The sequence below is a fragment of the Gossypium raimondii genome, chromosome 8 (genome assembly GCF_025698545.1).
Source record: "Gossypium raimondii isolate GPD5lz chromosome 8, ASM2569854v1, whole genome shotgun sequence".
NCBI classification, from domain to species: Eukaryota; Viridiplantae; Streptophyta; class Magnoliopsida; order Malvales; family Malvaceae; genus Gossypium; species Gossypium raimondii.
Window position 1 is genome coordinate 23,279,490 of NC_068572.1, and position 72,089 is coordinate 23,351,578.

The window sequence follows — 72,089 nt, forward strand, 5'->3', positions numbered from 1 at the left end:
TGAGGTGTTGCTCATGCTCGGATTCAGATTTCAAATAGATCAGAATATTGCCAATAAAAACTACTAGAAAGTGATCCAAATATGGTTGAAAAATACGGGTCATGAGATCCATGAATGCTGTCGGAGCGTTCGTCAACCCAAAAGGAATCACTATAAATTCATAATGGTCATAACGCATACGAAATACCGTCTTCGATACGTCACTATCTTTCACTTTCAATTAATAGTAACTCGATTTCAAAACGATCTTTGAAAAGAAAAAAGCTCATTTTAGTTGATCGAATAAGTCATCAATACGAGGTAAAGGGTATCGATTCTTAACCGTCAACTTATTTAATTACCGATAGTCAATACAAAGCCGCATCGAGCCATCTTTCTTTTTGACGAAAAGCACTGGATCTCCCCAAGGCAATACACTAGGGCGTATAAAGCCGCGATCCAATACGTCTTGTAATTGTACTTTTATTCTTTCAAATCTATGGGTGTCATACGATAGAGGGACATTGACACCGGAGCTGCACCAGGAAACACTTCAATTGCGAACTCAACCTCCTGATCTGGTGGTAATCCTGGTAATTCCTCGGGAAAAACATCACAAAATTCGCAAACAGTTCGAATTTTACTACTCTGACTATCACCAGAATTCGAATTGATAACATAAGCTAGAAAGGCTTCACAACCTTGATTGAGAAGTTTATCAATTCAAATTGCTGAAATTATACGAGTTGAACCACTCGTTCGAACACTATACACCTCAATCATACCACCGCCTTCACTTTGAACAACAAACTTCTTTTTACGACAACCCAAAATCACCCCGTGCTCTGTAAGTCAATCCATACCCAAAATCATATCAAAATCGCCAAACGGTATTATCAACAAATTAACAGGGAGGGTTATATTCTGTATCACTAACGAACATCTCCTACACACATAATCTACTAACACAGATTGTCCCAACGGACTAGACATCACTATTGATACTCTAGACATATCAGATTTTAAACTTCCCGACTTAACCAATTCAATATTAACATATGAATGCGAAGATCTCGGATCTACCAAAGCATAATCAGGGTCTGAATGTAATAAAAAGATACCTGTCACAACGTCATTAGCATTACAATCCTCATATGTCCGCACAACATAAGCTCGAGCTAGCGCTCTGGCCTTCGACTGATGAGTAATAGCATCATTTCCCTTTCTAGCACCACCTCTCGAAAATGAACCACCTCAACTCGACCTGCGACCCCTAAAAGTAGGCACAGATCTCTAAGAAGTAACAGGTGTAGCATTCTCATTCTTTGGACACTCTCTAGCAAAATTTTTCATAGATCCACAGCGAAAACAACCTCTAATTAACTTCCAGAATTCACCATGGTGTTTTTTCTCACAATACACACAAATCGAAATATCAGTATCCCTAATTGGACCTTGCACACTACCCATGGACACAGTCAGTTGTTGATCACGGTTTCTATCAGCTTTATCTGACTTAAAATTCGATCTCCAACTACCACGAAATTCTTTTGATCTCTTCAATTGTGGATTTGAACTCACAGCTCCAGGACACTTTCCAACATTACAAGTAGTCTCAGCCTTTTTACCAAAACCCAGAACTTGTTTTACCATTCTCGCCCGTTCAACTAAATCCGCAAACTCAGTAATTCTGTGTGATACTAACTGTACTCGTAACTCATCGCGTAAACCATGCAGAAATTACTTGCAACTATCAATTTCAATCAGCACAAACTCAATGGCGTATGTACTAAGTCTCAAAAACTCTCATTCATAATCAACCACAGACATCCCACCTTGTTTCAGCATCAAAAACTCTTGTCTTCTATCTTTGATATACAATTCGCCAACATATTTCTTTTGAAATTCTTTTTAGAAGAATTCCCAATTAGCCTAATCTGCGGATACATGGCGTGTCACTAACTGCCACCAGGTATATGCTTCTCCTTGCAGCAGAGAAACAGCATATATTATGCTTTCATGTGAGTTGCATTCAAGTTGTTGCAAGATGCGTTTGGTGGATTCAATCTAAACTTTAGCTGCAAAAGGATCAACTCCTTTCAATCCTAAGAATCCAGTCGTACTGTATCTACGTAACTCTTTAATCGAAGCTCGATGAATAGGAGGTGTAGATGCCGTAACGGATGTAGTTCCCGCAACATGCTGAAGAGCATCAGCAATAGCTCAAAGTAACTGTGAGTCACTTCTTCCCTCAGTATTACCTCGCTCAAGGTTAGGTTGTTGAGTACTAACTGGATTAACACTCGGTGTTACCAATTCGGTTCCATCTAACTCATTGGAGACATCACCTCCGGTATATATCTCTTGATCAACATCGTTATTATAATCATCTGATATTTTTAACTATAAAACAAAAACAAATGTATCAGCATCCAAATCCCAACTCAATTCGACTCAATTATGGCATATACCTCTAGACTCAATTATGAGCTCAAGTTAGCCTGAGAATCGACTAAACTTGCAAGCTCTGATACCACTAATGTAACACCCCTTAACCCGTATCCGTCGCTGAAATAGGGTTTCAAAGTATTACCAAGTAACTGTAATCTAAATCATTCATTTTCAAACATTTTAAAAATCATAATATAATTCATCATTAACATGCATAGAGTACTTTATTAAAGCCTTTGAAGGCTTGAAATCACTTTAGAAACTATATAGGATTAAATCGAGAACATTTGAAAATTTTAGAAAAAAGTAGAAAAAATTAACTGTAGAGGTCACACGCCCGTGTGTCTGGCCGTGTGGGCATTCGAAGTAGGGATACAAAGTCGTATCTCAACCCGTGTCCGTGCCCGTGTAACTCATTAACTTGGGTCACACGGCTAAGCGACACACCCATGTGCTAGGCCATGTACCCTTCGAAATGGCCTCGCACGCCCGTGTGCTAGCCGTGTGTCCCACAAGGCCAAGTCACACGCCCGTGTGGACCTAAAATATGCCTTAAACAACAAGTTTCTCATTTCCTACTTGCTTGGGCATTAAGCAACTCAAAAACCATTCGTTTAACCTATGCAAAACACGATCAAACACACTCAAAACATGCCAAAACAATCATTCTAAGTGCCTAACCAATGTACCCTCATTGGTACCACATTTATATCACCAAAACATATCATTAATGTATCATTCAAATCCAAATTATAAACATACCAAAATCACTCAATTTAGCCTAGTTCATTACCACCTAAACATCAACTAAAATTCACAAACACCTAACCTATCTTGGTTCAATTCAACATACCATATTATGGTATCAAACACAAACACACGATTACATAAACACCAATCAACATTACACCTATAGCTTTATTTACAATCCATCCACAAAATAAGTATCAACTAGACATCCTAGGTACATGCCGACACAAAATATAAACATCACCATATTTGAATTCGGGATAGTTGCTAGATGCTAAATCGGTGATCAAAAAAGAAGTACCTAACCTGCATGGAAAAAAAACCGTACGCTTAGGAAAACTCAGTGATATTTCTATAATCCAAACATTTAAAACACAGTGATATTTCAATAATCCGAACATTTAAAGACAAGAGAATAAAAAATGTACAATTGAATTATAAACACATATTAATGACTAAGATCACAACTATCATATGCCAACCTTTTAAATTCATACACATTAGCACATCATTTCATACTATACTTAAATTGCACATGCTAACATCTTTTATTTGATTAACAATGTCCAAATTCACACAATTGCTATCTAAATAGCTATTCACATATCAAACCACAATTGTTTATACATTGGCATTAGCCATTTTATACTCAATGCATGAGTGCATAACTCATGTATCTCATTTAGTCACAACATATCACATTTTCATGTTTCAAATCACTATCCCATTTTCAATTCACATTCAATATCATTCAATATCAATTATAGAACCGTTTTATTTAATTATCCCTATTAACACGACTTCGACCCAGTGCCTCACTGGATAAATCTGAAGTAATAACTACGCCCAGCGCTGTATACATTAATACCCTCATCGGTTAAATCAAAGCAAATTGACACCCAGTGCCTCATCGACTCGAAGTCGAAGAAATCCCTAAACTCTTCCTATCCTATGGCATGCCATCTATATCCGACTCAGCCTGATACACTTAATAGGGTTTAATTTCACATTTCAAATACAACCAATATCCAAAATCAAGTTTTCATGTAATCACATATACACATGACTTCAATTCAATTTATAATAATCAATGTCCAACATTCACATTTGCACATATATTCATTTCGATTCAATGATCAATACATTCATAATGTATATACCAATTCAATCCATTTCAATCAACTATCAAAATGTCAAATACTCACCTCAAACACTTACCATACAAATTAAATTGAATTACAACAATTCATAACTAGGTTCGAATTATAGAAATACAAACCGTGGATTTCGAGCTATTCGACGTCGATTTTATCCTTTCCCTTTTTAGTCGAGGATTCCGATACGACATTAGTTACGAAACTAAAACAATTAAAATTCATCAATACAACACAATTCAACTTCATATTGAATATTTCAATTTTTTTTACTCAATATTTGCCTAAATTCCATTTTAGTCCCTAAACCAAGACTAATTTTTATTCTTCACATTTAATTCTATATTTTCATAAAATTTTACTTAACTAAATTAACTCCTATTTTCAATTAAACCCTAAATTTTAATTTTTCACAATTTAGTCCCTATTACTCAAAATTTACTATTTGTTCTACAATTTAATCCTTTTCATTTCTAGCTTAAAAATCTATCAATTTAATCCCTAATACTAAAACTATCCAACATTAACAATATTTAAAATCTTAACAATTGCTAAAATTTCAACATGGTCGGGTGGCCCTAGGTACCGGAATTCCAAAAATATAAAAATTATAAAAAAATGAGACTAAATTGACTAACCAATTGAAGTTTGAAAACATAGAAGTACCTGCGTTCTCTCCTTTCTCCCTTTCTTTCTTTTCTTTCTTTTTCTTTCTTAGTTTGCATGGCTTTCTATTTCTTTTATTACCTATTTGTTTTATTATACTTTATTTTATTATAATAACTATTATTATTAAGTTACTTTAATACATATATAAAGATTAATTTAATGAAAACATATTTATAATACATATATATATATATTAGATTAACATATAAAATAAACAATATGAACCATTAATGCCGTCCACTACTAAGATTAAATGTATATTTGCTATTTAAATCCCTTAATTAATTTTTAATCTATAATTCAACTTTCACCCTATACGCAATTTGGTCCTTATACTTAATAACTCTTAATTCATACAAATTCACTTAACCAAAACCTAATTAACTATATAACTAATTTCGTAAATATTTTTCATAAATATTTACGAGTCCAATTTACGGGATTGGAGTCCCGAGAATGCACTTCCGACACCCCTGACTATCAGATCGTTACAAGGGGTGTTACAACCTCTCCTTTAAATACCCTGAAGAAATATGGAGAAGGGATCGATGCCCTAGCACTCTTAAGGTCACTCTGAGTAATTGTCTCCTTAATCATTCTGTCCTCTTGTCATTATTCCAACTCTCGACCTTCTTAAATGAACCAACCTTATTATACTCCGTATAAAAAATAAGTAAATTCAAAGGTAACATTAAACCATAAATGGGTTAGATATACCTCATTATCTTTTATAAAGAAAATAGGTCAGGTCTATAGTTTGCTAAGATCATGTTAGGTATATCTAAATCCTCAACATATTGACTTCTGAAATTTCAATATTCTAAATCAAATCAATATATAAATAAATTAAATAATGCAGCATGGACAAAGCTTTTGCTTTTTCTAGGGACTATCAATTCCAAAATTGAGAGTTAATTTGCTGAATGGCAACCCTTTAGTTTCTTTATTTTGATGAAACTATATTATATAATGTCATTGTACAATGCTTTCGGCTCCTCCAATAGCACAAGTAATTTTGCAAAATTAAATTATCGCAAATTATTATCGTTTTATATGTTTCACTATCTACCTTTCAATTAACAATTGATACATATGCTAATTAAGAAACGCGGGAAAAAAAGTGAAGATTTTTCTTGATAATGGTGTCAAAAAAGGAAAACATAAATGCTATATTTAAATGAAATTGGTGATTTTTCTTTTTCTTTTTTCCTTCTTTCAGCAGTCCGCACAAACTCTTTTCTTTTCCAGAAAAGGACAGAGGCAAATGAAGAGCGCTAACACCAGTGTCTGCTTGATTGAATTCTAAAGTTTGAGGTTGGAGTTGAAAAAAATTAGTGTTGGGAAAATTTTGTTTGATTCAATTCCAAATTGGAACAATGATACCTAAAGATCTCATTAAAGAAATGATACAGCATTAACTTCGTTGAATCTTAAGGCAATTTTAATATCTATATATTGTTTTTAAAAAGACCGATTAGTCAAGTGGATTGGATTAGAAATCAATCAATTCAAAATAAAGAGTTGAATCAATATGTTTTATTTTTAAAAATTATAAATTTTTAAATAATTTATTCAATTATATTAGGCAAACCAATTAAATTAAAAATTAATGGTATAACAAGTTGGACTATTAATCAGAATTTAAAAACCTTGTTTCATAAAAAAAAGAAAAAAAAAGTGAATTAGAACTTTTTATAATTTAAATTCAGTGCACCCCAAAGCAGTCTAAAAGAAACAGATGGAGACATAAAATCTGATACGCTTTACCCAACCTTGCATTTCTCCTCCATAAATACTGCTTTCTTACCTGCCTCTTTATTATTTTGAAATGCTTTATTCGGTCCACTACCCAAATTTGATTAATTCAACCAAAATACTAATAATTGCGTTCAGCATGCATTAAGTTATAAATTGACTATATTCATGTTAAGTGTATATTCCTATATTCGGGTTAAAGCTGTTGTGTTTCATATGCTTAAGGATATCCTTTTTCAAACCTCTCTCTGAATTTTAGGTCCTTTTCACCGAAATTCATACATACCTGCTCACTAAAAACATGTTTTCCCACAGATCCCAGATACAATATATATGATTTTTAACTGTTGATGATTGGCTCATCATTTTTGGGTAGGTTATTGAATTAAATAACCTTCAATGTCACCATTTTTGTTGGTCCTTGTAGCTTTTAAGCTCTACACTAACCATTGCTCATAACAGTGACCAAATATCAATAAATCACAGTTACATCTTTTAATAGCGTCGAACTAAAATTTCATCACAAGAAATCTAAAATTTTTGTGAACGTACGGTTCTTCCAAATGAATCAGTGTGTTAACTGAAACAGGCAAATTAGGTAGGCATAGCAAAGATTAAATTCTGAGATAAAGAGGCTGTTGGTTGAAAGTTATGGGCCATATTTAAGCAACCATTCCCTATCATGTTTATGGGAAAAAGGTCAGCCTAGCCTACATCATTAAGTCCTTTTTGCCAGCGCCTTAAGCTTAACGCCAATATGCACCTGTAATCCAGACCTAGAAAAAGGAGAAAAAGTTTATTGTAATGCCCAAAGGAACCCTACAATAAAAAAACAAAAATAAAAAAACAAGGTGGGTAAGTTCCTAAAGACATTTATATTTCACTATTTCATTTGGTGTCATTCTCAAATTTCTATTAGAGCAACCAGAGAGAGAGAGAGAGAGTTCACAATCCCTATACACCCACCACATTTATTTAGTCTTTCACCTTTCTTATCTCTTTTTTATATATACCCCCTTGGAGGGTTGGACCACCCACGTGAAACCATTACAACACCGCAAACCTCCAATCTTTTCAGCGTCCTATGGCATAAGCCAAGCTCCATTGCCATGGATTGGTACTCTTGGTTGTCAAAAACTGCCCTTGAGCCCTCACTTATCTATGACTATGGACTTGCCTTCTCCCGTAATGAGCTTCAAAAAGAGGATTTAGCCTACTTCAATCATGAGTTTCTTCAGAGCATGGGCATATCAGTTGCCAAGCATAGGCTTGAGATTCTCAAGCTTGCTAGGAAGGAAGTTGGAGAAACCCCTAATAGCCTGTCCAAGCTCATTTTGGCAATCAACAAAACCAGAAAGAGCTTTAACAAGTATGTTAACAAGTTGGTTCACCATGAGAATAACTCGATTAAGCGGCTGCCGGAGCCGGGTCGTTATCGAGATCAGTGGAGAGGAGGATTGACAAGGAAGTGCAACAGTGAGAAGGAGGTGAACATTGAGCAGCCAGTGCGGAGAACCAGGAAGATAGCAAAATCTGGCCCCCTGGATTGTAGAGTACAAGAGAAGTTGCTTGCCCCTCCTAGGAGCCTAAAATTGTCAGGGCCACTAGACAGAAAAATGCAGGAGAATCTGGTGTTCAACTATAAGAGCCCTGTGACATCTGGTCCTATTGATATTGCAATTGCACAAGAGAGGTTGATTCTCACAACAAATAGGAGCCCAAAACTATCAGCACCTCTTACTTATGTAAGACCTCCAAGCCCAAAGATTCATGGTGACTACTACAAGGAAAAGACAGGCAGGGACTATGGTGATCAGACATTATGGGCTGCAATGTTTCAGGACATGAAACCCACTTGACTTCACCACATGTCTTTCATAGTTTTCAGTGGAAAGGTAAGATACATGTCATTCAGATGTTTCCTTCCACTCAGAGGGGCTTCCCTATATGCCTTTGCATCTGAACCTGATTCTGATATAAGGTTAGGGTGTCCCAAAATTAGTATACTAAAGTCGTGTTGGACGGTTTTATTTATCATCAACACGCATCTCATAGTTTTATACTCATTTTGAGTTCATTTCAGCTAAATTTTCGAAATTTATGGTTTGGTAGGATGTTTTTGAGTTGTAAAATCCTTCATTTTGGCAACCTTCATGTCCTTGTAATGAAAAAAGAAAAATAAACCATAGATTGTGTGCTGTGAGCTTTCTTCTAATTTCTGAGTTTGCAACTGTTTGGGAACAAGTTCCTGAACCAACTATTCTTAGTTTCATTTGCTGATATCCTGAGCAATGGTATGAAAATGAGCAGTAATACAAGGAACCAGATTCTTCTAGGTGATTTCCATATTTTCAGTAGTGTAAGAACGCTGTTCTATGTTGCTTGAAAGTAAAGTTTTGAGGTGCAGACATTAACTAGCTGCTTCACAAGTAGCAAACAAGTTTGATTTAGCTGCTCTGTAAAACAATAGTGTTATATTTCATCTGCCTGCAAGTGTCTCAAAAGTTGCGATCATTACCAACCTCTCTTATTCAATTTAACTAAATGTTGGTAACTCTCGGCATCTACATTCTTTAAATTCTTGTCTATAAATACAAATATAACTTTCTGTCTGTTCATTTAAACAAAGGGGCCACAGCCTACTGGCACATATAAAAAGCGTGGTTAAAGGCTACACGTTTGCTTGTTTTGCAAGGATCCAGAGTTTTGATAGAACTTGGCAAAAGCTGATCAAAAGCCTGTTGAAAAGTTGTAGAACAGTTGGGATTTGGAGTTTTATTGCATTTGCCTTCGGTAGTTCCTTTATGAGTCCATATTACAATCCAAGTTGAAGGAGCTATTAGAATAAGAAGTCGGGAAAAGATGTATCTGATAAAAATTTGATTTGGTCTAAGTAAATTGATGAAGATATACTAGCTATTTCCGTTCTGTTTTCAGGCAAAATGAAGATAGTTTTATGGCATTTTGTGTTTGGAACCTAATGGTTCAATGCAAAATATAATACTTCATGTACAAAATCAATTAGAAAAAGAAGAGCCATTACTGCATTGGGTTTAAAAGTATTTAATAATCCCAGCTTGCATTAGCATCCTCCATAATCACAATACAGACCTACTTGCAAAGCCATTTATTAACAATGGTAATATGCCCCCATTATCAAGTTATCAACTACTCATCAATGCAATTCTAGACTAATTCTATAGCATGGATGTGTTTATGAGTAAATAGACAGACATCTAAACATGAACTGCATTAAATAAAGTTTGTGAAGCAAAAACTTGCTAAAGTAAAAATAGAAATACCTAAGCTTAGCTCAATTGATTCATACAATACGGTGTCAGTAAGTTTGGGTTATATCAGCAACCCCATTTCTTATCTCTAAGCTGCAGCCTCCTTTATGCCAAAAAGAAAAAAAACATAGGTAGCCTAAGATGTGCTGCAAAAGTAGTCTTCCAAAATATTCCTTCCACACTCCGTCCCAAACAATCTTAGTGTAAGACCCAACCAATAAAGCCCAAGCATATTTGTAAGCTATGTTACTCAAATTCAAGCAGAGGTGTCAGATTTGGGTATGTATCTAAGGTCTCACTCTTCAATTGAGTTAAACTTAAGACAATGATACAACACAAAAAGATCAGGTAGAGGATATGCGTATGGGATCTAGTTTCATATATATTTAAACTAGTTTGTTATCATGTGCAATACATGAATTTGGTTGTATATATTAATTAAAAACGTATTGCACTTATTTATTAAAACTTGTTGCAAAATTTCTAACCTTTCAAAATATTATGATTGAAAAATAAAAATAAAAATAATTTTTTTAGAATCTTGATAGTTTATATTATGATTTATGATTTATTTTAATTTGATTTTTTTAAATTGTTGAAAAATAAAATAAATGTGTTTGCAAACCCTATGCAAGTTCACTGTTTATATATGAGATCAAAAGTCCTTCAATCTAGCCTAGGAATATATGGACAACGATTGCCTAGGAATATATATGAGTTCAAAAGTCCTTCAATGAAGCTTTACTCTATAGGATATGATAGTAGATAACAGGTCATAAACATTTTTTTTTTATATATACTTTGTAACTCAAAGGTAGATAATCCTATACGCCTAATATCTCGACAAAATTTACAAAGCTGTTCCTAAACTAATAACGCGTTCAAGTAGACACTTCTTTCATATTAGTAATAAACATCATCAGCAAAATCAATGATAATCCTATCAATATGACGTATAGAAGAGCTTGTAGTATACTAATATGCTACATCACTTCTGATAGTGAGAAGGAAAAATAACAGAAGTACAAGTTTATATTTCCCAACATAAGCACAATAAAGGGCACACTCGGTGAGCAATAAAAGAACCGGTAATTTACTTATGCCCTTACTGTCAGAACTTAAGTTATTTCCTTATATAAATATATATGTATATGAATCAGTTGGTATCTGAAAATACTGAATATGTAACAAGCTTCATCAACCAGACATGATGCATAAAAGGCATATTTTCCTGTGAGCGATAGAGCTTGGTACTACAAGCTAAAAGCAAAAAGCACATGATGCACATTCATTACCTTCTGTTGGGATCGATCCGATTAAGCAACAAGTAAAAAAAATAGCGGAATAAATTGAAAAATTGAACACACAAATTTAACGTGGAAAAACCCTTCCAAATAAGATAAAAAACCACGGGTAAAGATAATTTTATTATAATGGCAAAAGAACGAAGAGTACAAAAGATGGAGATAAAAACTAAACCCCGAAAACCAAAAACAAAGAACCCTCAAAATGTAAACACAAAATTCTCTAAATGTGTTATGAGTTCTAATCTCTAATGGGTGTATTTTCTAAGGTTGTAAAAGAGCCTATTTATAGGCTAAATTCATAGGTTAAATAATAATAAAATAATCTAGACTGATCAGAGTTTGATTGAAACAAATAAACAGAGTTTAACTGAAAGATTATTTCTCAAATTTAATTGAAATAGGAGTCATACTCAACAAATCTCCACCTTGACTCAAATTTCCACAATGCCATCTTTGCCAAAGCCCGCCACAGGCTTATCTTGAACTATGCAAAGAATTAATTGAGTCGAATCTGTGCTTAGAAACTGGAAGACTTCTAGCCTTCGACTTGTACACTGCCGAATTAAAATTAACCCGAGTCTGATTTTCACGAACATACTGCCCTAACTTTTCAAAACCTGCATCCAAAAAAGAACATCTCTTCAACGAAACGATCATGCCTTTTTCCCTCCTATGACTAAGTTGCCTCCGCTCCAAACGAGTTGAATTCGGCTCCGTAACGGACGAGGGACGTCCGATTTCACCAGTCACTGTAGAACCTTCCAGAATATAAAGACTGTCGGTTCTTTTACCTTTTAATAAAATAAGAGCTCCATGAGATACTTTAATGTCGCTCGACTCGATGTTGATTCTGCATCCTTTCAAGTCTAAAATACTCAAGGAGATGAGATTCTTTCGTAAATCAGGTACATACCTAACATCTGAGAGTGTCTTAATCGTCCCATCGTGTATCCTATTTTAGCAGTTCCAATACCAATTACCTTACTAGATGAATCGTTTCCCATGCGCATAACTCCACCTTCAACCGAACAGTATGTGAAGAACCATTCTCTATTGGGACACATGTAGAAAGAACATCCTGAATCTAGGATCCACTCAGATGTGAGCTTGGAGTTATCACTCATTGACACTAATAAGAAATCATCATCGCTTTCATCGGTCAAATTAGCACCAGCTACATCTTCCTCGTTACTCTCACCAGCTCTTTTATTTTGCAGTTTATAACAATCTGTTTTGACGTGACCTAACTTTTTACAATAGCGACACCTTTTGTCTCGTTTCTTTGATGCTACCAAAACAAAAGTTTGTCTATCTGCCTTACTATCCAAACCAAACTAATTGTCGAGTTTTTCTCTACTCAACAAATGACCATTCACATCTTCGAATGAGAGTTTGTCTCTGCCACAAATCAGGGTCTCCCTGAAAGAGTTGTATGAATGGGGTAAAGAGCATAATAATAGCATAACTTGATCTTTATTGCCAATATGAACCTCAACGTTCTTTAAATAATTTAAAAGAGTAATGAATTGACTGATGTGATCTCTAAGAAGCTCACCTTCGTTCATGCGAAACGTAAATAGACGTTTCAACACTAAACGGTTAGCTAAAGACTTAGTCGCATAAAGAGTTTCTAACCTTTTCCACAATGTGGATGAGATCTTCTCCATCAATACCTTCTACAATACCGTATTCCTGAGGCACAACTGGATTGCAAATAATGCCTTTTCATCAAGCTCTTCTCATTCTGTTTGATTTAGATTCTCAGGCTTTTTCCCGGTAACAACCTTTTTCAAGCCAGTTTGAACTAGAATTGCCATCATCCGAACTTTCCATAGATTAAAATTTGTCTCACCATCGAACTTCTCAATTTCAAACCTTGTTGCTGTCATCTCTGAATGGGCCGATTTATAAAAATTAAACTAACTCTGATACCACTTGTTGGGATCGATCTGATTAAGCAACAAGTAAAAAAATAGCAGAATAAATTGAGAAATTGAACACACAAATTTAACTTGGAAAACCCCTCCAAAGAAGATAAAAAAACCACAGGAAAAGATGATTTTATTATAATGGAAAAAGAACGAAGAGTACAAAAAATGGAGATAAAAACTAAACCCCAAAAACCCAAAAACAAAGAACCCTCAAAACATAAATACAAAATTCTCTAAATGTGTTATGAGTTCTAATCTCTAATGAGTGTATTTTCTAAGGTTGTAAAAGAACCTATTTATAGGCTAAATTCATAGGTCAAATAATAATAAAATAATCTAGATTGATCAGAGTTTGATTGAAACAAATAAGCAGAGTTTAACTGAAAGATTATTTCTCAAATTTGACTGAAATAGGAGTCATACTCAACACCTTCAAAACTTTATCATTACATTTATTATATATTAATATAAATATTATGCTCACATTTGTAATATATTTTTTATGAAGTAAAACCACAATATATATAGTGAAAGAGAAAATGTGAACTTTTTTGGAGAAAAACTCTTCTAATGTAGTTGAAAGACAACAATTCACTCGAGTATTCATATTGAAGTTGATCGAGAGTCTTCTAATACCAGATAAATCTTAAAATTTGGTACATTTAGGGTGACTCTTACAACTAATTGACCTAAAAGAAGTCGGACGACTCAGTTAAGGATCAATTGTCCTAACTATATTATATAGAGAGATGTGTCGAAAAACTGAAGCATAAAAAATTAAAATTGGTGATTCTATACTCCTTCAATCATTTATAAATTATAAATAATAAAATTTAATTTAAACTATTTTATAATAATTATTTTCTACTATTAATTAAATAAATTATTTATAAAATTAAATAGAGGCTATAAAACAACAAAAAATACAAGTAAATTTTAAAAAGTTAAAATAATTAAAGAAATTTTAAAAATTAAATGTGAAAAAAAAAATAATACTAATAAATTTTAAAAAGACAAAACAATTAATAAAATTAAAAGAAAAAACTAAACATGGCATTTATAATAATAAAAAAACAACAAAATGTGACATGATTACGTGAAAGGGGTAGGGAGAAGCACCAATATAGGACAGAGTGATACGACCCTGCCTCGGAAACGACCTTGGTTCAGCTCATTAGATGATATTCGCAAACTCTTGCAAGCTGATTTAGTTTGTTCCAGCTCAATGGAGCTCAATTCGAGCTAATTTCAGCTCATTGAGCTTGAACTTCAATTTATTTTAATTTATGCTTTTACATAGTTGCTGGAATAAATTAAGTGCATTAGTTTAATTGGTTAAATTCAGCTCAATAATTGTTAGTGTTTAATTTGTTTAAAATCTGGACAAATTTATTTATTTATATTAATTGTGTTTCATGCATGCTTTTAATATGTTTAGTTATTACATAGCATAAATGTGTCTATTTTACTACACCTAATTAATGTGTCATATTGTTGATTTAATATGTCTAAATTCAGCCGAATTATGAGCAGGTTTTACTGTCTAGCTGCTGCCGATTTTAATTTGTCTTGCTGCTGCCTTTAATATGATTTTTTTTGCTTTGATTAAATTGATAAAATTAATGGTTCCAGGTACATGCAATGGACGGCATGAATGTGGGGAAAATTATTAATGCAAGGCTGCTGCTGGTTGAAGTTCTCCAAGTGACTATTCGGCCAAACAAAGAGCTAATCCCTTATTGCAGCTATCGGTCATTGCAACAGCCACCAAAGCTGATGACTCTTGTTCCCTAAGTTGGCCATTAGGTTTACCGAAATAGCTTGAAAGCTTTCACATTTGTTGAAAATTCCATTCCCATTAGTGACCATTCGGCTATTAGCTTTCACACACAAAGGGGCTGTTCAATTACAAGTGTTCACACCTCATGACTATTAAGTTGCTCATTAAATTTAGAACTATTTAGCTAATCAAGAAAGCTCCTTCAAGGCTCATAAACACCTTTGGCCGAACATATATTGTCCTTTTCAGCTCACAAGACAACTTCATCAATTTAGCTAAATTCCAAGGCATCTAGAAGTGGCTGTTGGCGTCACCCATGCCCAAGGGAGCTTCATGGAAGTTACCTGGAAATTTCAAGGAAGATTCAGCTCATTAAAGTTGAATACATTTGACTATTCATGTATTTGATTGTCTAGTCGGCTGGCAATATATTTCAGCTATAAATATGAAGCTCATAAGATGTATTTTAGACTTTTTGATACTTTTAAAAGATATTGAGTTATTTGGTGAGAATTCTTCTCTCAAATTTCGTTCAAGGACTTAGCTTGGCTTATCTGTTGTCAGTGGCATCAAACTTAGTCTGTTTCCGAACTTATCACTCGAATCGAGTGTGGCGTTCACCCAAAACTATACCTCTGGTTCTTACCTTCCTAGGTAACGGGTCAAGGTCCCAATACATCACAAATTCCACCTTAAGTGTCTTATAAACCTCGGGTCAACATTTCTTATAGTGTTGGTTCAGTTTTGACCTTAAGCCAATTTATTCCATTCTATCCGAATTATTTTTATCTCTTCGAACACCAAGCCTTAATCATCCTGAACTTGCCATTTGAACCCAATATTGTTATCATGTTCCATACTTAGTCAACTTTCCAAATTAAGTTACATCAACGAACGCTACTTTTTATTTAACAATCGCATATATAAACGACTCAGGTCACTCGACGAAGCCCAGATCGTATCACAGAGGATTTTTATTCTCGAAGTTAACTAAAAGATTTGAGCTCTTGGTTCGAATTAAGCTGAAAGTTAAAATCCTTAGAAAATGACAAAAAGAAAAATCTAATTAGTTACTTTGTGGATAAATGGGTATTGGAACAAGATATTTATATCAATAAAAACTTTACTTTATAGAAAATAAATAAATAAATAAAAGACTTTCAAAGTTTTTATCATCCAAGTTCTCTATAGAGATTTTATTCATATGTTACGGGTCGTGGATCAAAGCCCATGATGATTACGCATAAAACGTTCCATGAAAGTCAATTAATTAAATAACGTTCATTTGATTTATTTGAATTGGTCCAATTCGTGGAACCTATAGATAAGCCCTAGGTAAATCCCACATTGGCAAAACACGAGAGAGACTTGGGCGATATAAAGGGTTCGCAACTCTTAAGTGGTAAAAGAACTTTTGGGGGTTTATGTGCGCTCCCAAGAACAAAGCCGTAAGGATCATGTGCGCTATGTGCGCCCAAAACAGACAATATCTTACCGAGTTGGGTGTTGACTATGACATTTATTGGTATAAGAGTCACTCGTCATGCCTCTTGAGCGATGGTAGGGCAAACCTCAATGAGGACACTGTCCCTAAGAGAGGGTGAATGTAACACCTTAGGCAAACCTCACATTGGCAAAACACGGGAGAGACTTGGGCTATATAAAGGGATAGCAACACTTAAGTGGTAAGAGGCCTTTTAGGGGGTTTATAGGCGCCCCAAATACAAAGCTGTAAGGGTCATGTGTGTCCAAAGCGGACAATATCTTACCGGGTTGGGTGTTGGCTCTAAATGTAACCTCCCTAACCCGGCCTAAACGTTAGCCTCAAATTCGGGAGATTACATTAGTCACTGAGATGACCTAATACGACCAAAGTTTATAAAATAATCATTTTAAAACATTTGTTTATCTTAGAAGAAAACGTAAACCGATTTTTAGAAAAACACATGGGTTAAAAAATGTTTTAATTTAACTCTCCTAAGTGATGGTGTCTATTTTTTATAACTAAGTCAATTTATTTATTCTTCCCAAAATTTGCTTATGGTTTAGCAGCAAAAAAAAATGATACCTAATCTAGTTTTATTAAAAACCAGATTTCACGCTTAATAAATTAAAATTCGTATTTCAACATTTTAAATTAAAAACAACTTAAATGCCATGCATGCCATATCAAACCAAAACCAAAAGTCCCATGCCACAGTTTAGATAAAATATTGCAATCTCTGAATAACGAAAAATTTCAAATAATAAATATGAGAATATTTTAATAACAAAGCTGAGCCGAGTCCCTCTGAATGTCGTGTCTGCGTTCTAACCTGGTGGGTTATCTATAAAGATGGAAATAAAAGGGGAGTCAGCTATGAAGCTCAGTGTGAGTTCAGTCACAAGAAAACCAGAACAAAACAACAAACAAACAAAGCACATGAATTAGCAATTCTGAGATAAAACACAACCATAAAGCACTTCAGATTAATGATTTTTCACATAAAACACTTCAATTTACTATCTTGATATTCATAGTTTTATATGCACGTGCTTATGAATGCAATGTAGTTTCAAATTAACAGAAAAGTCCTACCCAACTCCGCTACACACCTTACTTTTGAGTTCCCCAAAACTTATTTACCATATCACTCCAGATTGTGGACGAGCCACCATTGATTTGTAGTTAAACTACCACTTTGTAAAGAAAAACGTGGGTAAACCACTAGTATTTTAGATAAAAATATTTACAGTTACTACCACTTGTTGTGAGTAAACAACATGGTTGCAGATTAAGCAAACTGCCACTAGGTTTGTGGACGAGCCACATATTTACAATTACTGCCACTTGTTGTGAGTGACAATATAATTGCATATTAAATAAACTACCACTAGGTTTTGTGGATGAGCCACTACTTGTTTGGAAATTTAATAAACTGCCACACTTCCTCCATACAATATCTCGTCCCATGCAATGCACTATGTCATGCTTTGCATTATAATAAATCAACACTAGTAGTAGATATGTAACATGTTTTCAATTCATCACTAACACATAACATGTTTATGATGTTCTTCGTAGGGCAATAACAATATTATCACTTTCAGTTTATCAGAAAACACATAACGTTCACATATCATGCGATGTTATAAGAGCACTTAAGGCATTAAACAAACATTTTAGGGTTCACACAAGATCATGGACCTAATTAAGCAAGGAAAAACTCTAAAAATAATTCAGGGAATGTAAAGTGATTAAACTTAACATATCATACTTTTATATAATATTAATAATTTAAATCAATTACTCATGGATTCTAGCCTGAATTATTTTGTTAGGGACTTAATTGAACAAAATTAAACATTAAAAATAGTTTGGGAATTAATCAATGACTAAATGAACCAGATATAAAATTTTAGGTAAAACTGTAAAATCTAAAAATAGGGTAAAATTGTAAATTTTGAAAATAGGGTAAAAGCGTAAAGTTTGAAAATAAGCGCTAAATTGGAAATTTGGGAAAACATAGGCAAAACTTTAAATTTTGGAAAAAAATAGGGGTAAAATTGTAAAATTTTAAAAATAAGAGCTAAACTATAAAATTTGGAAAAATAAAGGCAAAAATATAAAATTTGAAAATTAGTGGAAAAGTTATATATTTTAAAACATAGGGGAAAACTGTAAAATCTAAAAAATAGGGACTAAACTATAAAATCTGGAAAGCTGGGGCAAAATGTAAAATCTAAAAAATAGAGGACACACGACCATCTGACTGGATCGTGTGGAAAGCCCTAGACCGTGTAGAGAGGTTACACGGTCGTGTGGCTAGATCATGTAATAGACTAAGGTTGTGTGAGAATCGAAAAACCTAGGGTTTCAGGGGAACATGTTTGTGTGAGGGGCCGTGTACCCTATCTTAGGCATAGTTTTGCCTGATTGACTTGTAAAAGAACACACTCATGTTACCAAGATCTTGAACGACATTCCTGACGTTTGAATCTGGTCTGGGGTACCTAAATCGGGTCCTTCAAACGATATTTATCCTAGGCAAAATGTAAAATCTAAAAAATAGGGGACACACGATCGTCTGACTGGATTGTATGGAAAGCCCTGGACCGTGTAGAGAGGTTATATGGTCGTGTGGCTGGATCATGTAATAGACTAAGGTTGTGTGAGAGTCGAAAAACCTAGGGTTTTAGGGGAACATGTTTGTGTGAGGGCCTGTGTGCCCTATCCTAGGCACAGTTTTGCCTGATTTACTTGTAAAAGAACACACTCCTATTACCAAGATCTTGAGCGACATTCCTCACGTTTGAATCTGGTCTGGGGTACCTAAATCGGGTCCTTCAAACAATATTTATACACGGTTTAACGTTTGATTTCAAGGTTTATCAAGATTTTATCGAAAGATTTGACAAGAACCGAAAAAGATTGATTAGATTGAATAAAGGATTAGTTTCAATTAGACATATTATGCAAATTTGGGATCTAAACTTTGAATCGAGATGTACTTATCGAACTTGATGGAATTACGGAGGCTACTAATGAAGAGTTCAACAATTAGTAGAGAATCGATTTATCGGGAATTGATTATATATGAAAAGCAAAAATAATTTTAGTAATGGAGAGAAAATATTTTGCAAAGGAGAGTGTGAAAAAGAAAATGGAGAATAAATAGAAAGATAGAAAACAATTCTATTAGGATTTGAAAAGGGACAAATTGAAATTCTAATTAGGAAAAGAAGATAAAAAGTTAGTAGAATTTTAATTTTATTGGAATTTTTTGAAGGAGTAAAATATGAATTCTAATTAGGAAAGAATTGGGTCAATTCTTAGGGTTCGTAAACACTAAGGGCGTCACCTGTAATTTTTTTAATATTTTGTCGAAATTTCAAAATTAAAATATTAGGGGAGAAAAGAAAAGAAGAATTTAAAGGGAAAATAAGGACAATTCAAGTTGAAATGGAAAAGGAATCAAAATCCCAGGATAAAAATTCAAATTTGATTTATCAAGTTAGTTTATCTAATTTATCCATTGTGTTGAATTCAAATTTAATCTCCTTTCATACTTCACAAGCAGTAGCTAGTTCAGGACTTCCATGGCTTAACCACTTTGGCTACTGCCCATTTCTTTATGTTTTCACTCTAAATATTATTTATTCTAATGTGATTTTCATCCTAAGTTGCTAAAAATAAAAAAGAGAAAAAAAATGAAAGAAATGTGGTTTGAACCTATGACTTCTAAAGGATGTACAAGCTACTTAACCATCAAGCCTAAGACTTATTTCTTATTTATTTATTACAACTAACCCCCTATATTTTGGGGCGTTACAAGAAGTGAGCTATGAGAGTATTTTCTAGTCAATATGGGATTAAAATTAACTTTTAATGAAATAGTAAAAAAATTGTCACTTATTTATAAGATAAATGTGAGATATGAGAGTATTCTCTAGTCAATGTGAGATTAAAATTATTCTTTTAATGAAAATAGTGAAGAAATTGACACTTATTGTAAGCACGAGAGTGTCCTGTAATTAATATGGAATTAAAATTAATCTTTTAATGAAAATAGTGAAGAAATTAAGACTTATTAAGCATGAGAGTGTTCTCTAGCCAATGTGGGATTAAAATTAACTTTTAAGGGATTAAAATTAATTTTCTTGAAAATATGAAGAAGAGAGCTATGAGAATATTTTTAGTCAATGTGAGATTAAAATTAACTTTTTAATGAAAATATTGAAGAAGTGAACTATAAGAGTATTCTCTAATCAATGTAGGATTAAAATAACTTTTAATGAAAATAATGAAGGAATTATCACTTATTTTTAAAATAAATGTGAGATATGTGAGCTATAATAGTTTTTATTTAAGAAAAGGATAATGGGGTAAAAAATTTTACATCTGTCAACTATTCTTGTTTAAAACTAATCACAAAATTTCAAAAATATTAATTAATTTAAAATAAGAATAATCTACATGGCAAAAGTTAGGTTGTACATAGTTGAGGACTGAAATCTTGTAATATAATATATAGATTTAAATATATATATTTAATTACACAATTTTTAAATATTATCAATTATAAATAATTTTAAAATAAAATATAATTTAAAATATAATAATATATTATTTTAAATTGATTTATACATTAAAATTAACAATATTTTGAGTCGAAATATTTTCGGCTTTTATATTCAATTAATATATAGAATTTTTAAAACATTTTTCCTTTTAACTTTAGTCATTGTTTTTCTTTTTGGTAATACAAGCAAAAAAAAAAAAAGGGCCAGATTTTAAGAATATACCATTTTGAAAAGAAATTTAGGGTTTTGGGAAGAGAGAAATAGAAATCAGGACACGTTTTTAGCATTAGTTGAAAGTGCACACTTTCTATCTTTTTTTGTATATCAGCTCTTTCGGTTAAATAGTTAAATGTCAGTAGTTTTGTCCTTTAAGTTTTAGGTTTAATTCTTATCTTACTCATATTTGTACTTTTATTTCACATTATTTCAATTTTTTAATTTTTAATTAATATTTTAACATATTAACTCCTTTGATTAGAAGGTTAAATAATAATGATTTCATTCTTAAGTTTCAAGTTCAATTCCTCTTCTAAGCATATTTATATTTTTATTTCATGTTGTTTCAAGTTTTTTAATTAATAAATATATTGTTTTCAAGTTCTTTTATTTTAATTAATAACTCTTTTATTTATAAAAATAAATAATAAATATGTAATTATATAATAAAAATATATTTTATATTTATCATTATCTTAAATATATACATATTTAAAAAATCAACTAAAATTTTTATATATTTTTCTTTATATATAATATTTATATGTCAAATATTTATTTTCTCCACCTATATTGTGGGTATGGCAATTTTAATATTATAAAATGAAAAAATTATTTCAAATATCATTATGTTTATGTGTGAAATATTTCAAATACACATACAAAAATATATAGTACTAAAATTTACTACACTCATGATATGGATTAAAAATAAATATTACACATATAAAAATTATATTTGCTAAAAATAATTATATTTGAAATAATTATTTGACTTTATAAATAAAAGAGTTATTCATTAAAAATATGAATTAAAAATAATAAAAACATGAAAACAATATATTTATTAATTAAAAACATGAAAATAATATATTTATTAATTAAAAACTTAGAACAACACGAAATTAAAAATACAAATGTGCTTAGAAGTGGAATTGAACTTAGGACTCAAGGATGAATTTACTATTATTTAACCATCTAACAAAGAAGCTAATGTATTTAAAATATTAATTAAAAATATTGAAACAACATCAAATAAAAAAATACAAATATGAGTAGGAAGGGAATTAAACTTAAAGCTTAAAGACAAAACCACTAATAACCAAAAGAGCTGATATGCCAAAAAGTCAAATAGCGCGCATCGTAGGACACAATTTATTAACCTATTATTATTTATAATATTAACATTAAAATTTTCAAATAAACGATAATTTAATATTTATGTCAATATTTATGTGTAAAAAGTTAAAAATATATACATTAATATAAATCATGTTATTATTTGAAATAATAATATTATATTAAATAACATTTTAACATTTTAATATTTATTCAATATTCTTATTTAAAACCTATATAATTTTTTTTAAAATAATTAAAAATGAATAACATTTTTTATTAATTATGAGTTGTGATGTGGTGTGATGAATGTTTACCTCATCCTTTGACCATGAGATCGAGGGTTCGATCTTTACTTATGAGAATGGAGCACATTTCATAGGCAATTGTTTATCTCTTTGAACAACATGTATATCATATGCTTCAATCATCCAAAAAATTAGTCACTACTTCTGACAATTAATATTATAATTTCGACAAAAAATATTTTTTATTCAATCATCCAAACATAAAAATCCAGAAAATTTTCATATTAAAAAGTTAGGTAAAGCAAACGAACGCTCGTATGGAAAGAAAAGGAAAGGAAAAGGCTAGACATAAGAATTTTGTTAGCCCAAATGAATTATGTTATGTGAATTTTTAGTGATAACAGATCATACATTTGCCCAAATGAATTCTATTATTAGGCTTCAATGAGATCTCAGTTCTAAGGAAACTAGAACCAGAGATACAAACCCATAAAAACATATCTATTAGGTTCTCACCAAATTGAGCTTCAACTAATGGATTTTTGTTCATGCACGTAAGGGTGAACATAGGAATTACTTTTGCTAATTAGTTATATTTTTTAGTTAAAATGTCATTTTGTCATTATATTAATTTATATCTTTATAATTTTAAAAGATTAAATTAAAATTTTATCATTTTCGGAGGTCAAATAATTTGACCATTTGCTCATTATAAATTTGTAAAGGGTAAAATATAGAAATGGTCAATAAAGTATTACCCACGTTCTATTTTGGTCATTCAACTTTTTTTTCTATTTTGGTCACTAAACTATTAGAAATCACTTTTTGTTGTCACCAAATGTTAACAACTATTTTAATATTAACGAATGTGTCCACGTGGGTTTTTATTGGTCTAATGACAAATTTAGCGTTCTAATATTTATACATTCTATCAATTTAATCCTAAATATAAAATATTTAACAAATTTTAGCCCTCGATGTTTACAAAATTTATCATTGTAGTTCAAATTCTAAGAAATTCAATGAATTTAGCCCTCAACATTTACAAAATGGCATTTTCTCTCTCTCTTTTAGCACTTGAACTAACATCGTTGGTCAAAGCACCCAAAAATGGATGAAAAAGTTAACGTATGTTAACTTTGCTGACATGGCAGTCTACATGCATGCCACGCCATCAATTATTTAAAAATTTTAAAAAGTTAAAATATATATAAACTTATAAAAATTATTTAAAAATTTTAAAAAATTAAAAAGTATTTAAAATTAAAAAAATATATAAATTATTAAAATTTCATAAAGAATATATAATATATAAAAAATGGTAAAAAAGTAAAAATATTATAAAGCTCTCATTTCTATCCAGTTAAAAAAACCCTTTCTAAGTTTTTATCATCATTTTCTAAATCTTCTATCCCTAGGAGATGTCATTATTAGCATCAACACTGGTGGCTTCTTCCTGTAGCACCCCAAAATATATCGAGTTAGATGAATTAATTAACTAAGAAATGAACTTTATTCTTGATGGTTAAGAGCTTAGTATATTACTTAAAGTACTAAGGTTCAAGACATACTCTTTCTATTTTCTTTTCTTTTTTTTTTCAACAACTAAGGAACAAAATCAAACTAGGATATTTATTAGTTTTGGTAAAAATATGTTAAGTGTTGCCAGCAATTTAAATGATAAAGCTTTTACATTTCTCCCTTTACTTCCAAGGTTCAAATCATGCCACTAACAATCTATTTCCCTTTTATTTTTGCCAAAAGGGGGAAATTTGCCAACCAACCCCTCTAATTTTGAAACCCTAGGTATTTAACCTCTTTTCTAATTACAATAGAACTATAACTTCATTCTCCAAATAAGATTGAATTTTTACTCTTCTTTTTCCCATTTTTCTTTATCTCTTTCTTTGCAATTATTTTCTTTACATTGATGAAATTATTTTTGCAATCCTGAATCTAAAATCGATCATAGTTCAACTATTCTCCTTATTGACTTACGAAACGCGGACAATCTCGTCTTTAATCCTAGCCAAGAATCGGTAAGTACGTTTCAATTTCGATACTCGATCTTGAAATTCTACAAAATACCCGCTCATTGATAATCTTGCAATCGTTAAAACAAGCTTTCCCGATTTTTATCAAATCTTTCATTAACCTTGGAAAATCTTGAAAATCGTTATTAATTCTTGCGTAATTGACAGTTGAAAGACTTGTTCCAGGTAACTCGGATCATATTTGGACGTGAGGATCATTGTTCGAGACCATGATGACAAGTGTGTATTCTTTAACAAGCGAATTAGGGAAAAATCATGCCTAAGATAGGGCTAGATGGGCGTGTGGACCACATGGGTGGACTACACGACCATGTCCCCCTAAAACCCTTGGATAGTTCGTTTCTCACACAACCCAGACTCTTTCACATGGTCTCTCACACGAGCATGTGGACCACATGGCCCACCACATGGCTATGTGCCCTGGAAATCCTAGTGTAGTTCGAGAACCACACGGCCTGGACCCTTCCATGCGGCCATATCTTTTTTGTAGCTTAATTTTACAATTTTCACGTGGCCACAATCTGTTACTCGGCCTGGCCACATGACCGTGTAACACCCTCCACATGGTCTGTAACATCCCACACGGCCTAGCCACACAGTCGTGTACCCCTATTTTTTAGATTTTATATTTTTAACCTAAAATTTTATGGTTTATTCAGTTTAGTTGCTAATTGATTTCCAAACTATTTTAATGTTTAATTTTGTTTCATTAAGTCCCTAATAGTATGATTTATGTTAGAGTCCATGATTGATTGAATTATCGTGGTATTTATATACATAATTGCATAAATTTTGAATATTTAATATATGACTATTGTATCTATATTTGCAATTGTATGTACAACATGCCTTATGTTACTGTTAATTTGGACACATGACAAGCGTGACTTTTGCTACTAAATTGCCTTGTCTCAGGCATATTAATTGCTACTGAATCGAGATATTATGAGCATACTAGTGTTATTGTATTAATATGTTAAAAGCATATCAAATGATATTGTATTGATCTATTTGAACATGCCATATTGCATTGCATGGGGTGGGATGATATGTGCGGAGGAAGTATTGGCAGTTTATCAGCATTATTTTGTTGTGTACCCATAGCCATAGGCAGATCCCATTTGCGATGTTTTTTCTGTGAACCCACGGCCAAAGGCAGATTCCATCTACGACGTTTTTGTTGTACATCCACAACCCAACGACAACTATTATCCACAAACATGTTGTACATCCACAGCCAATGATAGTTTTTGTCTATATTATTTTGTTGTGTAACCACAACCATAGATAGATTCCATCTACAATGTTTTTGTTGCGTGTCCACAGGCATTAGCAATTTATCTGCAAAGTATTGGTGATAAAAACCACAACCCGATGTGTAGGTGATTGGAATTCTAAGGAACTCTTATCTTGGTGTGTAGCGATGGGGTAGGATATTTTCTGTTAAACCAAAATTGTATGACATTCATTAAGCATGTGCATACAAATTGGATTTTCTATAATAACATATTTATACTTAGGTATAAATCATTCAGTGATCTGAAATACTGATATTCTGAAATTGTTATCATGAATTCTGAGATACTATAGATGGTTAATCTAGAATAAAACCAATACTATAATTTGCTATTTGATTGTGATTATTCTATATGTTATTATTTAGTATGACTTATCAATAGTTTGCACTGATTTTGCTTGTGATGGAACTCACACTGAGCCGCATAGCTCACTCCCCTTTTAATTTCCATCTTTACAGACAACCCACCAGGTTAGGACACGGACTTGGCATCTGGAGGGACTCGACTCAAATTTGCTTATTAAATTATTTAAAAGTATTATCTGATAATTTTATTATTCAAAGACTGTATGGTTTTATATTCAAACTACAACATGAGACTTTTGGTTTTGCTTTGATATGACATGCATGATATTTAGGTTGTTTTAATTAAATTTTAAAATGTTGAAATCTGATTTTAATTTAATGTGAATGAAATATAGTTTTATTAAAACTAAGATAAATATCAATTTTCATTGTCAAATTATAAATATATTTTGGAAGAATAATTAAACTAATTAAGTTTCCAAAAATAGTTATCGTTACAAGAAAAATGTTCAAATTAATCAGTTTTCATAATTCATGGTTTTTTTAAATAGACTAAGTCTTCTTCTAGAAATAAATTAATATTTCAAAATAACAGTTTTATAAGCTTTGATAGCTTACTGAGCCATTTCAATGGCTAATGTAATCTTTCGAATTCGGGTCTAACGTTTAGGCTGAGTTGGAGATGTTATATTTAGTGGTATCAGAGCCAACTTTACAAAACTTAGGCAGTGGAAATTTGAATTATTTTGCATGCATTAAAATGGGGTATTTTGGGAAAAATCATGCCACAAGATTTTGAAAAATTAATTTTCTGGAGGAAATTAAATTAGAGACTCCGATGTTGGTCCTATTTTAGTTACTGTTACTGTAGAATAGGTTGTAAACCCTAGAGTGTGAACACTTAGGAAAAATAACTAATGCTTGAATATTTGTTTGGAAACTATAGATATACCTTAGATTAAAAATTCTTGAAAGATCACTATGAACAATCAAGGTAGATGTGGTAGGGGTAACTGTGTAGGGCTGCACTTGTTGAGCCACCCATTACTCAAGGGGAAAACCCAATCCTTGAGAACGATTATGTTGAGAACTCTATTGCTAATGGTGGTAGAGGTTAAAAAATGGCAACGACGTCGTGACCTAGGCGACGTTGAGGGTTTTACAGAGGGTTGCTGGAGCCCAAACTGGATTAGGGAGCCGTAGATCTATTGTAGAGAGGCTCCGATCGAATGGGGTTGAAACATTCAAAGGAGTTGCTGGAACGATTGCCACTGTGGCAGAATATTGGATGGAGTCTATGGAGTTGATGGAAGATTCTGAAAGTTCTAGACTGTACTTCGAAGCAAAAGTTGAAGGGTACAGTGTCCTTACGTAGGGAAGAGGCCTATTATTGGTGGCAGTATGTTGTAAGGGGTACACAGACTGAACGTATAACTTGGGAATATTTCCAAAAGGCCTTTGAAAAAAATATGTGGGCACTAGGTATGTGAAAGCTTGTAGACTCGAGTTCATTGAGTTAAAACATGAAGATAAGACTCTGGTGGAGTATAAGACTAAATTTCTAAGACTCAGCCGTTATACTCAAGGAATGGTCACCACAGTATAAGATAAGTGTGTGAGGTTTGAAAATGGACTGTGTTTTGACCTCAAAATTAGGTTGCTCCACAGTAGGAACAAGTGTTTGAGACCCAAGTGGAAAAAAACTTGTGGAGGAGATCAAACAAGTGGAACGAGATAAACGAGAGAAGAGTAAGGTCCCGATTAAGAGAGATTCAGGTTCCACTAACTCAAATTATTATCATATAAACGAGTCAAAGAGGGTAGTCCGCAGCAAAGGGTCGCGGTAACAAACTATAGAGATAAGGTTTACAACAATACGTATTACGGTAGGCACCACCCAAGTGAATGTTGGAAGAAAATGGGCACCTGTTTGATATGTGGGTCGGTGGAACATATGAGAAAAGATTGTCCTTGCTCAAGAAAGCAGGTACAAGCTCCAACCCAAAACCAGAGATCAGGTTAGTTACCTCCAAGGGGCCGAGGTCAAAATAGGGCCGCAAATACCGCAGTAACTAGTGCACATTGAAATGAGGCTAGAAAACCCACCGTTGTTTATGTCGTTAGAGGTCGTGAGGAAAGAGATGCATTCATTGACGTCACAAATATTTTTCCCTAATATACATAAGATCTACCCATTCATAAGTTGCTTGTAATATGTCTGATAATTAGATAATGGAGTAAAAAGAACAGTTATTGATATTACCGTAGTAAGGTCATAGGAAGTTTAAGGAGAAGTATTGTCTGAAATTGTATAGGACTCAGATTTGCGTAGAGAAAGTGTGATGGTTAGTTTGAACGGAGGAATAACGGATTTTTTGATTGAGAAATTGATGTGTTAGTAGGTAAATTTTGAGAATGATATTTTTTTAAGTAAGGGAGAACTGTAACGACTCAAAATGTATAGGGTTAGTTGAATTAATTAACTAAGAAATGAGTCTTAGTCTTGATGGTTAAGAGCTTAGTATACTACCTACAAAACCAAGGTTCAATCCACACTCTTTCCAATTTCTTTTTATTTTTTTAGCAACCAATGAACAAAATCAAACTAGGATATTTATTAGTTTTGGTAAAAAATATGTCAAGTGCGGGTAACAGCCCAAATGGTAAAGCCTTTGCATTTCTCCCTTTACTTCTAAGGTTCAAATCAAGCTAATCATCTTCTATTTCCTTTTTATTGTCGAAAAAAGGGGGAAATTTGCCAACTAGCCCCTCCAATTTTGAAACCCTAAGTATTTAAACTCTTTTCTAATTACAATAGAACTATAACTTCCTTCTCCAAATAAGATTGAATTTTTACTCTTGTTTTCCCCATTTCTTTCACATTCTTCTTCACCTTTTTCTTTGCAATTATTTTCTTTACATTGTTGAAATTATTTTTGCAATCCCAAATCTGAAATCGATCATAGTTCAACCATTCTCCTTATCGATTTAGCGAAATGCTGACAATCTCGTCTCTAATCTTGGCCAAGATTCGATAAGTATGTTTTAATTTCGATACTTGATCTTGAAGTTCTACAAAATACTCGCCTATTGATAATCTTACGACTATCTAATTTAATTCCACATTGAATAAATCAACTCAATTAAATTATTCTCAAAGTCGTAAAATTTTCTTTCTAATTCAAATGTAGTTTGATCAAGCTTTTTTTGAGCTAGCGAAGGGACCAATCAAAAATATACAATTAGACCCTAGTTATTGCAATTATGTCCAAAAGTATCGTTCTGATAATTCACAATTACTTAATCATGGAGTCGGTCCACAAGAAGTACCATGATTGAAAACTCCTTATTGTATACTCTTTACGAAAGCAATTCATCAAACTGCTTAGTCCAATAACCTCATCATGTCTGTGTTACCCTCATATGATATCATTGATTCATTTGAGTTAAATCTGTTTACTTAATACAATCCTATTTCATCTCATTGCCACCAATATATCTTCTTAATGATTAATATGATCACTGTCAACAAATAACTGTGATAAATTGCTCGTTTGAGAACAACCAACCCATGGCCACGTTCCATATTTATAAATCCACACAATGCTAATGAGAGGATACCATTAACTCTTTAATTGAGCTATGAATTCCATTGTTGCTAGTAAAGCCATGTCATACACAAGTCATGTACCCAACATATCGGCTATGGGCTCAATCATCTTTAGAGCATAAGCCTCTACTTATATCAAAGCACATGAGTTGCATATGCGTGGTTAGTGACTGACTCAGGATTTAGGTAAATCACACCATGAATGTCACAAGTGAATTAATTCACAAACGGATTCAGAATTAATTCATCTTGGGTCTAGTCCAATGTGTCATTCTACCAATGAATACATCTATGTCTCTATTCGTGGAGTCAACTGCTCCGATAGCCAAGACTAGCCATCTCCCCAATTGAAATTGTAAATGACATAATAATCCTTCTCAGTATTTGAATCAAATGCTCACTTTAATTCTTTTACAGGATTACAAACTCATTTAGATTATCTACTGAAGTAAGTTGTCTTTCTCGCAATGTAAACATTCTTTACAATGCCACTTATCTTCAGTTTGAACTTTAGACAATCAATGAGCTAATATTTGTTTGTCACAATTTCGCTATGCATGCAAAATATAAAAGACAAAGAATACAAAAGATATAATAGTAAAATGTGAGATGAAATTTATTTATTTATTCATCGTTCAAATAAATAGAAAACAATTACGTATTTACTACAATTTGAGCACATTTCCCGATAATGGGTAGGATCTTTTCTATTAAACCGAAATTGTATGGCATTCATTAAGCATGTGCATACAAACTGGATTTTTTGTGATGACATATTTATACTTAGCTATAAATTATTGAGTGATATGAAATATCGATATTTTGAAATTGCTATCATGAATTCTAAGATACTATAGATGGTTAGTTTGAAATAAAACCAATACTCTGATTTGCTATTTGATTGCGATTATTCTATGCGTTATTATTTAGTATGACTTATCGATAGTTTGCACTGGTTTTGCTTGTGACAGAACTCACACTGAGTCACATAACTCACTCCCCTTTTAATTTTCATATTTATAGACAACCCACCAGGTTAGGACGCGGACTCGGCATCCAAAGAGATTCGACTCAGATTTGCTTATTAAATTATTTTAAATATATTATCTAATAATTTTACTATTTAGAGATTGTATGATTTTATATTCGAACTGTGGCATGTGACTTTTGGTTTTGGTTTGATATGGCATGCATGGCATTTAGGTTATTTTTAGTTTAATTTTAAAATGTTGAAATACAAATTTTAATTTATTATGCATGATATATGATTTTATTAAAACTAAGATAAATATCACTTTTCTGCTGTCAGATTATAAATATATTTTTGAAGAATAATTAGGCTAATTCAGTTTTCAAAAATAGTCACTGCTACAAGAAAAATGTTAAAATTAATCGATTTGATAACTCATGGATTTTTCTAAAAATAGACCAAGTCTTCTTCTAGAAATAAATTAATGTTTTGAAATAACAATTTTATAAATTTCGATAGCTTACTGAGCCATTTCGATGACTAATATAATATTTCAAATTCGGGTCTAATGTCTAGGCTGGGTTAGGAAGGTTACACTTCTAATCACGTTATCAATGACGTTTCAATCTAAAATTTTGAAATACCAATGTCAACACCAATAGCTTTTTTCAACCAAGGTTGAGACGAGTTTTTCAAATCCAAAATCCAGAAATACCTATCGACAATGCTTTGAACCAATATGCCACCGAGTCATTTTATCTCTTCTTACACCGATACTCGACGAGTTACTAAAAAAGGCTTGACCAACAAAAGACTTAATGAATTTTGTTGGAATGGTTGATTATGGATCCCTTTTTATTTTGGTTGAATCAAGTGGCTTGAAATTTTTGAAGTGTTTGTTTTCTATTTTTAATGTTTTTTATTTAGGGTCGCGAGTTTTTGAGATTAAAAAGCAAAAAAATGAATTTGAGGATTGATTGTTTTCATCAAATTTGGGGATAGAGATTTTTTGTTTTTATTCATTTTTATTGTGTTTAACTGAGATTGAAATTGAAAAAAAAAATTCATTTTTCATCATCAATTTGTTGAAGAAGAACGTTTTGTGTTTGAAATTTTCAATGTTTGGTTGAATCAAGTGGTTTAAATAAAATTTTCAAACAATTTTCTTTTTCATTTTAGTGTCAATTTCAATTTTCATTTATTAAATTGAGGCTTGATTTTTGTTTTTTTCTTTTTATCGTTCATCGATAAAGCTTTTGGAAGAGATGGATACATTAAAAGAAAAGAAAATTGTATTAATAATTGAGAAATTCAAAATTCAAAAATAATTAACAAATTAAATAGAAAAAATATGTTTCAAAAAATTGTGAAATATTGGCTCATGCAAATACTTTATAATTTTAGTGAAATGCTATTTTATTTGTTTATGAATTTTTTATATTTTTATCTAAATTTTAGGATCAAATTGGTGGAATGTGTAAACATTATGTTGGATAAAACACGTTAGCGAACAAAATATTCAAATATAAATATACACATATTTATATATAAAATAAAATATAAATAGAATGATTTATATTTAAATTGTCAAATACGTAAAGTAATAAAAACCATAACAAAAAGTTGAAATCAAAAGGAAGAATAGAGATTTACTAAACGTTGAGGCTTGTTTAACACAGTTTCTTTAAGAAAGATTCTGTTACTCCTACGGTACTTGGAGAAACGTTGGTCGAATGTCTCCTAGGATACAACAGCACAATGATCAAAGCAGTAGCACCTCTACAGCGATCAACGAACATTGCCTTTTTCTATCACCGGAACGTTGGAAAATATGGAGAGGAAAAGAAAAAAAGAATTTTAGAGAAAATAATTTCAGTGTGAGAGTGAAAAATTGAGCAAAGAATTCTGAAGAAGTCTTAGCCTTTTATAGGCATTCAAAGTGAAGGAATTTTAAGTGGAGGAATTTTTGGAAATATCTTTTTATAAGGAGACAAAATCTGAATTAAAGAGACAATTGAATCAATTTGATTAAAATCAAATCAAATTTATTAGAATAAAATAAATCAGAATATATGTTCTTTTATATTAGATTTTGTACATATATTTGTTGAGGAAAAATAAAATTTGTATTGGACTAAAATATCTGTAGGTCCATTTTGGGCCTGATCAATTCGAACATTTTGCATTGCCCTTGTTGTGCCGATTACGTCCCAACCCCGTCGAGTTTAAACCTGCACCCCCTTGCGCATGAGATAAGGTTCCAAGCTTAGTCATTCAATTACCCTTTAAGAGGGTTCCCATATATAAACACATCTCACACTTGGTATTTAACCAATGTGGGATGTAAGCTTTTCTTTTCCTCAACAAATATTTCCAACTAGCTTACTCTAAGCATCAATTTCTCACTCATCATTCTACCATTTTGAGCATATGATATACCGTTGTAAAGGTCTCAAGAAGTAGAATATGAAACCATAATTTTATGATTCGACTCTTCACCTTTACCTATTGAGAAAATGCCTCAAAGTTCCCATAAAAATGTAATTTTTCCAACACATTAGAGGGATAAATTTGTTATTAGATGAATTAAAAAACCCACGTCAACACTTTCGTCAAATTTCAAATCGATGTTAACATTCGATGACCAAAAAAATTGATTTCAAATAGTTTAGTGATCAAAATAGAAAAAAGATAGAAGTTCAGTGACCAAAATAAAATGCAAGCAATCCTTAGTGACAATTTCTATACTTTACCCTTTTATAAAATCTAAAGGGCCTGTGAAAGCCCGATTTTGGGCCTAGTCGGAACAGTGGTTTCGGGACCACAAATTTGATGAGGATAAAATTTATTTTTATTATATTTTTATGGTCTACGATTTTACAAAATGATTTCATGAAAATTTCGTTTGAAAATTTCGACGTTTGGGCACTCAATTTAGTCAAAAGGACTAAATTGTAAAAAGTGCAAAAGTTGAGATCTACATGTTAAGGGTGTCCAGTTGTTATGAAATTTTAAATTGGAGGTCCTTATATGGTAATTAGACCATTGGTTAAGTTGGTGGAAAAAAAATGGACATGGTTAGGCATGTTTCTAAAGTTTTTCATTAAGGGCATTTTGGTCATTTAGTTATTAAAATGAATTGAAAACAAAATTAAAAGCCAATTTTTGTCCATATTCAACCCCTAGGCCGAAAATTGCATGGAGAAACCATGGCTAGGGTTTTTAAAGCTTCCAAGCTCGATTGTAAGTCCGTTCTAGCCTCATTTTTAATGATTTTTACGTTTTTGAAATCCTCGTAACAAGATTTACCTATTTTTACCATTATTTTGAACTAGGGTTTGTGTTTAAAAATTTACCCATGAATGATATGCATGTATTTTGATGTTTTATGGAAGAATATGAATGTTTGGAGTGTGATGAATGTCTTTTACTAAGTGATTTTCGATGAAAATGCTTAGAAGCATTAATTTGTAAAAGTTATAAAATATGTCACAAGTGTGTGAATAAGTGATAATTGTGGACTGCTATAGTTATGAAAATGGTTCGGCTAGGCCTAAAATGCAAGAAAATTAAATAAAAATTATTTTACGAGCCTAGGGGCAAAATTGTAATTTTGTGAAACTTTAAGGGAAAAAATGTAATTTTTCCAAAGTGTGATTTTTGGACTAAATTGAATAATTTGAGTGTTAAACAATTTAAATGTGTTATTATAAATCAAGAAAGATGAGAAATTGACTTTGATCAGTAAAAAAAGAAAAGTGAGAAAAAGTTTAATGACTTTGAAAAATCACCAAAATGATGAAAATTGAATTAGAGGCTGAATAATATATGAAATTAAATCTGAATGAGCCTATTTTGACATAAAAGAGACAGAGTAAGCAAAAGAGTTTTATATTATGAGATATTTGAATTTTAATAAGATAGGGCTAGAATGATTTCAAAATCCCTGTTACGACTTTGGAAAATCATTAAAATTGTACAAAAATAATTATGAGATAAAATTTATATTTTAGAATTTTGAATGAATTTATTTTCAAAAAAATAAACGGAACATTATCTGAACTATGTACTATGAAGTAATTAATTTTTAGTGAAGAAAGGTCAGAACTGTCGAGCAGTGAAATAGGGGAAATTTAAAGAGTAAAATATACTTATTGGCTAAGAAAAAAATTCTAAAAATTTTATGGTAAGAAGATATTGAGTCTAGTTTTGGAAAAAATTAACAGATCTTAATTTGGAGCTTGGTAGCTCGAGATATAAATAAATTAGTGACTCTGACTCAGGCAGACAGTTTGAATTTACATACAGGAAAATAGTGAAAGTATGGATAATGTTGTTTAAGTGTGTTATACACATTAAGGATGTGAAATGGAGAGGAGGAGGAGGAAAATTGGAAAATATATGAATTATTTGTGTATAATTGGTCATATGCTCGATTATGATTGATAAACGATGAAATAGAAATGATGCTTATATTTGCGCATGATTGGTCATGGTTTAAGCTCATGTGGGAAAATAAAGTTTCATAGTATGTGTGTATGGTATATTTGGAATATGATATGGCTTGAGGTAATGTCATGAATGGTTTATGAATTAATACATGTTGGTAAGTTTGATACATGAACAAATGTTGTGCTCATCTATGCTTATAATGCTTATGCTATATGTTTATTTGGTTAACATATTTGGTGTACATGCTTAAGCTTTGGCCAAGTTGTGGTTGGATTATGCCATGTTAAACTTATAATTTATGCATTGAGATGGTAAGTGCCTAAATGGAAATATGCTTGTGATCATGACAAGGGTGGTAAGGTTTAAATTATGTAATCTCTAGTGAAATGGTTTATTACGTGGTTAGTTCCAAAAAAGAATTATGTAATGCATTAGCTTGCGACTATGGTTGAATGATATGATTATGTCTTGTGTGATATGCATAGGGAACGGGTGTGGAAAGATAATGAAATAGTAAGTTCATATTTGAAGTGAAAAATGACGAAAAAGGGGATGATGAGTTTAATTGATGTTGTTATTTAAGTTAAAGTGATATTTTCATTGCAAAATTGAGAATTTCATAAATGTGTTAATGAATGGTATAATCGATAAACGTTGAGTTAAATGGTAAATACGTATTAGTATTGAACTTACTAATATTGAATTGTACGTGAATTAAATGGAAATTGCTAGTGATAGGATTTGAATTGTGAGCATGAGAAATTGTGAATTGAATAACAAGAAATAAGCATTGATTTAGATGAAATAAGCATGTATCGGGTCTCGTAGGCCCTATTTATTATGAATGTAATATTTTGAGGATATATTGTGAAGAATTATAAAAGCATGTTAATAATTTGAAAGTTTTAATTTAGATGAAATTTTATAACTCGATTCAATATGTTTACAAGTGTATGTGTTCTGGTAATGCCCTGTACCCTATTTCGGTGTCGAGTACAGGTAAGGGGTGTTACAGGGCCAATGTGATAATTTTCCATTTTAGGGGGAGGGGGTTAGCCCCTTGGTGCTGCCTCTACATGTTTGTTTATTTTTAAGCTTGTTTGTTTTTTTTTATTTGTGTTCATTAAGAATTTCAAAATTTAGCTCATGTTTGCATATTTAAAATGATGTATGTTTATGTTCATTTGTTTAAGTTAAATGAATTTCTTCGTAAACATTAAACGAACATATTTGCAAACACGTTCATGACAAAATTGATATTATAAATAAATAAAATAAGCACACAAACAATAATAATGTTATCGATTAAATAATAATCAAACAATAAATGAGTTTAAACTAGTTTTTTTTTGTATAACCATAGATGTCCTCATCCGTTTTATGTTCTAAACCTAATTTTGTTCGGGTTGAGGGTGGTAATCAAATAAAGCTCTCCCAACAATGTTGACTCTAGGATTCGGGCTTAGTCCAAATACATAGGCAAGAAGTTCACTTCCACTTCTTCTAACAACAACATATTGATGAGCTTTAAACGAGCTTTAAATGATTTATTAAACAAATATAAATGAGCTTGTTCATGAACATAAATGAACTAAACAAACTTTATTCATATTCAGTTCATTTAATAAACGAGCCTCAAAATTTCGTTTATTTAACTTGATAAAAAAAGAGAAATACAACCAAATTTAAACTTGTACCATTCTAGGCATTGTATTGCCTTCTAAAACTATGGTATAGGATTCTAAGAACTTCATCTAGTGGCTGTTGAACAGAACAAACATCAAAGACATTGTTGAAAGCTCATGAGGCCATAGTGTCAACCACTCAATTTCTTTCTCGAAACACATGATGTATCTAACACTCTGTTCATTTATAATCCTATGTCTACATATAAGTTTAAGAATCTTAAAAATTAAAGTAAACTACCCAACTTTTAAAACACTTTTGCTTCGGTCACCCAAAAAAAAAATCCTTACAATTTCATCACTCAACTTTTAAGTTGTTTTCATTTTAGGCACCCAATCGTTAAATCATTAATGGTAGCTAATTGTAATGCCAAATAATGTCCACATCATGTTTACACTTTCATTTTGGTCACCTAACTTCTACGTCAATTTCATTTTGGCCATTGAAAAAAAAAATCCTTTTTTTTTAAAGTCTTGATTAGGGTAAAAAAAAGAGAGGATTAAAGTGAAAAGGTTGCATAAACGAAATTAACACATTAAAATTGTCGTATTGTACTTGTTTACCCCTTGTTAAAAATTCTAATTTTTTTAATACTGAAATTTTAAATTTCAAAATATTAAAATCAATTACATAAATTGTTGAAAATTTTATCTCTTAATAGTGTCAGTTGATTTGTTTAGTCTCCTTCTAAAATTAATTTAATCTCCTTCTAAAATTTAAAAGTTTATTTTATATTTCCAAATTAAAATCAAATCAAAGAACCCATCTTTAATAATTTTTGTGAAACCCAAATTTCGTTTAATTATATGATATTGAATCTTACATCCTAAGCTACAAGCGAAAAAAGATTCATTGCTATTAATTAAATTAATTAATTTTATCTTCCTAGCCAAACAAAGCTCATAATTGTTTTCATCATTTATTTACCCTAACGAACAATGAACTAATAATTTAATTAATTGTAAGGATTTTTTTTCCTTTGGTTTTAGCTTAGGATGAAAGATTCGAGGTTATATAATCAAAACAACTTTAAGTTTCATAGAAAATTATTAACTATGAGTTATTTGACATTGATTTTGTTAAGTATAATTAAGAAACATAAAATAAAAATTTAAAATTTAGAAGGAGATTAAATTAATTAATTAAATTAATTTCAATATTATAGTAACAAATTGATTGACATCATCAAGAGATAAAAAATCAACTATTTATTTAATTGATTTTGATGTTCAAATTTAAAATTTTAATTTTGAAAAAATAGAAATTTAAAATTTTGGCAAGAGCATAAACAAGTACAATTTAACAAATTTTAATGTATTATTTTAGAATCAACCAATTTTCACTTTATTCCTTAATTTCTTACGGATCAAGACTTTAAAAAATCGGTGATCAAAATAAAAGTGACTTATAAGTTAGGTGACCAAAAAAAAGTGTAAACATGATGTGAAAATGATTTGCCATTTACAATCAGCTATCATTAAAGATTTAACAGTTAGGTAACTAAAATGAAAATGCCCTAAGAGTTGGATGATAAAATTGAAAAAAAAAATTGGTGATCAAAATGAAAACACCCTAAAAAATAGGTGACCAACTAAATTGTGTACCTTATTTATTGTAGAGCCAAAGCAAATGCTTTCTAGAACACATGAAAAGCCTATGTATAGAGTTTTAGGAGAGAAAAATGGAAAGGCCACGCAAACTATGTTTTTCTTAAAGGACAATGAAGTCTACTATTTGAAGCTTTGAGCACTCATTTTAGGTCAAGTGTTACGGGACTAGATCTTTAATCTCGCAATTCGTGTGGTCTTAGGTGATTGTATCATTTCAAATGTGCCTAAATCAGCTTAACTCCACAAAGTGAGAATTCTCGTAGAATTCCTCAAAGGCACCAATTTATATAGCGGAAGTAACTTAAGCCAAAAGAATGCTCAAAAGAACAGAATAGCCACAGAAAAACAATGCACGAGAGGTGTTTGAGTAAATGCTCTCAATTTAATATTCACAACTAAAGAATGGAATACAATGAGTGATTTACAACTGAGGGGGAGGCTCTCTATTCATAGATGAGCTCCCCCAAATCCAATGGTTTAGCTAAATTTACATCGGCGGACGAGATGAAGTCTATCCCAATAATTAAGGGATTTACAAGACGAGATGAAGTCTATCCCAATAATTAAGGGATTTACAAGATTTACATAATCAAATCAAATCAAATCTTATCAGATATGATTCCCCTCAATCTTATAAGATTAGTTTCCCTATTTACCAAGGTAGCCTAATTTTTTATATCTGCTTCATTGAGCCACCCAGGCTTTAAATAGATAGGCTTCTCCATTAGTTCTTTGAATCGGGTCAGTTTTCGTGAGTCAAATAATCTCCATCTAACTGATAGACCTCATAGGATGTATTTTATACAATGGTCATGGGCTTTGAACTGCGACCTGTGACACAAACTTGTTAAAAGAACATTTTTTCTAAGTTGCCCTTTCCTTCCGTTCTTATGTGCTAATTTGATGAATGAAAAACTCTTTACAAAGCTGTTGTATAATGTAAGCTAAACGATAAGAAATTAGCTTTATTATATTAAAAGTAATAAATTTTACACTATTTTTAATCATTAAATCAAAATAAATATTTGGAAATGAAATTAATCAAAAGCGAAGAAGCTTGAATAAGAAAATTGTGGTTCAAATCAATTTTGTTAAATCAATCTCCTCTTGGCAGCCTATCTTATTTTGTAACACTTTGGAACTAAACTACCCTATAATATATTGTCAGGAAGTTTAAGGAATGATTTATAGTTTAATACTCTAAATTAACTAGACTTCAACCTTTAATCAGAGATGTCCTAACAATTAAAAATATGTTTTTAAAATTTGTAGAGAATAAAGCCTTTCCTTAATAGTAAAATTGAGGTCACATGTTTGAGTTACAATCATGTAAATTATATATGAGTTAATATGAGTTACTTATTAAATCTAATACTTATGATGATTTATTTTGGTAATAACTGCGTAAGTACTTGTTTAGTTGCTTTTTACGATGTCTATTTCTAGTTATAGACCTAAATCCTTAAATCGAAGAAAAACATGCTTAAATACGTTTGAACCAATGTCATTCTTATTGTTGTAAAAGTTATTATACCAATTGGACTAAGTCTCAAGTCATTGTATTTTTTAGTTATGCTATCTTTTCTTGTCATATTTATGTATGTTAAAAGTTCCATATATTTTGCGAATAAAAAAGAAAGTGTCGTATATGTAGGGGTGGATTCAGGAGTTGGTAGGGCCTCGGCCCTCCTGAAAAGATAATTTTCTTCTTTTTAACTTTTTTATAATTTATAAAATTTTAAAATAGAAATGATAAAGTTGCAATTTACCCCCAAAATGATAAATTTTAATTAATCTTTTAAAAACTATAAAGATATAAACTATTAAAATGATAAAATTACACTTTTACTATCATAAAATATACAACTTAATCTAGTAAAAAAGTTTAACTTTGTCCCTACATATATATTTATAATTATTGTGTAATTATGATATATTTGTAAAGTTATACTCCCATGATGGACTGCATTGATGTAATTTTGTGCTCTTTTAAAAATAAAAACATTTTTGTGTGTCAATTAATTAAATATGAAATATTTATTTTTACAGATAAGATAAAAGGTGTTTGAGCGCACTTGAATTTACATCCTCTTGTATTGGTAATAATGTCGACGCCAACTAAGCTAAGACTTAATTGACATCTAACTATATTATTATTAAGTCTTGAGTTAATGTTCTAAGTTAATCGAACCCAGCTCAATTAGAAAAAGATTTGCAAATCAATCTTAAAAAAAAAAAACAAATATTACTATGAAGTGTTTTTTTTCATGATTGTTTGAATCAAATTGGACTTGCTAGTAAGGCTGGTTGGATTGAGAATCGATTGAGATACTGGCTTAGAAAAAGGCATAAGATTGATTGACTTGAAAATTGGTATGGAATAGTTGAACTGATTTTTATTTATTTATGTTGATAATTTTTAATAATTTATTTAATCAAATGGACATACCAGTCGAATTAGTGGGACTAATCAGTTCAACCACTAATTTGATTATGTAAACGTTGATTTTTTTAATTTTATTAAAATATAATTTTTAAATTCATAATAAATCTAAATCCTAAAGCTTTAAACTAAAATTAGATTGTTTTTACATGCATAATTCTTTTGGGTAAGTGACATAAACTAATAGAAATGAATTGGTTTTGTATCCCAGAAGACATTGCAAATTTAAGAGTTAGGACCCAAAAGAGCTGAACAAAATATAAACTGAAAAAGCGATTAATTGGCTATATTAGTGGCAGGCTTTTCTAACTTAAATTAAGAAATAATCATTTATTTGCTATATTTTAAATGTTAATTAAGGATAAACAACAGTAACAACAATTATTGTACCAATCATCCATAAAAAGAAAGTAGCAATCCTCCATATAATTCATGAGAAGGCGAGTTGATCTTTGCTCAAACACTCTAATATACGCAATCAGCTTAGCCGCCGAAGATCAAATTGCAATCCCAATAAGAAATATACAATCAAACTAAGAGAAGCCTAACAAGACAAGCAATGCAATATCATCTTCTTCGTTTTGCAATTATAACCAAATACAACTACTCTTAATGAAATGATATTCCATAAATTTATTTCCAACTTCAACAATTACAAATTCTACATTTATTTTTTCATATTGCAATTAAAAAAATCATTTTGCAGGTTTCAACATCATCTGAGCTCACTTCTTCTAATAATTAACCCATTATATAGGATAAGAAGATTATTAATATTAAAGAAAATAATATAGATAGATACCTTAAAAATCCAGTTTCTCCACAAAGAGACAAACAATATAGTTGAATTCCTTGCCAACTCATCGTCTACACATTTTCTTGTTTTGTAAGAACTTAGAACTAGGACCTATATAGCAAACAAAAGAGAAAAACTTGCATTAATCCATCCTTATCCTATCCAGAAAGCAAAAGGACCAAACAATTATCATCAAACATCCCACGTGGTTGGTTCATGGACATGGGGCATGTCATTTGTCACGACCTTCAAAATTATAATGGCAAATAAGGAAAGTGCATCAAAGTTTTTCACTGACATGAGAGAGCCCACCTTGGAACTATGAAACTACAGTTACAAATGTTAGCATATCAGATTTACATTTGTATAAAACAAAAAGCATCATTTATTGAGTCAAGATATAACTAGGATATCTGATGATGAAATGATGACTAGATTCCCCGCCGCTTACATCACAGGGAAATTTGATCTCTTTTTGGCTTTGGGTGAGAATCTGACAGGTAATAAGATAATGAAATCCCAGGGATGTAAAGGTTGATATGATAATTAATACAGGTCCCATATGCTTCTCACAGCTATAAAACAATTTATTTTTACAGTTTTGTGGATTCAAGTGGGGATGTGGGTTGCCCCTCCCTTTCCCCTTTCCCATTTCGCGATTTCAAACTTGAAGCAGTTTTCTGGACCCATGTCCACCCATCTCGTGTAATCTGGGTGCCACCAAAATAAGAGAAAACCAAGGTGGTTTCCTTTTTTGTCCGTTCTTTACATTGTTTTTTAAATTATTGGAGGTAGAATTCATCGAATCACTAATTTATTGATTTAACTAATTCAATTAAAAAATTATTAAAAATTAAAAATTCGATTCAACAATTGATTCAATCGATTTTTAGTTGATTTAACCAATTTTTTAATTAGTTTGTATGGATTCTCAACAAAAGCGAAATCATAAATTTTTTTTAGGAGTAAAATTAAATTATATATTTTTATAATAATAAAAATATAATTTAATCATTTTAATATCTATAACTTTATAATTTTTAGGGGGTCAAAGTGTAAATTTATCTTTATTAATTTAAATTTTTATAAATTTTAAAGGGTTTAAATAGAAATTTTTCTATTTTAAGGGGGCGGGAGCCTGCAGCCCCTAGCTACGCCCCTAATTCTCGATGTAACTGATTTAAAACTACTTTCTAAAGTGGTATCTTGATCTAACCTTTCCGACCAATCGATCCAATCTAACTCAAACAACACTGATTTTGTAATGTTATTCTTCATCATTTTCTTTTTTTTTTCTTTTCTTAATTGTTGCTTTCTCAAAATAATACAAAAATAAAAAAGTTATCAAAATAGTAGATTTTGCAGTTTTTTTCCAAAATATAATGAAAGAAGTAATATTTCTAGAATCTGACTCTGAATCGCCAACTTTAAAGGGTATCTCAACTCAGTTTTTTAGTTTCCAGTCACATTGATCATGGGTCGAGGAAGGGGTAGAAGGGACACGACCTTGCTACGTGCTCAAGGATTATTTTACTATCTTAATGAGACAAAATTACCTGTTAGCAAAAAAAAAAAGTGCAAATCCCCTCCACAAATGATAATCACTTATTCAGTGTCAGAATGAAGAAACATGGTTCCTTTTATTATTTTTTGATGAATAATTAAGAAAACATAATATTTTGATATATTTTATATTATTAATAAAAAAATCTACTTATTGCTACTAATTATTTAAAAATAAAGTAAATTACTTCGCTCATCCCTCTAAAATGGAATTATTTTTATTTAGATCACTCTAATTTTATTTATTATTTTAATAATCGTGGTTAATGAATTTGCTCAAAATTATCACTACTTCATTTTCTCCTTAACGGAAAATTGATTGTACTCCACATCAAATAGCATCCACATAAATTCCACGCAATTGAAGAACATTAATAACTTAGAAATTTGTGTTTATGATTTTCTTATTATATTAAGGCACGTTTGGTTCGCAAGAATGGAATAGAAACGTAATGGAATAGAGACGTAATAATATTCTTGTGTTTGGTTGAATGGAATGGAGGTGTAATAGCATAAGGGAAAAAACTAAAATGACTAGAATACCCTTAACAGAAATTAGTTTGGGTAAATGATTTTTGTTATTGTTATTAAATTTTAATAAGATTATTAAAATCAATAATAAATAATTTAATCATATTTTAACATAATTATTATTAAATATATTTTAATTAAAATATATAATTTAATAAAATTCTTAATAATCAATATTCTTATATGAATTTACTAAAATTGTAACACTCCTAACCCGTATACGTCGATAAATTAGGGTTACGAAGCGTTACCAGATAAAACGCAACTTAACACAGACATTTAATAGAATTCAAGAATTTTACATTTATATTAAATTAGTCAAATATGAAGTAAGTATAATTATAAATTTTACTTTAACCTTTTATAACAAAACATAACATTTTAGTTCAGTTAAACCGTAAGAAAAATAAGCTAGTTTCATATGGCTATTAATTATATATATACAGTACATTAAAGTACGACTCTCAAAATTTTATTTAGCCTATACATGCCATAAGTTAAAATTTAAACGTTTTAATACCGAGATAGTAGATAGAGTGATGATCTTCGCGCTTGATCCCGAGTCTGCATGACTTGGTTTTAACTATAAAACAAATGGACAAAAACAATCAAAGTAAGCTTTTATAGCTTTGTAAGTTTATAGCATATCTAAAATACATATAAACGAACATATGTATAAACATTATATGCTTATAATCAAGTTACGACATAATCATTAATTGCATATACTAATTTCTAATATACTTATCATTTGCATTTCATCGAATGCATATCTATGATCTTTCAAATACTTAAGTCAAAAGCTTACATTTTACTTATCAACTACATGAACCAAATGCACATTTATACTTTTAATCCACATGTGCGAATGCATACATGTATATTCAACAATTTTCATAACAACCAATATATGTGCCTATTCACTAAACACATAGATCCAAACATTTATATGCTCATCAAATACATATAAATAAATGTTCATATACTTATCCATTACATATAACCAAAATAATATATATATATATATATCAAATGCATATAATCACTTAATTTAACAGATTCACCGGCACTTAGCCTGCTAGGCTTATAGCCTGATTCAGATCACCGGCACTTAGCCTGCTAGGTTTATAACCTAATTCAGATCACCGGCACTTAGCTGCTAGGTTTATAACCTGATTTAGATCACCGGCACTTAGCCTGCTAGACATATAGTCTGAATAATTTCACTGGCAATAAATCCGATTGGTACTGAGCTTTAACAAAAGAATCTCAATTCACAGAAGTTGTATCTCATATTTGTATATAAAATCCACATAAAATTCAGCTCAATATTCATAACTTATATCTTTAAAACACATGGATATATATAAATCCCAATCATCAAATCTAACTTAAATAATTCAATAATTCAACCGAAACACATTTATATATATAACCTCATACTTTAGATTCCACTACTAATATCATAAGATTTAACTTATAATATACTATGTACTTTTAACATTTGAATTCCATATATACCTATATAATTTCATATACCTTTTCAATACAAGATCTTATACATGTACATATATACATATTCGAATCTAACAAATATATATTACTCTATGCTTATATTGAAACAAGAACTTGTACTTTTATACATTATACACATACATATTCGAAATTAACACACATATATATAAATATAATTTCATACCTATACTCAATATAATTATTTATTCATATATATATATGCTTATTCAATCCAACTTATACAAATATTTGATACATATATATATATGTATATATATATATATATCTTTATATATATCTATTCGAACATCATGTAAACATATAAAACAATTAACATTAACTAAATTAAAACTTTATTGACATATATACATACCTATGTTGAATACATCACATGCCTATAGTTCCATACCTAAATTATTTACAAAGACATTGATGTATATATATTTGTACATTCATACTCATTCGAACCTAACATATATATATATAATTTTCATACTTCTCATTCGATTTATATACTTTTAATTTTAACTCAACATAAATACATTTGATATTCATACATGTAATATAAACTGATTTAATAAAATTAAATAGCTAATAAACTTACCTCGGATATCAACGGACACGATCGACTATTCAACTACTTTCGTTTTTCCCCGATCCAAATCTGTTTTCTTTGTTTCTCGATCTAAACATATTCAAATTTAACCTTTTTATTCATCAAAACATTCAATTAAATCCAAAAATACATAAATGGGCAAATTACCATTTTGCCCCTAATATTTTACACTTTTTGCAATTTAGTCCTTTTTGCTCAAAACACAAAATACACAAAATTTGACTACACTCCTTTAGGGTCGAATATTCCTAGTATCTTTACAAGCCCACACATTTCATTTATTCCACATTTTAACCCCTCAAAAATTTGTTTTTACAATTTAACCCTAATTACTCAAATTCATCAAAAATTCAAAGACAAAACATATTAATCTTTCACATATCTTTCATATTTCATTATCAACTATCACAAAGCTCAAGCATTCATCAATGGTACATTTCAAAATCATCAAAAATTCATAAAATTAAGGCATGGGTTTTAAAGTATTCGAAGCAACGATCTCAAAAACGTAAAAATTATCAAAAACTGAACAAAAACGAACCTTGAATTTAAGCTTGAATATGGTCGAAACTTGACTAAGCTTTAATGGCTTTCTTCCTTCTTGGTTTCGACTAAGAAAGATGATAATAATCTAATGTTTTTATGCTTTTAACTATCTTATATTATAATATTTATTAATTACTAATTTAGCCTTATTTAAATAAATATAACTTATATATATAAATAGGTTAGTTTTGTCCTTAGCCATCCACTAAATATTTAGTGGTCTAATTGCATGTTTAAACCTTCCAAATAAAAAGACAACAACAAATAGATACTTTTAGCTTTAACCCCTAAATTTTTATTTTTACGCGATTAAGTCCTTTTTATTTAATCAGTTACTCAAACAACAAAATTTAAACACGAAAATTTCACACAATCAAATTCACACATAGTAAACTCCCAAAGTAATATTAAAATATTTTTTGACTCAAATTTGTGGTCCCGAAACCACTATGTCCGATTATGGTCGAAATCGGGCTGTCACAAAAATCATAATATATGATATTATAAAATATAATTTGAAATAATTATTATTAAATATATTTTAATTAAAATATATAATTTAATAAAAGTCTTAATAATAAATATTCTTATATGAATTTACTAAAATCATAATATATGATACTATAAAATATAATTTGAAATAATTATTATTAAATATATTTTAATTAAAATATATGATTTAATAAAATTTAAAATAATTATTACTAATAAATTTTGTTATATGAATTTGTATAATTTAAAATAATTATTATTAAATATAATTTAATAACATATAATTTCATAAAATTCTTGATAATAAATTTTCTTATATGAATTTGTATAATTTAAAATAATTTATATTAAATATAATTTAATAATGATATATAATTTCATAAAATTCTTAATAATAAATATTCTTATATGAATTTGCTAAAACCATAATATAACTTGAGAATTATATTCTGCATAAACATAATTAACTTACTAATAAATCTTGTTTTTAAACGGAGTTAACTTGTGAATAAAGTGATACCGATTAAAACTTCAAATACCAAACCGATACAAAAATTCTTTAGATACCAAAATGATAGTTGGATGCTACTTTGAAAGGCAAATAGTGCATTAACCCTATGATAAATTACAAAAAAGAACATATATTCTTAAATCTACTAGAAATGTAACTTCCGATTGCAAATGGGAAAACTATATATTCATTAAAACAAACTAATACAAACATAGGACTCCATACAATGCAATATTGCTAGGTATAGGATACCAAGGGAACGACCCTACCATTGCAGGCAAATAGGCTCATAGTAAAATTCAGCACAAAAAATAGGTTTCTTCACCAGGCCAAGCTCATTGTGTGGTCTACATGGACAAAAAAGACAAAAAAAAAGTGGTATTTCAAGTGAGCTTCATCACACTTTATATGAGGAAAGTTTGATGGTAGTTATAACAACGTTAAATGTCCAATTAAGCAACACTAATGGTAATCATAACCACGCTAAATGTCTAATTAAGGCACACTAATGGTAGTTATAAGAGAGAGCTATCGTTATATCAGTCAGCTTGGCACTTGAAAATGAGAGCTCTTGCTTATCCTGCTCTATCTTCTGTGACTAATGTAATAGAGTTACAACAATGCATACACAAAAAAAATCAGTATGGTGGCCTTCAGCTTCATCAATACACTAAATACGCCTAGGTGATCAAGATGGAGGGCTATACTTAAGATGTTGCTCATAGAAGCTGATTAACTGCAATGGAAGAAAAAAAACAAACGAGCAAGAATTGTCAGCTCTTTAAGTCAACTTAATGAAGGAAAGGATCAGGCAAGAAAATGATCCATTACCAGCAGTGGATTGTTAGCTTTAAAATATTGGTTGTCCACCATAACCTCTTTTCCATCGGACCTGTCCAAATGTGATGAACAAAATTTATCATTGACAATATGAACTTCAAGCAAGTGCAGCATTAATTTGAGGATTCTCAAAGACTCCAACAATAGAATCACGTCTAAGATCAGTAAGCTAAAAACTTGAGCAATCTAGTGGTTCATGTCTTAAAATTACTAGCTATGTTAGGGGCTACGAGTGATAGCATTATCAAATTCTCCTAAATAAAATTCTAGGGAGTGAAACAAAAAGTTATTTGAAGGTAAAATATATTCCAAAAGCCAAAAAGAATTGTCTCAATCAGGTCATACAAACTCAATCAGCACATGGTGCTTATGAAGTGTAGGACATTCTCCCAAATTGAGAACTAAAGATAAACCGGAACTAAAGATAAACTATGATCCATTTTATTTTCCCGTTTTTGATATAAAAATGTCTACTAGAAATATTTTCCTATAAAAGAAGAAAAAAATAAATAAAAAGCTTGCCTTCATTGTTGCCTGCAGAGCAGCACGTATCGCATCTCGCTCAGCTTGCCTAACAATGACTGAAGTTCTTGTAGATTTCCTTATAATTACACAGAAAAGAGGCAAAGGGCCATGAGTTTCATGATGCACACCAAGAATTGGAAACCACTCTCGTTAATCTTGGAGCTTCTTTATCTCGTAAAAAGCAGACATAAATACATCATGACACCAATCGTGAGATATAGAACCCTCAATATCTATTGCATAAAAGAAATGAAGCTAAAGTTCATGGCAGGATATAGCACCTCTGACGCAAAAGACCATGCTGAAAAATTTTCATCATGGAAGAGCTGAAGCTCGTTGATTTTTCAGCTTGTCCTGAACTTATAAGTTGCAGCAAGAAACACTGCTTAACAAAGATGAAGTAAGAAGCAGCTCAAACATTAAAACTAAACAGTTGAGCAAATTCAAAACTAATTGCATAATTTCGCATCACATACACTACCATTAAGAACATAAACTATGCCAATGAATCGATGAAAAAAATAAGTGAAAGTCACACCTCCCATTGCTCATGTGCATAGGCATCGAGCTCCTCTGAGGTTGGAAGCCTTGCAGTAACACTTTGAGGCATCAGTTCTCTTGGCAAAATCCCACTGCAACTATCTCAACTATCTCAACAACTCGTTGAGTTGTAACATCTTTCTGCATTGTTTAAATATGGCAATGCACATATTAAAATTCTAGTAGGTTATCAATTGAGCACACTGCCTAGTTATGGTTAATCAGGAAAGTCGAAAAGAACTCTACAGAAACCCACATAGTAATTATACATATATACTTCAGATCCATTGGTGTAATCAAGAATCGCAATCATAGGAGCATTTACACAACATCCTCGAGAAAACATTTACAAAGTCATTAAATTTGTGAGAGTGATTAAGGAAAAAAAGGTTAGCATAAATAGATTTTCTAATAAAATTTGGCATTATGGAGAAAAAAAAGTAAACATGTAAAGGGAAAGACTTACCATACATTCCATTTCTCCAACAGAGAATAAACCGTCATTTGTTACCTCTGAATGATAAAACAATAGATACTTCATATTCAATACAATCTAAAACTTTAAACTCGACATGAGTTTTACATGATATGTATAATCGCAAGCAATATGTTTACAACACTTACCATTGCGCTCAACCCCAAGTATTTCAATAAGGCTCCTTCAATTTCTCCTGAACCACATATCATACATGGTGTTGTGCCACAAACCAATGACCACATAACAGAGGAAGTGAGCAATTAGAGAATGACCACAAAATGCAGGAAAAAGAAAAAAGAGAGCAAGAAAGAAATGATGGAATCAAATCTAAAATACATTTGGGAGATGTTTTCTTCTTGAAGATCTTCAACATGAGATTAACTTCACTGGTTTATCCTTCAAAAACAAACAAAAACCCTAAGAAACCAATATCAATGTGAGCAATAGCACTTCCAGTGAGGGAGAGACCTGGGCATAAAAAAAGAGGGAGAAGGTTGGAAGGAAATGGGAACAAGAATGAAAAAAAGAAGAAGATGCTTTAGACGTATTGCACCCTCATCTAAACCAACTCCAAAAAATGAGAAGAAGAAGCAGAAATCAATGGAAGGGAAAGGGAAATTACCTAATCAGCGGTTGAGGCAAAAATTGATGAAAGAAGCAAAAACTAACGAGGGCAGAGAATGGAATAGAAAAAAAGAATGGGGAAGGAATCCCTAATCAGTGTTTGAGGCAGGGAATGGCTATTACAGCCAAGGGAGTTCATAGATCCGTAACTGAATATGGCCATAATAGCATTACGGGCAACCAAACATATGAATAGGTGGGGCCCACGTAATAGGGATGTAATGGCTATGCCATTTCACCCAACCAAACATGCTCTAAGGTTATTTAAGGACAAAAAAAGTGTTTGAACCCCAAACAAATTTCTTGCTCGTTTCTACAAATTTGCGCTGGGGGGTGGGAAACCTAGACCAAAGAAAAAGGGAAAGAATGAAGGAAGCTAATGTCATCCCAACCTATTATTGTGGATTTCCAAGAGCATTAAAGACTTCATGGTCTAATGATAATTCGGATATAAGGTTCTTTAGGTGCAAAAATTATGGTGTTCAGAGATGTTGTTTCTTCAGCTAGTTTGATTCTCCGATGAGTCTTCCCTCAAGAGTTGTTATAGTTGGTTTGTTAAGGAAAATCAAGACATTAGATAGGGAAAGAAGGAAAGAATGGATTATATGGATTGTTAGTTTGGTTTGTTGTATGTTTTGTGTTTGGATAAAGAAGTGGAGCAGTGAGATGATATTCGGGACTTAGATTTGTATTCTGGTTTGGTGTTTAGGTTATCGGTATGAAAGTTTATGGATAATGGGACAATGGTAGTCTAGGAAGCATGGACACGGCTCATCCCTCTTCGTACCAATGTCGTACACGTGTCCGACACAGACACTCATCGAACACGTCCAGATACGTACGGGACATGCCAAAATACATAAAAAAAAGAAGTCAGACACGATCCCGACACGGTCACGACACAGGTGTCTAAAAGCGGACATGTGACAGACACAAGAAAAGTAGATGGTGGTTGACGAACGGTGGTTGAAATTTTGGCTTTCAAAAGTAGCAAATGAAGAGTCAACGGGGGGAAGAAGATGATGTAAAGAACGAATGTGAAGTTTAGGGTTTCCTATTAATGAAACGCTGAGTTTTACTATCAACCTATGTAAACGTTGGAAAGACTTAAAAGTTAAAATATTAAATAGTCAATAAAATAGTAAAATAAAAACTAAAAAAAAAATTAGCTTATTTGAGAAGCTTTTGGGCTTTGTACTTGCTTTGTTGCCTTTAACGTTTCCATTTTTCACATTTCAAAAAATATTTTAAACATTCATCACTCTTATTTTGATTTTCCTACTTTCAACAAGCATGGAAGTTTGATGCAATTAAAGGTAAGTTTAATATTTTATTTTGTTTACGCTTTGAATGGGTTACATTTTTTTTGGATAAGTTTGAATGGTTTACATTATTTTATTTGTTTAGTTACTTTTTATTTATTTTTTATTTTTATTTTGTATATTTGTATGTTAAATAATTGATTTCTAATGGTCACTCTTGAAGTATACATTGATTTTTTTTAATTTTGTTAATACTTTAGGTTTTTAATTATGACATCTCAAAGTGGTAATGGAAGTGTTGGCTCATCAAATAATGTTACTAATGGTAGTGTGTCTCAAGATGATATTAGTAACACTCCTCTTTGGAGATATGTTACTAAATTACTGAAAACTGTTGAAGGAGGCAGGAATGTTAGTTTTGTGCGTAATTTTTGCAATGCTGCATTTAAGGGGTCATACTCTAGGGTTAGAACACATTTATTGAAACTAAATGGGCAAGGAATTTGAGTGCGTCCTAAAGTAACACTACAACATCTTGCTAAAATGCAAAAAATAGATGCGAAACTCAAGTTGCAACAAAAAAATAGTTCCATTGCCACCTAGTTCTCAAACACTAGCATTTTCCTTTGGGCTAACACAACCTCACTTCAAGGGTATAGTTTAGGTTCTAAAAGAAGAAAAAGGTCATTTAGAACAATTGTTAAACCTTGTTGCTTGAGAGAATTTAGATAGTGAAATTGCTCAAATGTTTTATTCAGGTGGATTGCCTTTTCATCTAGCTAAGAACCCTCATTATGTGAATGCATTCACCTTAGCTAGTAAGAATTTGATTTCGAGTTACATACCTGCGGGGTATAATGCTTTAAGGACTACATTGTTGCAAAAAGAACGAGAAAACATAGAGAGGTTGTTACAACCTATAAAGGGAATGTGGAGGGAAAAAGGTATTAGTCTTATATTTCATGGATGGACGGATGCACAAAGGTGACCATTGATTAACTTTATGGCCATTTCTGAAGGTGGAGCTATTTTCTTAAAAGCTGTCAATTGTGAAAAGAAGTACAAGGATAAGTTTTATGTGGCAACTTTAATTAAAGATGTCATAAGTGAGGTTGGGGCAAAAAATGTTGTTCAAGTGATAACCAACAATGCTCCAGTTTGTAAAGTCATTGGATCATTAGTAGAGACACAACATCCTCATATCTTTTAGACACCTTGTGTGGTGCATACTCTTAATCTTGCCCTTAAAAATATATGTGCTGCAAAAAACACAGAAAAGAATGAGGTTACATATGATGTTCTGTTTTGGATAATTAATGTTGGTGATGATGCTATCTTTATAAGAAACTTCATAATGAATCACTCTACGGGATTGAAAATATTTAATTCTTTTGTGCCTTTTGAAATTACTTGTCGTTACAAATACTTGTTTTGCTTCTATGATTGTGATGTTAAAAAGACTCAAGCTCATTAAACGGGATTTCCAAAATATGGTTATTAGTGATGAATGCCCAAAGACGAACACATAATTCACAGTCATGTTAGCCATGTATGAATACATCGATTATGAATTACTTCTCGTATTTTACATGAATACATGTACTAGTTCGTATCGAACTCGTATAACTTCGTATCATCACTATTCCCATTGAACCATTTGGAATACTATCGGATACTTGGGTATCTCGCACACTAAGTGCCAATACGTGGTCAAAACCACTTCTACCTCATATCTCATATAGATGCTCACTCTCGAGCCATCACTAGGTTTGCTCACACAAGCTGTCAATCAAGACGTAGCTACACGGTACTGCTCACACAAGCTGTAAAGTAACCGCAACAAATGCCAGAAACTCAACCACCAGTAGGACGTACAAGACCAGCACCCAAAACACGGTAACCCCTAATGACATGTCATTTGTATCCTATCTACTCCTAAGGTTCAAGTGGGATTCAATCCATAAGTCATCGAATCTTCATCGAGTATTTTTGGGGAGTCATATAATCACAATTATAATAATAAAGCATTTAAAACACATTTAATTTAATGCTTATTAACATATGAACTTACCTCAAATTAATACAGAGGAAAATTGATCGATTAGTCCACTACTTTGTCTTTTCCCTGATTTAAATTTAAAGGTTGTTTTTCTTGATCTATATAATCAAATTTAACTAATTTAATTTACATTTTACTCAAATCAATCCAAAATTCATATTATGTCAAAATTACTATTTTACCCCTATACTTTTAACTTCTTTACAATTTAGTCCCTAGGCTCGTAAAATGAAATTCATGCAATTTTGCCCTTAACCAAGCCTAGTTGAATTTCATATACACTAATATCAGCCCATGCATTTCACAATTTCACACATTTAACACACAATTTTCACATTTCTCAATTTAGCCCCTATTTGACAATTTCATTACAAATCTCTTAACAAAAGTTGTTTAACTAACAACAAAGATTCATTTTCTTCCATTAAACATCAAAACCCTATTATATTAATCACTGGAAAATATCACACTATTCAATAGTTTTGCAAATTAGTCCCCTAGTTAGCTAGGGCAAGCTATAATGATTCCAAAAACATAAAAATAATTAAAAATGGGTTGAGTTTTTACTTACATGCAAAGGAAAAAGCTTGAAAAAAAATTTCTCCTCTCTAATGGTGATATTCGGCCAACACAAAGAGAATGGGAGAAAGATGATAGCTTATTTTTGTTTATTTTTACCTTTAATTGCCTTTTTACCAAATTATCCTTACCTAACTTTAAAAATTACTCAATTACCAAGCCATGCACATCCACTATCACCTTTAATGGTATAATTACCATATAAGGACCTCCACTTTGAATTTTTATAGCTATTTAACACTTTTAGCTAATAGAATACAACTTTTGCACTTTACGCGATTTAGTCCTTTTTCAAAAATTGAGCATTCAAACGGTAAAATTTCTTAATGTAATTTTTATGCTATCATATTATCATGTTGTAGGTAAAATAATATAAAAACAAATTTTTCAACATCAGATTTGTGGTCCCGAAACTACTGTTTCAATTTCACTAAAAACGGGTTGTTACAAGATTTCTGTAAAATATGGTCTTATAGTGTTATATTAGGATGAAATTGGAAATGTACTGAAAAATGAAGCTTAAATTTGAAAGTTATAGTGATTTTAGTTTTAGGGACTAAATTGATGAAAATGTAAAAGTTCAGGGCCATGTTGTAAAATTAAATTGATAGGTCATATACATAAATATATGGTATATGGAATTGATGTTGTGAACTTAATTATTATTTAGATCAAGAATTGGAACAACCGATTGATAAATGTGGAAAGAGAAAAAGTACATAATAGTCCCTACGGTCCAACTTGCTAGTTGGTTACTAGGTAAGTTCATAAGGTATAAATAAGATTATATATATTAAATGTGGATGGTTGATGGTTATATATATTGTTAAATTTAAATTTTATAATGTTTACAATTTAGTACAAAAGGTGAAAAATGAAGGATCTAATTGTAAACTTTGCATACTTGATAAATATGGTTCATGTGGATTGTTGAATTAATATGACTTGAAATTATGGAAGCGCTCTTGTATTGAAAAGGTTTGAAATCTGTATAAATGGCCATTTGAATGTAGTAAACTATTAAGATATGATTGACATGCCAATAGGTTAGTTGTGCGCTTATACTGTTTGCACTTCGGTGTCCTTGCTTGCACATTTGTACCATTTTTTAGCACTATAGTGATCCTTGAGATATTTACCCGAGTATCCAAATACTTTTTCTATAGTTCATTGGGCTATCCAATCTGTGAATACAAGGATATTTTGATATTTGGTGATGATATGTGGTTGAAATAGCTTGAATAACATGATTTATGTGGAATTACTTAGTGAATTTGTGCTTAACGAACTCACCTATTTTTTTATGAATAATTATGTTAGGTTATAAAATCATGTTATTTACTTTATTGCATATATGTGATTTAATGTAAGTTACAAGTAAAATTAATCTCGTGAACTAAGCTATTTAAAGCTTACTTTGGTTTCATTTATTCTTTATAGTTGACATTTTGCGAAATAAGATTGTTAAATCAACTCCAGAGTTCACACTCTAAAGCTTCAGTCTCGATAGACTTTGAAATCATTTTTATTTTGATTATGTGGCATGTATATAGGCTATTATGGGATTATGTCTTGAGTTTAAAGGTTGATGTTGTAAAGTGTTCATAATGTTTGATATATAAGGTTGAACTTTAAGATTTTTATGGCATGCTTATATGATAAAAGGTGAATGTGTGTGTAGTAAATGTATACTTGATCTTCAATCATGAAATAGTATGAGAATGGTAATGCTTGGATGGAATGTGTGGCATATGTGCTAAATGATAGTTGTAATGTTTGGACTTATTAGGTCAATTTGGTTTTGTGTTATGGTAAGTTTTGCCATGTATAAAGGTAATAGTATGTATGTTTGAAACCTAAATGGTCAAGTTTCGTTTGTAAAATGATAAACTTAGGCAAAATGGAATTTGATGGTATGTGAATGATATCATAAGTAATATTCTTCTGACATGGTGAATGTTTGATAATGTAATAACTTGTTTGTGGTGGTGCCAAACTGGCATATTGGTTAAGCACTATTAGGATGCTTTTGTGATATGTTTTGGTTATAACATGTAGGTGTACGAACAAGATTTCTAAGTTGATATGGTATATATATAAGGTTGTGATGTCATGAATGGTAGGTTTTGATCTAGGCATATTTAAGGTATGCTTTGTGTTAAACTAGCTTTATTTGATGAATTATTTTGATATAACAAACAAAACTTTAAAAAAAAAAAAGAAATTATAAAGTTCAAAGAATAAAATCATTTCAAGACTTCTAAACATCTTAGAAAATGTTTTGAACACTTAGAAAATTTTGGACCAAGTTCAAAAATGGTTTTAAACTCTTTAACTCAATTGAAACATTTTAAATCGATTGAAAAATTTCTCCTACAAGAAGTATCAATATTTTTCAAAAGTATTAATACCCATACAATTTTTATCGATACCATTTCTATATCAATACCAAAGTTGCTTTCGACATTAAACAAAAATTGAACAAAAGTAAAAAAGTATCAATACTTTTCAAAATATTTTGATACCTATCGAATTTTATCGATATCATCTTTTTAAATGTTTTGAACACTTAGAAAATTTTGAACCAAGTTCAAAAACGGTTTTAAACTCTTTAACTCGATTAAAACATTTTTAAATCGATTGAAAAACTGCTCCCTACAAAAAGTATTGATACCCATACAATTTTCATTGATACCATTTTCTATATCGATACCAAAGTTGCTTTCTGACATGAAACAAAAATTGAACAAAAGTAAAAAAAGTATCAATACTTTTCAAAATATATTGATACCTATTAAATTTTATCAATATTATCTTTTAAATCAATACCACTTTTGCATTCTAACTTCGAGACTTTTGAACAATCACAAAAAGTATAGATACTTTAAAAGAAAAACATATTGATACCTATTTTATTTTATCTATACCACCTTTTATACCGATACCACTTTTGTATTCTGACTTGATGATTTTTCAAAAAATCACAAAAAGTATCGATACCCATTCAAAAATATCGATACATTTTACTAGGTATCAATAAATGATCTTTGGTATCGTTGTAAACTAACTTTAACGGTTACCGAATTAGGCATTAAATGCTAATAGTATCGATACTCATAGAAAAAGTATCGATACTTTTTGTTGCCTTTATTTTGTGAGATATTCCAATTTGGTCCCTGTTTAGTTTTAAATTGATTTTAGAGCTTACATAAGCTCGATTTAAGCTCGAACTTGTATGCAAAACACGATTTGTTTGAATGATTGAGATTTAATAAATGTTCTGATGAATCTTGATTTAAATTCACATTTTCCTATTCTATTCGTTACTATAGTGTCCCGTATTTCGATTTCGACAACAGAGACAGGTGAGGGGTGTTACATCCTTAATCTAATCAGCAATGAGCAAATCGAATGAAAGACTAATATGATATCTATCAAGTCCAATTGAGGAGATGTTTTGTCTTGAGAATCGAAGCGAATGACTCTAAAAAGATAGTGTAACACCCCTCGCCTGACCCTATCATCGAGTCTAAGCTATAAGATGTCACATTCGTTGTCGGAGTAAATACTGTAAAAAAATCATTTAAACATTCAAATATTCCATAATCACAAGTATCACATGCTATACAAACATTTTCGAGACTCGGTCGAGCTTTTGAAAGCTCATTTGTTATTCTAAACATGAAATAGGACTAAATTGCAAAGTTTTCAAATTTTTAGATTAGGTATCAATACGCTTACCAGGTAGCAATACTATTTTGAGCTTCGATGTTTAGAAAAGATTGAATTAAAACCAAAAGTATCGATACCAGTCATAAAGTATCGATATTTTCTTCATGGTATTAGTACTTTACCTCTGTATCAATACCATTTTAATGTTTGATTTTTTGAAAATTAAGAAAAATTGTTAAAGTACTGATACCCTTTTCTAAGGTATCAATACCTCATAGAAAAAATGTCAAAAATTTGTATTTTGGTACTTATTTCATGCCAACTTAACAACTTACCTAAACGATGCTTAAATGCACACTTATACTTACATGAAACCAAACCAAAACCATACCTAAACATTTCAATTTAACAAATTCATATCATTCAAACCAATACATCATCATTTGGCACCAAACATTTCAATACAACCTGTTCAAATCATCTAAACCAAAGTTTTCATAATTTGACCTTAAAGCATAACAATTTAACTAGACCAATTCTACCTAAACAACCATACCTTTAAACTACTCAATGTCATCATTTAACATGCCATTTATCAAACAAAGTTTTGGTATTCAAGTGCTACATCTAAAGCTTAACACATTACCACGCACACATATGTTCATACATGAACATTAGCTCTCCTTAATTCAAGCACTAATTAAGATTCAATCCAAATTATCAATCCAAATTTAACACCTGTATTAACACCTATGTACAAGCCACATAATCAAAATTTAAAACGATCAAAAGTATACCGAGTTGATAGCAAGATAGTGTGAGCTCTGAGGTGATCCAATTGACACATGTTGCAAGCTGACAACTACAAAGAAAAAGAAACAACGATATAAGCATATTGAATGCTTAGCAAGTTCATAGGTATAAAACAATAACTTACCTCATGCTACAATTTAATACGATAAGCAATTCAACTTGGCAAGTTTGCTTAGACATGACAATTACATATCAATAAGATGAGTTCTTCATATAACCATATCAATAACAATTCAAGTATTTAACATTCAATTCAATGTCATTCATATAGGATCAACAATTTAATACCATTCGTATAGTTCAATCAAGATATAATCATTTGCATATCAATTCATAACATTTCATTGTCATTTTTCACTTTTCTTTAACCATTTAGCCCGATGAACTCTAATTAAATGATTCAAATACACGAGTAATTACACCACATTAGGTTGCTCGTCAAAGCAATAACTACACCACACTAGGGAACTGAAGTGCAAAGCCCATAGGCAAACATATGATCGTGTAATAATACGTCCCTCTACCATACTAGGGCCTTCATAGATACATTCAATATTCAATAATCAACAATAAATGCTAGATCTCGATATGATCTGTAAAAAACTTCGTACAATCACATACCCCGCACAATTACATACTTCGTACCATCACATACAACCTGTACCAAAACGCGATTAACATTATTGGCATGTCAATCGTGTCCTATCCTTTATTACATTCATTCGAGCACATTTATCAGATATAATCATTCTTTTACAATTTAGTTAATATCTCACCTTTTGTACCAAACTGTAAATAATTCAAATTACATTCACATACACAAATTTATAATTCAAGTATATATATAAATTAAATATAACCCTACCATATAAACTTACCTAGAAAAAAAAAGACAAACAAAACGTCGATGACTAATTTGAAATTTTGTCTTTTCCTTGATTTCCTCTGTTTGATTTAATTCACGATCTATATGATAATTCATTTTAATTTATCAATTCCAAATATCTTATAACATCCTATTATATGCATATGATAATTCAATTTCATTTTCAAAAATTTCCTAAAGTTTTGCATTTTATTCGATTTCATCCTTAAAATCGAAATTACCATAACTTTTAAATTTGAGCATTGATTTTGAAATTGATCTCAATTACATACTTCTATAACTCTCTATTAACAAGAATTATAGAAATATTACACCAAGTTCAAAATTCATGCACTTTAGTCCTTATGTTCAAAAACTAACAATTAAACTTTACAAACTAGTCCTTTTTCACTTCTAATCTTAAAATATAACAAATTAATACCAATTCAATCAATAATTATTAATGGAAACTTTTAAAAACTTTAACAATTTTATAAATTGGTACACAGGTTAGCTAAATAAAGCTCCTAAACTTCAAAAACATAAAAATTACGAAAAAGTGACTTCATTGAACTCAACAATTTAGGACAGAAAGTTTGAGCTTAAACATGGGTTTTCTTTCCTTCTTTGTATGGTGATGAAGAATAATGAAGAAGATGACCATTTATTTATTTTATTTTAGCTTTTATAGTTAAATTAGTTTATAATTAATAATAATAAACTTAATTAATCATTATCAATTAAGCTTAAGCATTATTAACACAACTGATGGTTTAAAACTAGCCTCCACTACCATTTAGCTAAATAGAAATGGTCCAATTGCTCAATTGACCCTTCGGTTAATTAAAAATCCATAAAGATTAATTTTTACCACTTTTATGATTTAGTCATTGTACCTTAATTAACTATCCAATTGATAAAACTAAGGGATCAAACTTTAATTAAACTTTATATTAACCTCATAAACATAAAATAATAATACTTATGAACTTGAACATCAGAAATGAAATTTTGAAACCATTGTTTCCGACACCATTGAAAAACGAGTTGTTATAGATAGAGACAAATATGGCTAACTGAACTGACAGTACATCGGACAGAATTCAAGTAGAATAGATCCTGAATCCATTTATAGATTTATTCACTTGTTACATTCATAGTGTGGCATACCTTAATCCTGAGTGGATGATGGACTATGTATGTGTGGCTCATATACTTTGATGTAAATAAAAGCCTGAGTTCAAATAGATAAAGAACCAAAAGCTGGTGTGTTGGGTATATGACTTCTGTAGTATGTAGCATCATTCACAATAGTGGAATTTGTACCCCAAGACATGAGTAAATGATATCCTCTTATTTGCATTACATGATACATGAAAAAAAGTAACCACGGGCCATTTGTCTTTGTGATGAATGATTTAATTACTATTTGATAGTAAATGGCTTTTCATGAATGAAGGTGTAATGATTACCATGAGATAAAATAAGATTATATTAGCATCATTCACAATAGTGGAATTTGTAGCCCAAGACATGAGTAAATGATATCCTCTTATTTGCATTACATGATACATGAAAAAACGTAACCACGGGCCATTTGTCTTTGTGATGAATGATTTAATTACTATTTGATAGTAAATGGCTTTTCATGAATGAAGATGTAATGATTACCATGAGATAAAATAAGATTATACTGAGAGAATGGATTTATCCCAAAGAGATTAAGGATATCCTATGAGGGTAACACACTTATGACAAGGACATTAAACGATCACTAATCGAGTAGCTTTCGTAATGGTATGTAATTAGGGAGAGCTCAGTTACAATACTATTGTGGAATGAGTTTATGACTAAATGAGTTTATAATTAATAGGCGAAAAACTGAAACTTAATTATAAATCATTTGAGCCCTAATTAAATATGTTCATTTGGTCCCTCCACTAGCTTGTCACTACACCAGAATAGGCTTTTAGCGGCACTTTTCGTGGCGTTTGGAACAAAAGCGCCACTACAAATGGAGCATTAGCAGCGCTTTAGACAAAACGCCGCTAAAGGTCGAGCATCAGCGGCGTATTCACAGAAGTGCCGCTGAAAGTAGGAATTAGCGGCGAAACCTAAGACCAACGACGTCGTTTTTGCGATTTTTTGAGCCTTTAGCGGCGTTTTTGTAAAAGCGACGCTAATGCTCGGATCTTTAGCGGCGTTTCTATCTGGGCGCCGCTAATTCTCTGGCCTTTAGCAGTGTTTTTAACTAAGCGCCGCTAATGGTTGGCCTTTCGTGGCGTTTTTGTTTGTGCGCCGCTAATGCTGTGGCCTTTACCTTTAGCGGCGTTTTTGCCGAAGAGCCGCTAATAGTAAAAAAAATCTTATATAAGTTGAAATAATTAATATTTTGTTCTATTTATTATATAGTGGTACAATTTACATTTAAATTATAATTAACAAATAATATTGATTAATACAAAAAGTTTTTATTAAAGAGAAGTCATATATATATAACAGCTAACTATTTATTACTAATTTTCAATCACAGTTGATTTAAACACTAACTATTTATTACTAATTTTCAATCACAGTTGATTTAAACTACTTTACGAGAGAAAATATATTAAATTATGAATAAAATGAAATATAATAAAACTTAAATTGTTGTATTGTAAAGAATAAATTAAAAATAGAATTAAATTTTATAAGAGTAATAAATTTTGGTAGTAGTGTTCAACTAAATAAATAAAAGGAATTAATATAAAACACCAATTTATACAAAATATATTTTAACAATTAATTATTGTTTAATCGATTTTGACTATATTTTATGATTATATATATTAAAGATTTAGGGAATTTTTTATGGACGGTATTTTAAGGAGTACGTGGTATAGATTTAAGGTTTGGGATTTAAGGTTAATTTAGGGTTTGAGATTTAGGGTTTCAACGGTCATGTTAGGGTTTAATTTAGATTAATAATAGTTTATAATTATTTTTATGGTAAATATATATGTTCTTATATATTTGTAAAATAGATCCGAATAAATTTAATATATTGAATATTATAATAGGTAGATCATGATGATCGGTTTATGCATGTCGATTGATTGGTTAATTTATAATTTGAGACTTGTTAAATGATACAATTAATTATTAATACTTGTATATTTAAAACATTTAACCCTAACCATTTGATTTTTTGATATATATGGATATATATGGATATATATATATATATAGTTATTAATTATTTAATTTGTATATATAGGACCAAAATAATCTTGGTATAAATAAATAAACAAATAATTAAGTAGGTAATTATGTATTTGTTAAATAAATAGGTAATTAATTATTTAAATGTAAGACACAAAAAATGAGAAATTTAGCGGCGTTTCTATATAAAAACACATAAAAGGTATCCTTTACGGCGTTTTAGTCAAAAGCATACAAATATTGCAGTATACGACGTCGTTACGTGTTAGGGAATCAGTTCCTATTGTGGCGTTTTATATGGAAGCGCCGCAAATATTCTTGAAACTTTGTCAGAACGGCGTTGTTTCAGTTGAATGATGTACTCTATTAGTGACGTTTTTCGGGAAAACGCCGCAACTATGTCTACAATTTTGTGAAAACGGCACCGTTTCTTTGTGTAATTGAAAATTTAGTGGCGTTTTTTCCTCTAGCGCCGCAAAAGGGCATGCAATAGCGGCGTTTTTACTCAAAAACGCCGCAAGTATGACTTAAAATTAATTTAAACGGCGCCGTTTCTTTAAAGGCCATTTAACCCGTGTCCTCATCCTTTACGAATTTATTATCGGAAAAAAAATGCATTTTCTATACCAAATTTTATAAAAAAATTATTTTTTATATAAAGAGACAAAATTTGTTGTACCAAGTTTATTATAACAAATTTCATCCATTTGTTAAGAGGACATTTGAAGCTTTATACGAAAATTTGTCCTAAATATAATATTGCTACCTTATTTCAACTTTATACAACATTTTTAACTATATATATATAACTTGTTGTTTAATAGATTTTCACTATATTTTTTTATTATTAAAGAATATTTAGGGAATATTTTGGTCGATGCATGGTATTTTAAGGAGTACGGACCGGTATATATGGATTTAAGGTTTGGTATTTATGGTTTAGGAGTTAGGGGCTAGGTTATGCTTCAGGGGTTACACACGTGAATTTAGGGGTTAGGGACAGGGTTAATTAGGGTTTAGTGGGATTTAAGGGTTAGAGAGGTTTTAGGGGTTTGGCCGGGGTTTAGGGTTTCTTAAGAGGTTAATATTAGATTGATTAATTTTGGAGGTAAATATATATGTTCTTATATATTTGTAAAATATAGATCCAGAATAAATTTAATATTAAGATAAGTTTTGAGTATAATAGCAGTAGATGATCACTTTATGCATGTGCGTAGCTACATAAATTGATTGGTTAATATGAAGATTACAAGGTTAATTTATAATTTGAGACTTGTTAAATGATACAATATTATAACTAATAATAGTTATATATTTAAAACATTTAACCCAAATTAATGACCATTTGATATATTTTTGATATATATGGATATATATATATGGTTATTAATTATTTAATTTGTATATATAGGACCAAAATAATCTTGGTATAAATAAATAAACAAATAAATAAGTAGGTAATTATGTATTTGTTAAATAAATAGGTAATTAATTATTTAAATGTAAGACACAAAAAATGAGAAATTTAGCGGTGTTTCTATATAAAACACCGCAAAAGGTATCCTTCTGAGCGTTTTAGTCAAAACGCATACAAATATTGCGATATCTGACGTCGTTACGTGTTAGGGAATCAGTTCCTATTGTGGCGTTTTATAGGGAAGCGCCGCAAATATTCTTGAAACTTTGTCAGAACGGCGTCGTTTCAGTTGAATGATGTACTCTATTAGTGGCGTTTTTCGGGAAAACGCCGCAACTATGTCTACAATTTTGTGAAAACGGCACCGTTTCTTTGTGTAATTGAAAATTTAGTGGCGTTTTTTCCTCTAGCGCCGCAAATATTGCAATATACGGCATCGTTCGTGTTAGGGAATCAGTAGCGGCGTTTTACCACAAAACGCCGCAAAACTCACTTAAAATTACTTAAACGGCGTCGTTTCTTCAGAGGACAAATTAACTTATCGTGTCGAGGAACTGTTTCAGCAAGAGGAAATTGCGAGAAAGAGAGAAATTCTCTAAGTGTCGAAAGGGAGAAAACTTTTCACGAAAAATCCAAAGGAAAGAAAGGTGGTCGGAGTCGATCTTAAAACAAGGTGGGCACAGCTGCGAGATTTGTCGATTGAATAGGTAAGCCGTTTCTGTTCTTTTTCGATTAATTTTTTTGGGTTTTAGGTCAGTCTAAGTTATTTGGGGTTTTAGGGTTTCGATTAAACAACATCAAAAATGTGGTGAATCATTAGATAAAAGCGGAAAAAAAATTTAAGGTTTCTTTCCGTGTTGCCTTGATGCGTTGTTGCTTCTTCTTCATCTCCTTCCTTAAACCCCTATCCGACCCGATTTGTGGATTTCTGGTGTCAATCGACAAATTCTTTTACAAATTAGAAAGTGAGGTACACCAAAATTGATTTGTGGTATGAATGTTGTAATCCGTTTTAGATTTATTATATCTGCACTTGGAGCTTGTTTCGGTTGGTGGTTGATAAATAACTGGTGTATAGCAGTGTTAATAGGAAATTGTGGATTTTGTGAGTTTCTTTGTTACTGGAGAGTTGAAACAATAACCTTGGAACAACCTCCGATTTATTCACTGCAATTGATTGAATCGTACAATTGCTTTTTATATGTGCTGCGTTTAAATACAAAACACAATATTAAATATAGTTAATCATGATTTATTTTGAGAAATCATTATTAAAATTATGGTTTTCGTTTTGTTTTAATCATGATTTCTTTAATATCCTTAGCGATGGAGTTATTTCAGCATCCATTTAAGGGTAAATGTATTATTTCTTGAATTCATTTTCATTCTATATTATTGATGGGTCCAATCTTTGAAACAAATTGGCGTTAACATACTTTTTTTATGTTTAATTTAGAAGAAAATGTGATTTCTCCCGCATGATTTGGTTAGGTTAGGTTTCAACATATATTCATATGTTCATTTTAAACCTCTAATATCATCTAATTCAACTTGTCATGTACCTTTTTACAGTAGCAAGTTGATCAGTTTTGATGATAGGTTATTTATAGTTAAATAATGTAATAGTTTTATATGTCTTTGGTTTAAAAGAAACAATGTATATGATATGGCTTTAAATCATTTATGCATTTAGGTTTTTTAGTTTTTTAGTTTAGCTAACTTTGTGAGTATAAACTTCTATTTTTTTAGTTTTTGGCTTTAATTACTTACATTTTTCGGTACTAATGAATTTCTCTTTTTTTCCGAGATTTGCTTGAAATTGAGGAAATTTAAGGTATTTATTCCTATGTTTCTCTATTTAGTTTTCTTATAAAAAAGTCAAATTGTTTAATTTTTTTGTTATATTTTAGTTGTATATTTTAGTTGTATATTTTAGTTTTAATTACCATTTTAGCTAAATTTGCATTTGACTTTGCGACTTATTACATTATTTGATGTTTAAATTTAAGAATTGCTATTCGCAAAGGCAATTGTTTTAAACTATTAAAATTGAATACAACTCTTAAACAACTTTATATATTTGAGTAATTGAATAAATTATGGGCGAATCGTTTAATCGATTTAGCGTTAAAAATCATCGATTTCGATACTATGTGTTGCAATTATAAATTTTACTTCAAATTTATAAAATTATCGATCTTATATTTGCAACTTGGTTTTATGTTAATGATTAATAATCTTTTACATACAAATAAATTTGTTTATTTATTTATATTTTCTATTAAAATAAAAATATACTTTTTGAAATATATATATTTTGTAATGGCAATTCAAATCGTAATTTTCTTTAATAACAAAAATTGTTTTTAAATGAAATGTATTCAAAGTTATATTTTAAAACATCTTTGATATATATATTTATATACGCTTTTAATATATTTATTAAAATTTTATATATATTTGAAAAGCTTGGAAATCATATCATAATTTACATACATAAAATATATAAATTTTATATAAACTTACACAACACATAACTTACATAATAACTTACATAAGTTATATATAAACTTATATATAACTTAAATACATAACAAACCAAAATTTTTATATAAAACTTACATACATACATAACTTACATACATAATACATAACTTAAATCAAAATTATAATAACATACATACATAACTTACATACATAATACATAACTTATATAAAATTTTTATATAAACTTACATAATACATTACTTACATATTAACTTACATAAGTTATCTACAAGCTTATATTTAAACTTGCATAACTTACATAATAACATAACAACTTACATAATACATAGCATACATAACTTACATAATACAAAACTTACATAACTTAAATATCTTACACAACTTACATAACCTACATAATACATAACTTACCTAACACATAATACATAACACATAACTTACCTAACACATAATACATAATAACTTATAACTTACATAACATACATTACTTTGATAACTTACATAAGTTACATAAAATACATAACTTACAACTTACATAACATACATTACTTTGATAACTATTAAAATACATAATACACAACTTACATAGCTTACTTAATACATAACTTACATAACTTAATAATTTACTTAATACATAAATTATGTAACATATGATATACCTACATAACTCATTTATACTTACCACTGAACAACTTACCCTTGTAATTTCTGGTGAAAATCAGACTTCAAGAAATAAGAAATGGACTGGTCTTGGATGAATTTGTCAAGGGTAATCGACGGTTATTGAAATGGAGTACAGACTTTTCTAAATTTTGCATTTCAATATGCAAGCCAAGAGAACATGATTCTTTGCCCGTGTAAGAAGTGTGTCAACATAAACTGGCATTATCGTGAAGTTGTATACGAGCATCTAATTGTTGATGGGTTTATTCGGGGTTATAAACAATGGCTTTTTCATGGAGAATGCCCGCCTAGTACTTCCTCTTCAAGGATGGATGTATCTTATGATAGTACTGCTTACCATCAGTCTGTTAGAGGGGATGACATGGAAGGGATGTTGCGGGATGCATTTAATATTCACAATCATGGTTTACAGTCGTTCCCAGCCGACTTTGTGGCATCTGATGATTGTAATCTCGGTGGAAATACTTTTACCGAACCCGGAAGAAGTGTACATCATGAAGAGCCGAATGGAGAAGCGACGAAGTTCTACGCGTTACTTAATGACATGAACGAAGAACTGTATGAGGGATCAAAATTCTCAAAATTCTCTTTTTGTATTCGTCTTTTTCAGTTAAAATGTTTGGGAGGGTGGACGGGGAACTCTTTGACAATGCTGTTAGAGTTTTTGAGAGAGATGATTCTGTTTGCAAAAATTCCTCAATCCTGCAAAGATATGAAGAAAATGATAAAATATTTAGGTATTGGGTACACCAAAATCCATAGTTGCCCGAATGACTGCATGTTGTATTGGGGCGATCAAAGAAACCAACAGTGCTGTCATGTATGCGGCCACTCCCGTTGGATAAATAGAAACACAGAAGATGGGAACGAAGATGAAAATGATGCACAGTCAAGAAAGAAGCCGGTTAAGATTTTGCGGTATTTTCCGTTGATACCAAGGCTTCAAAGGCTTTTCATGTCGTCGAAGAAAGCGGAGTCAATGACGTGGCACCATGATGGACGAACCGATGATGGATTACTAAGGCATCCAGCAGATTCTTTAGCTTGGAAATCATTTGACAATAAATTTCCAAGCTTTGCAAGCGATCCTAGGAGTGTGAGGCTTGGGCTAGCATCTAATGGATTTAATCCTTTCAAGATCATGAGCACTGCCTACAGTACTTGGCCAGTAGTGCTTGTTCCTTACAATCTGCCTCCGTGGATTTGCATGAAGCAATCTTCCCTTATCTTATCTATGATTATCCCTGGAGAGAAAGGGCTCGGGAATGATATCGACATTTATTTACAACCACTTATTGAAGAGTTAAAACAATTATGGGCTGGTGTCGAGACATATGATGTGCTGAGAAAAGAGAACTTTAATTTACGTGCAGCTTTGATGTGGACCATTAATGACTTTCCCGCTTATGCCAATTTATTCGGTTGGAGTACCAAGGGTCGTTATGCATGTCCTTATTGTGCTGCACAAACATGTTCGCAATGGTTGTACAATGGGAAGAAGTTCTCTTACATGGGCCATCGTCGGTGGTTACCGAAAAATCATAGATTTAGATTTCAGAGTTCTGCATTTGACGGTACTGAAGAGTTCAGAGAAGCTCCTTCGCAGACCAGTGGCTCTAAAATCTTGTTCATGTTGGAAGATATGAATTTCATTTATGGAAAGATGAACCAACCGCCAAACACGCAAAGAAATAGAAGATCAAATGATGAAGCTGATGAGGACTCTGATGAAGAGGACGATCCTAATGAGGCGGACTTGTGGAAAAAAAAAGTATTTTTTTGAGTTGCCTTATTGGGAGCATCACCTTGTACGACATAATCTTGATGTTATGCACATTGAGAAAAATGTCTACGAGAACATTGTGGGTACAATTTTGAATGTCGACGGAAAATCAAAAGACAATTTTCAGAGTCGACTTGATTTAGTCAAATGGAATTGACCGATCTTCATCCCAATCCACTTCGAATGGGAAATATCGGTTGCCGCCTTCTATTTTCTCAATGTCCAAGACGGAGAAAGAACTGCTTTGCATGGTTTGAAGGATATAAAGGTTCGAGATCGTATGCATCAAATATATCTCGATGTGTTAGTGTTAAAGATCGAAGATTATATTATTTGAAATCACATAACTATCACATCTTAATGCAAGATTTCTTGCCAGTTGTTGCTCACGATGTTGTATGTCTAAGAAGGTGACGTCTTGTATAATTGAACTATCCAATATAATGAAAGCCATTTGTGGCAAAGTTTTGGATGTTCAAGAACTTCAGAAGGTACAGGATCGAGCCGTTTTGACTTTATGCAACATGGAAAAAATCTTCCCACCTTCATTCTTCACCATTATGGTTCACTTGATAATCCATCTCCCGCACGAAGCAATTCTTGGCGGACCTATTTTCTATCGATGGATGTATCCCATAGAAAGGTGTTAATTAAAATTTTTAAAATTTTCCTTCATTCACCTCTATGCCTTTAGTTACAACTTTTGATAATGTTGTATATTGTGTTTAGGTTCCTATCCAAATTAAAGTCTTACTGCCGCAACAAGCGATATCCGAAGGATCGATTCTTTGAAGGCTACTTAGCGAAGGAATGTATGACCTTCGCTCAAGATATTTGGAAGATGTTGAAACAAGGTTGAGCAGACCAAATAGGAATCTTTGGACTCATGGACCATAACTTAGCCGATACTTATTTGTTCCAAAGTTTTGGAGAACCAATCTGCAAAGTTGAAATTGCAGAAGTAGATCATTTATCGTGGGTACAAGCACATCGATATGTTCTGTTTCACCACAAATCATTGGAACCTTTACGGAAGTAAGTTCTACAAATTTGATAAATATTTATCAAACTAATAATTGTTTATCTTCTAACAAAGTGAACATTTTTTTAACACAGTGAGTACAAACAAATATTGAGATCTCGTTCGCGTTCCTGAAGAACACAACATCGAGATATCGATAAGTTGTTCTGAATCTTTTATGAATGGTTAAGCCAAGCGGTATGCGCTTGGAGCTTCCGCTACAAATAATAATGTTTTTCATAACATTTTAATTACTCGGTTTACTTTCCATTCAAAAGGTTTGGAGTGGGAAGAACGTGAGCGACGAAGTTAAATGGCTCTCCCAAGGTCCAAATCGAGTGGTTAAAAGATATAGTCGTTCCTCATCAACGGATTGATTTCATACAAAATATCGCGAGAGGTTGAGGAGAAGCAAAATTGTGGAATAGTTGTTAATTTTGCAATTACAAGTTATGCGATGCTAGGGACAATAATCTGTCGAGGAAATGTGGAATATTTCGGACATCTTCTTGACATAATTGAGTTGGATTACTACGGCAAATGGAAAGTTGTCTTATTTCAAGGTGATTGGGCGATGTTAATACATTTCGTGGAATCAAGCAAGATCAATTTGGTTTTACAATGGTGAACTTTGACCGATTGATTCACACAGGACAACAACTGATAGATGAGCCGTATGTATTCTTATCTCAAGTCAAACAAGTTTTTTACTCAAAAGATCCAACTGATGAGGGTTGGTACGTTGTACTCCATAACATCCCTAGAGACTTGTTTGACATGGGCAGTGGAAGTAGAGATAACATCGACGACAGATCAGAAACTTTGCCATTTCCAGAACAAAACTTAAACGATAATATCCCTAGTACTAGTGCACAATTTCAATGGGTTCGTCAGGATACGGATGAAGATATTTACGAATAGTGATGTAGTAAGATTTTACATTGCTTAATTATATGTAATATCATAATTTAAATCTTGGTCTTATTATATATTTCAACTATTTTATATGTGCTATTATTGTTGTAATTAGTTATTAAGTTTAATTACATTTTATATGTATTGCAGATAAAATGCTTAGAAGAAAAATTCTAAGGGAAAGCATTGTTCAAAATGATCCAAACTCGACAGAAACAAATAGTACTGAACAACAGACAGCAATTGGATCTTCGAATGTTCCGATTACACCTGAGGATTCTACGGAAGTTCAAAGTAATTATACATTTAATTTACATGCGTGTTGACTTATAATTGATTTATTTTTCAAATTTTTATATTATAATATACCATTTGTAGCTGAAAATGGTGGGACGCGCAGAGGTCGAGGACGTACACTACTTAGAGAGTTATACGAGTTAGATCCAGTCGAGCGTGTCAAGGTATGCAGAAACAGTTTTGGTCAGCCTGTTGGATCAGAAGCTCGACTTTTAGCAGGATACATGGGTATTTTAGCACGAAATGCGAATATGTTGTCTATCAACTACGAGTCATGGCGTCAAATGGCCGAT

At 31.1% G+C, this 72,089-nt stretch overlaps 1 protein-coding gene and 1 long non-coding RNA gene across 3 annotated transcripts; one reads left to right on the forward strand and one right to left on the reverse strand.

Annotated features, from left to right (window-relative positions):
* Positions 1 to 7,691: 7,691 nt before the first annotated feature.
* LOC105791056 (uncharacterized) lies at positions 7,692 to 8,973 on the forward strand. The gene has a single exon (XM_012618935.2). The coding sequence runs from the start codon at positions 7,868 to 7,870 to the stop codon at positions 8,615 to 8,617; it is 750 nt and encodes a 249-aa protein (XP_012474389.1). The 5' UTR covers positions 7,692 to 7,867; the 3' UTR covers positions 8,618 to 8,973.
* Positions 8,974 to 39,059: 30,086 nt separating this feature from the next.
* On the reverse strand, positions 39,060 to 42,229 carry LOC128042950 (uncharacterized). 2 transcript variants are annotated; one of them, XR_008198568.1, is made up of 2 exons: positions 41,943 to 42,229; positions 39,060 to 39,528 (listed from the first exon to the last, which is right to left on the reverse strand). It is a non-coding gene; the product is annotated as an uncharacterized LOC128042950 (long non-coding RNA). The 2 variants fall into 2 exon arrangements; XR_008198569.1 differs by having other exon boundaries at positions 39,060 to 41,684.
* Positions 42,230 to 72,089: the final 29,860 nt, after the last annotated feature.

Bases quoted from the DNA above. Each gene is read 5' to 3' on its own strand.
- LOC105791056 (XM_012618935.2), top strand. From the start codon at position 7,868: ATGGATTGGTACTCTTGGTTGTCAAAAACTGCCCTTGAGCCCTCACTT.